This window comes from Diospyros lotus, chromosome 14, assembly GCF_014633365.1.
Source record: "Diospyros lotus cultivar Yz01 chromosome 14, ASM1463336v1, whole genome shotgun sequence".
In the NCBI taxonomy this organism is placed as follows: Eukaryota; Viridiplantae; Streptophyta; class Magnoliopsida; order Ericales; family Ebenaceae; genus Diospyros; species Diospyros lotus.
In genome coordinates this window covers 4,235,774-4,291,767 of record NC_068351.1, presented here as the reverse complement: position 1 = coordinate 4,291,767, position 55,994 = coordinate 4,235,774, and the positions used below count along the sequence as shown (strand labels likewise).

The window sequence follows — 55,994 nt, the reverse complement described above, 5'->3', positions numbered from 1 at the left end:
CCATTAAGGGATTTAAAAATACCAAAAATAGTTTTACTAAAATTATGTTTTGTTAAACATCAAAATACACAATAGGTTGATTGGAGTAATTTGGCTCAACACAGCCGGCAGCAAGCGAAGTAAAAAAGGGAAAAAGGCAGGGGGTGGGTGGTACCTAGCAGTGGGCGTTTGAGCGAGAGAGGGGTTGTACCTGATTTTTGTGTTGGGAAATAAAATTGATAAATACAAACGTATAGAAATAAAAAATGAAAAATCACGTACAAATTAATAAGTTTGAAAAATAAAAAAAATTAATTTTGTGGCTTCATTTCTTTGAAAAAATGATTTAGTTAATCTAAAATATGTTATTATTTTAATTTCTCTCTACAGGATTCAGTATTTTTCAATACATTTTTACTATTGAATTTCATGAAAAATATGCTATTTTTTAATAGAAAATAATGCCTATCAAACACAAAATGCCAAAAAATTGACCATATTCTATAGAAAATATTACCAATTAAACAGAAAAAAATGAAAACTAACATCATTTTTCAGGTAAAATATTATATAAATCAAATAGTTTAAATTTTCAATTTCCAGAAATTTATTTTTTTTCACTCAAATCCCACCTTTACAATCAAACGCACCCTTAAATTATTTGAGAACTTAAGATTTTTGTAAGGTCGTTATATATGTTTTTTTAATAAATAAGAGTATACTTTTGAAAGGACTCGAAGTCAATATTGATTCAACCCAACATTAATTAATTTTGTTTTTTTTTCCCAAGTTACAACTTAGAACCTAGAATCATGCTTTAGTAGGAATAAGCCCATTTGTGTTAATTCTCATAATTTCTAGTTTACAATTGATGTGGTTAAGATAGGATAAGAGAAAGAAATTCAAAGAAGAAGACTTAAAAGACATTCTCAATAAAATAGTCTTAGGGCTTTCTTGGATACTTCGAAGAGATACCTCTCTCCGTACCCTTGGGAGTACATAATTTGAGCGAGTTTTTATGGTACAATACCATGAGAATATATCAAATTATTTTAGAGATCTTTGTCTAGATATTTGTAACAGGCAATTCTAAAATATTTGAATGTCATTTTATTTGATAGTCACAATCTCTATAAATAAGGTATAAGTTTTTTTAGATTAGAGGTGGAACACGAACACTTTCACAACTATAAATTTATTGTTATATTTTGACGATGACAACAACAACAACAATCTTTTTAGTAGATAAATTATATTATACTATTCAAATTTACTAGAGAAATAACTAAAATTTAAACTAGAGATCTCCAATTACTACTACCCGTAAACAACCCCACAGTTAATTCAGCAGAACAATTCACACAACATTCTTCTTCTTCCCCTTTATCTTCTTCCTCGCCACCGCCACGAGTGGTTCAAGTTTTCTGGCGGTTACCCCCATCGCCTCCCTCCGATCCATACTCTCACCAGAAACTCCATCCTCGAGCTCCCAGTCAAACTCATGCAATAAAGACCCCAACACAAGCTGCAGCATCCTGTGAGCCAGCGGAACGCCGGCACACATTCTACGGCCAGCTCCGAATGGCAAAAGCTCATAATTCTGGCCCTTGTAATCCACCTTCGAATCCAGAAACCTGTCCGGCCGGAAAACCGTGGCCTCCTCCCAGCACTCCGAGTCTCTTCCGATGGCCCAGGCGTTGACGAAGACCTGCGTGTCCTTGGGGATGCGGTATCCGAGGAAGTCCGCGTCCTGCACGGCCTTCCGGGGGATGAGCAGCGGGATCGGAGGGTGCAGCCTCATGGTTTCTTTCACTATCGCCTGTAAGTATGGCAGTTTCTCGATGTGGCTCTCTTCCATCTTGCCGTTGGCTCCGACGACCGCATGAAGCTCCGATTGGGCTTTCATAAGGGCCTCCGGATGGCACAGAAGCTCTGTCATTGCCCATTCTATAGCGCTGCTAGTTGTTTCTGATCCTGCTAGAAATATTTCCTGCAATAATTATGCTTCCAGTTTGACTTAGCTGCGTCTGAGGTGTGGAGACGGTGCAAATTCTTTATTATTAGACAACATTTGCTTTTATAGAGATAAAAGTCAGTTTTTTTTTTTTTTTTTAAATTTACTAACCTAATCTCAAGATAAATGGTGATATTCATTCCTTTGAACTATAGATCGAGCAGTCAAGTAAGCGATATGTCAAATTCGTATTAATAGATTGTAAATTCGATCATTGCCTTACGCAGTGAGACAAAGACTTACACTTGCGATTTAACTCTTTTATTGAAATCGAGAACATGAGTGATGAAAACTGTACGTGTACAATTATCCCAAAAATGATATTTATTATGGAAGGTTACAGAGTTAAATTACAAATATGGGGGGGGGTTCCCCAACTAGGTCTTATTTTTATAAAATTATTGCATTTTTGTATGCTTTCTTGGTACTAATTAATATGGAAGGCTACTCTTACAAAAAAAATTATAAAAAAAAATTCTATATACATGATTCATACCATTGATAAAAGTAGGCCTGGCCAAGCCATGCCCTCTAACCCATTTTACAATCTACTCTTGTCTTAGTACAAGTCATTTAATTATTGAGATTATATAATATGACTCAATAATATTAATTAAAGTCTATGACCGATTATGAACTATATTTATAAAAAATTATTCATTAGAGAATTAAGTCATTATTATAATTAACATCGTCAAGATAAACATAACATGAATTTATTTATTTTTTAGATCCTAGTTAGTAGCTAGCACGAAGAAAGTGGTATAATTTAGTATTTTTTTTAAAGTAATAACACGTAGAATTTAATTAGGAATTACCAGTATGAAGATGCTGAGATTTTCCACTGGTATTTTAGCCGGCTCATCCTTGCCATTACCTTCATAATCCAGCAAAACATCCAAGAAATCCTTCCTTTTCTTCTCGTCGCTGGTGCCGGCGCCGGCCTCCCGTTCTTTCAAGCGTTCCTTCACATACCCAGAAGCTATCTTCAAGGTTTTCTCGAGCTCAGAATCCATCTTCTTCCTCAGACCCTGAGGGTCCAGCCATCTCAGCCATGGAAACAAGTCCGCGATATTCGGCCGGTTGTGGCCCTCCATCAATCCGATCATCGCTTGGAAAAACTCCGACGCCACCTCCGACTGCGGGTCCACCAAGTCACGCGACAGCATCAGATTTCCGAGCGTGTTGAACGCCGCCAGGAACACGAAACGCCCCACGTGAACCCCACGGGCCGCCGCGTCCCCATTCATCGCTTCCGCCTCTATCCACGTCAGCATGTCGGCGACGCACTTCTGCCTGACGGCCACCGTCTCGTTGATCCTTCTAGCCACCAGCATTTCCGTGGTGCAGATGCGTCGGAGCAGCCGCCAGTACGGCCCGTAGGGGGCCAGCGAGAGGGCCGCCTTGTGGAATCCGTGCGACTCCATGAGCTGGGTGATGGTCCGCTCGGCGAAGGCCAGGTCGTGGTTCTTGAACAGCTCGCCGGCGGCCTTGGCTGATAGGATCGCCATGGCGTTTCTGGAGCCCAGCCTGAGCCAAACGATGGGGCCGTACTGGTCTCGGAAGCCGGCTATGGTGTGGTGCGGCATCGAACCGAGATGGAACATGTGGCCGAACAACGGCCATCCCGGCGGCTCCGGTGGCAGCCTGCCGCCGGCGCGCTTTCCCCGGCGGAGGAGCAGGATTGGCAATAGAATGATGATGGACCAGACGATGATGCTCCAGCCCGTTCCCATGCTTCTCAAGTTGCCAATTAATTCGATCTCCATGATTATATGATTTATATATATATATATAAAAATAATAATAAATTAGGTTAATTTAGTACGGAGTAAACATTACAAAAAGATGATTGTCATTATTATTATTTTATGTCGCGTTCCAAGTAACATAAACTAATGTACTATAAATTAATAATAAGGTGCAGTTAATCTTGCCCACATCTGTTTGACTTCTACTTGATTTGCGGCCGTCCTCTCCATCACCCATTTCAATGCCTTTACCCTTCTTTATCACGTGTAATATATATATATATATATATATATATTATTTTAATTTTTTAACCAATATTATTTAATTTATATTAAGTAATATTAATATAATAATTATGTAGAGCCTATTTATTTAATTATTTCAACACAAAAATTAAAAATATAGAGATTTTTAGAACTAATTTTAAAATAAAAAATATACTCTAAATTGAGTTAAATCACAAAAATATATATATATTTAAAATTTAACCCAACATATATTTTTGATTTCCTAAATCCATAAATTGTACGTAGTCATTGTTATCCCACCACATATAGGTAAAGTAAGGTTTAAAATGCAAATTTCATACTCTTTATAAACATATTATTTTTAATTTTATGTGCGTTACTCAATTTTAAGAAATCGTATATATATTTATTTATAGAGTGAATGACTCTAAGTTGGATGTCACTTCAAAATGTCAAAATCTTGTACCTAAATAAAATTTTTATTTTTATTTTTACTTTTAATTAAGATTATATTGTCCATAAATAATTGAGGATGATAATCCTAACCTAACATAATTATAACATATATTTTGGTCTAAAATGCAAATTTCATACCCTTTATAAACATATATAGTATTCTTAAATTTTATAGTTCTTTAATAAGGTGATCTTTTGTTAATTTTTAATTTTTTGGGGGTCCAATGTTAATTTTTTAATCTTTTACTAATAAAAAAGAACGACCAAGGGATGCTATTAAAAAAGGGGGAAAAAAAGGAACAGTTTTAAGCCGGGGGCGGGGAAGGCGATGAGAATCATTAAGGGGGGAATCTTTTCCACACCATGGTGGCGCAATGTAGCAAAATAATTAACAATTTTAGTTGGATTATTATTCAAGTGGAATCTTTTAATCACTCATCCGGGGGATCCGATAGCCCCAAATAAGGTAATGGCTTCTTTTATATGAAATTTGGACTTTTCATTGGAAAATTACAAATATAATTATTCATCAGTTAAATAATTTTTTATAAATAAAAATACATTAACCAAAAAAACTGTAAAATATCGATAATTTACGTTAAGGCATACCCAAATAACCAAATAGAAAATTAAATGAGTCAAAATAAAATCACAAAACACACTAACACAAAACTGGCCTAACATCATATTTACAAAAATATGGTAGAGGTTAGCACGATCAAGCTGAATTCATAATCACCGAATCTAAATCGTTGGGACACTTCTTAGCTATTTCAAATGGATTCTTCTTTTTTATTTATTTTTTCAATTGGGATTTGAATTTAACAATAACATATCTAGAGTTATCTATTCTATTAGACGTAAAATTTTCCTCATATTTTATTTTTATCAAAAATATTTATCTCTGTCTGATCCAAAAATTTCCTTTTTTTCTAGAAGAATCAATTATCCCAAGAAAAGGAATAGCCATATCCTCCATCACCAGGGAACAAAATCTAGCAATCGAGTTGATTAAGTACATGTATTCTATTAGTTTAATTTATATATTATAATTATAATATTTATAATCCATATTAGACTTAAAAGTTTTCACCAAGTTACTTTTAATTATATTTGTTGTGCTTTTCTTCATTACTTAGTATTTTTTATATGGACGGATAAATGTATTTATCAATATTTATCTATTTACTTTAATAGATATTTAACAAGTATATTGTAAATGAGACGAGTTTGGATTAAGAAAATTTTTTTGGAGGCCAAGTATAAATAAGGGAACAATTCCCAATCCAGATTATGTATGGATTTTGAACTTGCAAGCAACCAACACATATTTTAGGTATTTTTATTTTATTATATATACACATAATTTGTTTTTTCTATTAAAATTTAGTATTTTGATCTAAAAATAAAATCTTTCTAATGTTTAGTTCTTCTCTGTTTTTTTATTGTTAAATTTGACCATATGATAGTATATTTGTTGTGTTTTATTTTTATTTTTGAATCTTGAAATTACTTCAATTTTTGTATTTTTTTAAAAAAATATTTATATTTATTTTTATATTATTTTGATGAATAATTGAGAGTTGGTATCACAAATATTAATGTTGACATAAAAAACCAAAATAATGTTTAAAGATGTTAATGAATTAATGATTGCACAAAGTGTTCGTTATCCTCTCTAAGTGTTTTAGATGAGTAACGGGATGTCTTTATCACAAATATAGATATTCGTGTCAAAAGCCTATAAATGCTTAGGAAATGGTGATATGCAAAGACAATCATAGTTCTCTCTAGGTTTTATTTGGCGAGTGATCAGGTGTTGACATCACAAATATTAATATTCGCGTCAAAAGTCATATAATGTTTAGAAATGTGAAATATATGAAGATCAAAAATTTCAATATCAAAATGAAGTCATGTGAAGTTTTTCCTAATATTTGTATATATTCTTCTTACGTTATGAGAAATATATATATATATATTGATTAATTAGAGTTCTTTTTATTGGTTAATTAGAGTTCTTTTTTTAAAAATTTTCATTGTGAAACTTGATGATACTGGACCGATCACCGAGATTTGCCTCGAACCAAGTACCTGCAGGGGCGGGGCTGTAATCCCCCGGGAGAACTCCGACGCTCAAGTCAGTAGAAGAAATATGCCTAAAATGGAAATTGAACTAGGAGTTAGATGATCTGTACCTGTAGAAGTCGACCTTTATTTAAAGATGAGGTAAAGCACACTCTGAAGAGATAAGATAACTTCTGAACCGGACGTTGGAGAGAATCTCGGTTGATTGAGTCAATCTCGTTCAAAATTAAATATGAGATGAATGATGAAGATATAGGTGACACATGGCACTTTCTTGAGACAGGTGCGTGGCGGTATCATATTGAGGATCTCCAAGGATAATATAGTATTTTTGCCCTTAGTAAAATATTCCCTCATCAAAACTCAAAATATATCTTAACATAAAACTCTAAACACTTTGAGTTTTTGTTGGAACACTTACTTACATAAAAGAAAAATATTTAAAAAAAACTAAAAATATAAAATAATATTTGGAGATAAAAAAATATTCTTTAATTAAGCAAAGTCAATTAATCATCAATCTTAATTTCAATTGTGCACTCATAATTTGTTCCTTTGCGTTGCTCAAACGAAGAGAATCTCTTCGGAGATTCCTCAGCTCAAGTGGTTGCATTGTTTATTATTATTATTATTATTTATAATTTTGATGAGAGTGAGTGATTGCATCGCTACAATTAATTGTTTTTATTTTCGTTTTGTTACCATCACTTGATTCGTAATGTATTCCTTAATATATTATTAGCACACTTTATAATTATTTTGTAAAATTAAAGAGATGGTCACTGCGAAAAAAAATATTCAAATAAGAGTTTATTAGATGGCGTTTGACCATTATGTTTTATATTTTATTTTTTAGATAATATTTTAAATAAAATAATTTAAAAAATCCGCTATTTATATAATAATTCTGCAAGATGTTGTAATAATATCAGAATATTGTAATAATATAGGAGTATAATATGGTCCTCTTCCACATTAATTTATATTATGTAACTTTGAGATTAATAAATATCATAAATTAATTAATTAACATATATTAAATGTAATTAGGATACGATATATATGTGTCCGATTATAAGTGCTTCTAGAATTTAGGAAATCTTCTTTCTTCTTCTTCTTCGTTTTTTTTTTTTTTTTGAATAATGAAGTTTTAAATTAAATTTATTTTCTAATAAATAAATTTTAATGAGAATTTATTTGATCAGTAGATAATTTTCGGTTTTTAGAAAATTCCTAAAATACGAAAATTATACTTACCAGTTATCAGTAAATTGGCCCAATTAGACGAGCAAAATAGGGCTGCTTTGGTGGGTCGGACTTCATCAGGGCTTGATGTCGTGATGGGCCTGATGGGCCGCCAATTTGATCCATTAGAGGTAAGCAAGTTTTAACTTTGATTTTCTTAGAAAAGAAAAGTTAAGTAACTTATTTTTAGGTAATATTATTCTGTCACTCAAATTAAGCAAATAAACATATTAATTTGTGAATTTACAAAGAGGTAATTTTTTTTATTAATTAAAGTAGTGAAAATATAAGTAGAGTTTAATATATATTGATTAAAATAATAAAAATTTAATCCTTAAGATATAGGTCGAGCGGTCGAATGAACAATATGTTAGTATTAATTTCATAGGTTGAGGTTCGATCCTCGCCCCGTGTTAGGGCTAAAGACTCAACTTACAATTTATTTCTTTGACGTAATATAGAATATGAACACTAAGGGTCATACAAGAACGATTATCCTAAAATAATAAAAATATATGTAAAAACCACTCACCCATTAATTTAAGTTACTTTGTCTCATCGAGCTCGCCTACATAAAGATGATTTTGTCACTTTCGTGGGAGGGTGGGCACCTTCTAACAAAAGGAGGAAGGGTGTGATTATGTTTGTTATTCATGTTTGTCGCCTTCACGTTTGTGGTTATATTAGGGGTCTAAACCTGTTTATTGGATTTCCTAATTTACCTTTCTTGCTAAAATCGTGGGATCGAGTAGTGAAAGTGCTTGTGATGGTGCGTTAATAAAAGAAAAAAATAAGAAAAGAGAGATTTTGAAACAAATTAACTAAGCCTATATAAATGATAATAAGTGGACTCCACCCTTGATTTCTTTTTAGATTAAATCTGTTTCTTGTCTTATTCTGGATTTATCTCGAGGGACTTTTGAGTTCATTCTCTTTCATGTTGAAATTTTTTTTTTTTAAAAGATGAACATTCAAAAGAGAATGTAATTTAAGCGACGGGGGCACTATCTTTTAGTGGCAATAAGTGGATAGCGAGACTATATTTAAGATTTTTTTTTTTATGTTTTTTTGATTTGTAAAAAAGAAATTCAAGGTTTATCAAATTACAAGGTTTTAAATTTTGTATTTTGTAATAAAATGTCTATTATATTTTAATTTTTGTTACAATATATGCTCTTTTTTATTTTTTTCATCAAATCCTATTAACAAAAAATGATAAGATACAATAATATTAAAATTTAAATCACTTAATATTAAAATTTAAATAAACACCATGGTCGAGTAATTTTAAATAATATATTAATGTATACCATTCTCATCTTCTTTCTTAAAAAACTTAATTGTAACAAAAATTAAAATTTAATAATTATAATGATAAAAATTGAAGTACATTGGATAATTTGCCATGAAGTGAAAAATTCAAGAACAAATAATATAATTTATCGACAAATTTTATATAAATTTAATTAAATCTGAGTTTGACGAGATTATTGGATAAGGAATTAAATGGGGTGATTTTATAGAGTTCATGAATTTTAGAATAATGCCAAGTTTAAGATTTTATAAAAATAAAAGTTCACGGGAATAATGACACCATTTATATGTTTAATACATACATACATACATACAAACATACATACATACATATTGCATATACGACACACCATATATACCATCATCGTAGCCCTGCAACTAAGCTTCTGCTTTGTTTCCTACTGGAATTGGTATCGCTTTTAGCGGAACCGCCTTCCTCAGCGTAATCCCCATCCTCTCCGTCATATCCATTTCTTCTGACCGGACGCCGTCGCCCAGAACCCAATCAAACGACTTCAAGAGCGAGCCCAGAGCCAGCGGCAGGACCCTCGAAACCAGCGGCACCGCCGGGCACATCCGCCGGCCTGACCCGAACGGCAAGAACTCGAAATGCTGCCCCTTGTAGTCCACCTCCGTCATCTCCGGCTCCAAGAACCTCTCCGGCCGGAAAAACAATGGTTCCTTCCAGCTCTTGGGATCGCGGCCGATGGCCCAGACATTGACGAGGATCTGGGTCTCTTTGGGGATGTGGAAGCCGAGGATTTTGCAGGATGCCATGGCCATGTGAGGGACCAAGAAGGGGAGAGGCGGGTGGAGCCGAAGCGTCTCTTTGATCACTGCTTTGAGGTAGGGGAGATTGTCCATGTGTTTCTCTTCGAGCTTGGCGTTTGGCGGGACGGCAGCTCGCAGCTCGGCCTGGAGTTTTTGGAGGGTTTGAGGGTTGTGGAGGAGCTCCGCCATTGCCCACTCCAGTGTGCTGGTGGTGGTGTCGGTCCCCGCCGTGAACATCTCCTGATGATGGACTCAGTATGCAAAGCAAGATGGGTTTCGGTTATTTTCATGACGTTACGAGTAAAAATATGAAAGGGTAGTTTTGTAATTATAAAGAATGCTTAAACAAGAGGATTTACTCAAAAAGAAAATATTAAATTACCTGATTGAATGATCGAGAGGATGACTGAATGCACTATTTTTATAATTAAATTATGAAAATACGTCTCCTCCTCTCTGTTCTCTTTTCTTCCCTTCCCATGATTGTCGCGCGCTACTTGTCTCATCCCCATCTCGCCTCATCACTATCTTGCCTCGTGCTGCTTCACTTGCATCGACTGTCACTGCATCCTCTCTCTTCGCCGTAGACAAGGAGGATATAGCTACACTGGCGCGAGACGAGGTGGTGACAAGGAAGAAGACAAGCGACAACCAGAGAAAGGGGAAAAAAGAGAACAAATATGAGATAGCCAAGGATAAGGGGTATTTTCGTCATTGCACTTGTGTATATGAAGCTGATTATGAACCTCTTGAACAATGTGGTAAGGTCCTTACTAAAATATGAGATTACAATCTCTTTCTCTCTATCTCTCTCTCTCTCTCTATATATATATATATGTTGGGCACAAAGAACATTTTGAGATCAAAGAAGATGGCTTACAAAGACAATGACGTTGATGGTTCTTGAAGAAAACCTAAGAGGCCCCTCGACTCCATCGCCTCTATACTCCAAAAGCACATCCAAGAAATCTCTGCTCCTCCCTTCACGACCATTTTCGTCTCCCATTCTTTCCTTGATAAACCCTCCTGCAATTTCAAATGCTTTTTCCACATGAAACTGAGTCTTCCTCCTTATCCCCTGAGGATCAAGCCATCGCAGAACAGGCAAGAAATCTGCCGCATTGGGTTTTCCGGCAAACTCCATCACCTTCCCAGCGTGGTAGAAGAACTCTTCCCCTCTCTCCGATTTGGGGTCCAAAAGATCTCTCGAGAACATGAGGTTTCCGATGAGATTGAAAGCCATCAAGAAAATGAACCTCCCCACATCTATGGCCTTCGTCCCGGACGCACTAGCTTCTGCTACGAACTCCACCATCCGGTCAATGCAACGGCGACGAACCTCCCTGGTGTTAAATAATTAAGAAAATTTATCTTAAATTTAAAATAAATTTTAATTATGTTTTAGGAGACATAATTCTTTATTTTCTCAACAGTAAACACCTGGTGGCATCGAGGCGACCAGTGAGGAAGAATTCGGAGGTGCAGAGCCGCCGAAGCATCCTCCAATGTGGGCCATATTGGGCTGTGATCAATGATCCTTCATTTCCATAGTCACCTTTCATAGCTTCATATATTTTTCGTCCAGCTAGAACTACGTCATGGTTCTTGAACATGACTCGAGCCACCTCGCTAGATGAGATCACTACCGTGCTCATCGAGCCGAGCTGCAGAGTCATGATGGGCCCATGCTTACGAGCTAGCATGGCGAATGACTCGTGGGGAGACCAACCAAGTTGGAAGATATTGCCGACCACTGGCAAGCTTCTCGGTCCTGGGGGTAGCTGGCTCACATCTTCGTGGCTACGGCGGAGGCGACGCTCTATGGCTATAGCCCAAGCAACCCAAAGCAACAAACCAAGAACCAAGCCCAGTATTTCGTATTCCATCTTCAGAATCTTAATCGAAACACTAATGGAGATTCCTGTAAAAAGATGAAAAGAAATGGAGAAAAAATTCAATAAAGGAACTAGATTTAGCTGAATACACGTTAATATATAATAATATTATATATAGAGCCTTACAAAAGATAAAATTCAACTAGTCAGACTACCTATAATAGGATATTGACCTAGTTAATTTGTTACTTAATTGTACTCTATATGTATATAGTTGATTAAATTTAAGCTGAGAAGGATGAGAAACCTGTGTTCTCAACGGTTTAATTAGATGTGGATTGGCTTCATCAATGAAATTGCATTAGTATCAAATGGCTTGATTGCATCTCATTAGTATCAAATTGCTTGAGAACACAGTTCATCAATCTGCTGTTTGGACTTTGATTTATATACACATTAACTAATATTAATTCTCAAGCATTTAATATCGGAAGTAATCCAAAGTCCCAACACCTCTAGCCTATACCACAGAACCAAACTTTTCGAAAAAATATATTTTAAATTCTCAAAATATCATTAAAATAGTGTCATGATGTTTTTGAGACTATAACAAGATGTAGGATTAGTTGCATATATGGCACAGGAATATGCTGCCCTTGTGATTTGCTATGTATATTTATATTTAATACTCTACATTATCAAATTTTGCAAATATATATAGAATCGTTACCCAACAAATTAAATAAAATTATTGATGATTTTTCCTTTACAAATTTGACCTATTTTGACAAGCATCCACGTAAAAAAAAAAAAAAACAAAGATATTTGGGATTGCAAGTTAGAGAATCTGTCAGAAAAAGGAAAGGAAAACCAAAGAGTTCACACCCTAATACAGGACAATTAATAGAACAATAAACAACCCAAATAGCTTGACATAGCCTGCAATATACATCAACATTCGAGCAAGAAACATGGTGGGAAACGAGCCTTCAATAACACAGAAAACTTCGGATTACGTGCCCGATTCAACAAGCAATCTCAAATAGTCAAGAGCTAATTAAGTAAATTGGGGCTAACAAGGAACTGATTGGAGAGAACCATAAACCCAATCGCCAAGGAGGACATGGTCTGATAACCTTGGATGGTAGTCTATGAAAGGGGCTATTTTGGATAGTTATAAATTTCCAAAAGAGAGATGAAGATCACCATTAACAATCTATGCACTTTCTCTAACTATAGAAATAATCACAGGGGTTCGTTTGAAAAATCCCAAGTCACATAAGAGAATCTAAAAAGGAAAAGAAGTAACACATAAGTTTCGTTTTACTAAAAATAAATTCTTTTACTCATGTAAAATTATATTTTATTTATTTTTAAAATTAAAAAAAATGATCTTGGTCACCTCAAAATTAAAAATCACACTATCTATGGTCGAAATAAATTAGAAATAAAAGAATATGTTCATTGAACCATAAATTTTTAGAGTGATACGTAAAATATTTATCCTGAAAACTCTATTATTATATATATATATATAGCAAAAAGCACAAACCCTATGTCTATAGGACAAGGAAAAAGATCTGTTGGTGGTTCCAAGATATTATTTTTATGTAAAATAAAATAAAATGAATTATGTTTTCATATTTTTCAAAGCAAAAAAAAAAAACTGAATATTACAGCCAAGCAAAATGCTATGTATAATTCATATTTTCCATAAAGCTGAATATTACAACCAACCAAGCAAAATGAATTATGTTTTCATATTTTTCACACGATGTTCATTACCCTAAGAAATTAACAATTTCTGTATAGTTCCTGTTGACAAATTAAACAAAGATAATCAACCAGTATTTAAATTAATGTCTAGCAGAAAGTTAACTTTTTTTATTTTTTGGGGGGTGAAGGAAGAGAGAGCAAGGCTTTGTTCTTGTTCTGATGAATATACAACACTGAAAATTAAAAAAAAATTATATACAGTTAGAAGAGATACATGAGTAATTATGGTTATTAAGCACAAATTATAGAAAAAAAAATCTTTATTTCTGCAGTTAGTTGTAGATATATATTTGTACTTATATATGGAGCTTCAAAAACCTATAAATCTTGTCATGTACATATACGTATATGGAAAAGAAAAAGAAGAAACTCTCTATATAGAAAGTATTCAATCCATATATAATGGAAGTTTAATTTAATTACATATGGAATTAAACTGGAAACTCCAAGAATTAAGAGAAACAGGTGAGAAATGGACTCAATAAAAAGTACAAAAGGTTTTTGTTGTTCTTCAACAAGATTTATTTTTTGCTAATCATAAGATTAAGATTTGCCAAGTAAGAGAACACTCACCCTTGTCTAGCTAGCTCGGCCAAGTGGTTGCATAAACCCTAATTTATGCAGACAATATAACCCTTTTCAGGCTTTCAGGTGTGTTAAGATATGCAATCTAAGATTCTGGGTTTCCTTTCTTTTGATTTCCTTCTCTTCATTCTCTAATCAGCCAATAAGCTTGCACTTGCATTTATAGTACCCTTTCACACTTAATCAACCGTCCAAAAGAAGGTTAATTAGCAAGTAGTTAAGCGGTCTTGCAAGGTTTGATGTGGCAACCATAGGATCAAGATATCATTAATAGAAATCCAATTCTTAACCACCGTGTTGTTTTGTCTTGCTTATTAAATAAGAATACAGCTCTTAGGAAGCAACTAATTTTGTCTGCATTTGTTAATTAAGCTTATGATCAAGATGAATCATTATGTCTTAATTTTATTTTATTTAAGGTCATGGTCTACTCTATTGGCTCAGAAAGTTTAGTTTAGATGTACCCACAAGCCCTAACAGCAAGGAAAGGTTAAGATGAGTGGTCCATTAAGAGGATTGATTGAATAAATTAGTAGTTATCCGTATGAAATATTAAATGGGAAAACATATATATGAAAGTTGGTTAAGCATTGACACTAACAACAAACAAAATTAAGAGGCTGAAGATAATAATTAATTAATTACAAGATTAATTATGGATGATTATGAACTCACGCGTGCTGCTTTTTGGATTATTGTATTTTTTCTCTTCCCAAATATGACTAAAGAGATCCACTCGAAAGACAAACTTCCTCTTGGAGCCTAAATAATACTTAAAAATCATTTTTTTTTAGTCCTTCTATAAACAAATTAATCAGAGGGCTGATGCACTCTTTTTTTTTTTTTAGTTAAATATGTCTTATTATCATGGGGAATTCAAATGTTTCAATCTTAATTAATCAAACTTAAAAATGTTTAAGCCCATTTAACATTGAGTTTTAAATGGCACTGAGTTAAATTGTATGATAATCTCAATTTTACTTCATCTCCACTCACTTAAGTGATCAATTTAGAAGCCCAAACTCAATTTTAAGTTTTCAGTGTGTTAAGTGGGTTTAAGGATTTTACTAAATAATTATAATTAAAACTTAATTCAACCTCACCTTATATTAATCCCTAACAGATCAGCCTATGATCTCAGCTCTTAATTTACAATGGAATTTTCATTTCAAATATGCTTAGTGTAAGTAAATCCTTGTGGGTTCCAAGATCTCACTTTAAGCATACATGATTGATTTTTAATTATTTTGTACAAAAAAATATTACGGCTAAAGTCCACAAACTCAGGAAAAATAAGGTTAAACAAAGAGCAAGCTCTACTAAAATTGACTTTTAATAACAGAAGATACTGTGAAAGTAAGTTTAATCTGACAAAATTTAACATAGATCGGCAAAGACTTGAGACCATATATAAAAATAATGGCACGAAGTTCAATTAAGTCGTTGTCAAACTCTCCAAACTGTAACAAAACTATTAATTAGTACAATCTTTGGACCTTAATTAACTGTTATGCCAATAGAACAGACTCCCTTGACAAGGTATAGATATTAGTGCTTTTTCTTCTTATTTTTGCAATTTTTAGCCAGGTGAAAGATTGGCTGCAGTCTCAATAATCAGCTGATGGTGAAAGGAAAATTTGGCCCTTTGGATGAGAACAAGAAGAGGATCTGCTTTGTAACCCAAATCTAAATATTCTTATCATTTTTGTGTTTGTTTAATCATTAATTCTGTTAATTCTGGTGTTATAGATGTGAAATATCTAATTAAAATCCATATTGTTGTTGTTCTTGGTCCCCTTAGATAAATATTATCATATTTTCATTTCTTTAATCTGTTTTGTATTGTTTATTCTTAGGCTGATTGTATTTAAGATTTAAGTTCTTATAATAATAAGAGTAAGATTGTTCTTTTGTGACTTGAAAGTTTTTTATTAAAGTAGATACTTTTTCTACAAGAAAAGTAATTTCGCTCCGACTATTTTCTCTTTTGAGTTTATTTTAATTTTTTGTACACAGATATATATTTTCTTTCCTATCTTTTTATATTTTAATTAAAATAATTATAATATATATAACATACAATCTATACACTTTGGCTATCTTAAATACTCCATATTATAGATCACCTTACTAAGTAATTTCTCTCTTATTTCAAATTTGTCAAAATATATATCACATGAAATTATTTAAACAATAATTAATCCTAAATCCTAAACCATAAACAATAATTAATCTAAGTTAATAAACTCAAAACAACAATAATTATATAATTTCTTATAATTATTTAAACTCAAACCCTAATCTCTTCTTTTTAATTTATAATTTCTTTGTCCTCCCTTTGAATTTCATTAACATGTTATGAATCATCAACATACTAATTATAAATGCCATAACTAAATTTAATTCTCCATATATAAATATTAATATTATATAAAAAATTTAAATCAATGATTATAATTTTTTTAAAAATTATTTAATCTATAACTATAAAATTTAGTCCAAAAATTATAAAACAGTATCTTGTTGTTTTTGTTTGTTACTTCTCTTTTATTTTTTTCTTATGTTTTAAAAAATATTGCATAAAAATAATATTTTAAATAAATTTATGGACCAAATTAATTGACCGAAAGTGTACAAAATACCTCTATTTTAGTTTTAACAATCATGATCATTTTTGTCATTTTGGCCTCTTAACGAATTAATTGGGCTGATAATTTGTTAAAATATTATTATTATTTTGCGTAATAATAACATTATTTCCCTATTTACTGACATCGGGTTCTATCCTTAAACCCGGATCCGGAACCACTTATCAGAGGCTCCGCAGGCCGCCCAAAAATTACCGAACCCTCCCCCTCTGTCTCACTGCCAATACAGTTGGAAGAGAGAAAATGGCGAGAGAGCGAGGGAATCTACTGTACATGGTGTACAGAGCTTTAACGTACGGTCTATCACCGTTGATTCGCCTCCACTTGCGGTGGCGCAAACTCCGAGGCCTAGAGCATCAGCTCAGGTGGCCGGAGCGAGTCGGCCGCCCCTCTCTGCCCCGCCCTCCGGGACCCCTCCTCTGGTTCCACGCCGTCTCCTTAGGTTTAATTTCTCTCTCTGCGTATATACAATTGCGTATATTTAAGCATGTAGATATTCGTAGCATATTTCAATATCTCGGTCTTCAATTCCAAATTGTCCTACATTGTTGCTCTCAAGATTGATGGGGCAATGTTTATTTTTGTCTTCTCTGTTTTTGTTCTGCTATATTTACTTTCTCCATTTTCAGTTGACCTGGTTCACCATTACAATGTGCGGTGTTGATTTAACTCAGTTATTTATTTAGGTATCAATTTCAGCTACACTTTGTTTACTTGAATTAGTTGTTATATGTATAAGTTAGTAGACAAATAGATAGATTAATAATGAATGTGTAAGAGGAAAACGTTTCAGAAAATAAGCTAAAAGAATAAAGAAAAAAGATACGATGTGGGTGGACTGTGTGAATTGTTGCATGTCTTTTATATGAAGGATATGATATTGATGCCAATTTGAATTTAAAATTTTAAGTAAAAAAGGTTGGCATTAGTGAGATATATGATTAAAATAATTGATAAATAAATGCTATTTAATTGCTATAGAACCCTTACAGATAAGGAATTTAATTGATAATCTATAAGTACATAGTATGGGTTAATATTCTACTACCCTAAGGAGGTGGCATATTGAAAATATAAGATTATAGATAGTGCCACACATACCCTACTTAGGGTAGAGAAATAATTCAGAGTAGGACAAATTTTATACATATATGTGTATACTCTCACACGCATATACATCTTTCTTTGTGTTTATTTCCTTAGTTTATGCTTCACTTTTTCCTCTGTAAGAATTGTATTGTCTATCTTTTCTTTTCTAATTTTAATTTTAATTTTTTTGGGGTCATTCCTTGTTGGAATTCTTGATCAGGTGAAGGAAGGGCTGCTATTCCAGTCATAAAGTGCTTTGTTGAGCACAGACCAGATATAAACATCTTGATGACGACAGCAACTTTGTCTGCATTGTGAGTTAAAATCAGATTTGTTTTCATGCATTTTCTGTATGTCTGTTGAGATTATGGTGAGTAATCTATTGTAAAGGAAATGATATTGTGACACAATGACTCTGATTAAACTTTATAATAGAATATCATTCTTAGTATTATATAAAATTTAAGGTTCTATTCTGTATAAGTTAAAAGCCTTCTCCTTTAGCAATTTGAGTTAATCTAATATAAAGCAGTGGTCCTGGACTTTTAGAGGCCCATTTTTTGGATTGATTTAAATTTCAATTGTAGTCAATATGGCCAAACTCCTACGAGGAATGAAATCCAGGTCTTGAACAATACAAGCGAATAAAATCAAGAGTAATGAATAAAAGAATTATTGGGAAGAGCACTAATTATGTGGGTCTTCTTCCATTTTGTTTTGTTCTGTTATTCTTAATTTTAATATTTGGGATTATGTTCATTTAGTTAGATGTTAAATGATATGTCGCCCTTTGATTAAACTTTTATGATTATAAATGTTATATAAAATCCAGTCACATATATCATGTATTGACATCTTGAAACAATTTCACTATCAACGAAGTGGTCCGAAATTTCATGGTCACATATTTTTATTGATATATTAAAAAAATATCACCATCGAAGAAGTGGTCCTGCTTTGGGAGACAAGTTAAGAGGGGGCAAATTTGAATTGTTACTGAAAGGCACATTTGTTGCAAATTAAACATTCTGGCAGGTGCAGTCAAGGCAAATCAAGTTTTAGAGGAAACAACAGAAAACAGCATTAATAACTTGGGATGCAGAAGTTTTTTCTTACCCTTTTGGTTTATTTTTGTATGAATAAAAAAATCTCATTGTTAGAGTGAGAGTTAGCAAAATGAGGTGGTCCTGCCTCTGTTGGCAGATTAGGTTGCTCATCTGAGTGTTGATATTGATAGGTTCATTTGTTACAAATTTGCAGTCAACATCTCCAAAATTAATATCAAGAAAAGAAACAAAATAAGAATAATAGAGTTGGCAATTGATAGATTGTGGGCATCAAACAATAATTTCTCTTTGCACTAATTTAAATCATTGGATACCATCTAGTCACATTTTAAAGTCATACTCCATTACCTTCCACCACCAAATTGGAGATACTCCATTGCATAATTTCTCATTGCACGTTACTTTTCTTTCTTTTGGATGATATCAGTTTGTTTTTGTTTCTCAAAGTTGGCAGGCACCGAAGACCCTGCAAAAGTCTTTTTAGATTAGCTCATTATGCTGCTAGTTTTTGCTGACTGAACTGACCTGAATTAGATCGTTACTTGTAGCACATAATGAGCTTGTAGGTCCATTTTACTTGATATGTACATGGACAGGAACAGGAATATGGTACACCAGATTGTTATAGTAGGATATACTTACATATACCATATTGGAACTTTAAGGTACTTCTTAGGCAATATTGCTGTAACAATTAGGCTTTGAATAAGATATAGTTTTTTTTTTTTTTTAATTAATAATGCAGACACATACTTCTAAGTCGTTATGGCCTCCTTTGGTTCATTAGATTCTAGCAGTTTTGTTTTCCAGCATTGTATTTGATTTTGTTCATGTTAAAACCTTTAAGAAAAAATAAATGAAAAAGAGAAGACTTGGGATTTCTTTGGCTTGCAAGAATTAATAGTTGTGATACAAAAGCATACCACGTTTGGGAAACTGAGTTCTGAAATGAAAATTTCTCTATAACTCTATCTAACATTGTTAATGGGCTTCCCCGGCAATGCATAGGCATTATGTCACGGGAAATCTTTGATAGGTTGAATCAAAGTTGGTAACTCAACCCATCTACTGGTGCTGTGTCTCTGGTTTAGCCAGGTGCAATTTGGTTAACTTCATTTTAGACCTTTCTGGAGTAGAGGTCTTATTTCTTTTAAAGATATTAGTTTCCTTGAATAGGAAGTCACACAATTCTGCAGATAAATTTATTTATTTATTATCCATTTTACCACTTTTTCTAAGCTTTTATTTTGAACCATTGCGCTGCATGTCTTTGCTGAAGTTTCTCATCTACTTCCCTACCTTGATCACATCTTATGAGGATTAGATTGATAATGATTAAAAACTAAACCATGGCTGTAGCCTGTTATTGTTTTCTTATGTGGATTATTGAGTTAATAACCTTCTGAATGTAGTATTATCATTATGGTAGCTATATAATGGTCATCAGCTGTAATTGCTTTGGTTACCTTGTCAGATTTCATGCAAGATATCACTGTGATATGTAGATGACTCAAACTTGTAGCTCTTTTTAAACATTTGTGGGATTCTTCTATAATTGTCAATTCCTAGTAAAAGAGTGCCTACTATTTTTAGCCGGACTTTATTAAGATGAGACAGATTTGGGTACAACTAGACATTCAGACAGATTTTAAATTTTTAAGCACTTTCTATCGACAATTAGTCTCATCTTTCACTGCTTCGGTAATTGGGTTCATATTGGCACTGATCCACTAGTGACTAGTAATTTGTGCTTGTCAGGGTGGACTAGTCATGGTTCTCATGTAGGATCTTTCACAAATGTAAGGTGATTATGGGAATTGTAAATGATTCAAAGCAACATTTGCTCCTCTAGCAATAAGTATTTGTATCAGGTTACTTCTGGAAATGTGATGGCCTGCTTGTTTTGATCTAATCTTTTATTGGACTTTTCTTCAGTGGTATCTATGCATTTTGCATAACCTGAATAGTTCTTTTTGATAAGTTTTCTCTGGTTCCTTATTGGTAGTGAACCACTGTTCTTCAGAATAGGCTGATCTATCACCACAAATTTTGTTACTCTCTGTAAAGATCACTGACATGGGAAATTGCCTGTGTTGGGTCACTAGTAAGCTTCAGGTGTTTGCATTAGTTTATGTAAACTGTTCGAAAGAATTGAGATTTTACATGACTTATGACTACTAGTTACTCCATGCTTTAATTTCTTTGGTTTTTTTATATGCGTAGGTTGTGAAATGAGGAAAACAGTTTTACATACATGATGTGCAAAAGGTTTTACTTGGGTCCCTCCATCTTTCCTTTTCATCTACTCTTGCCCTTACACCCTCCTTCCCAAATCCTGTAGCTAAGAAGCATCCATACAGATATGGATGCAAGACATGAGATTCGACAAAAAAAATGACATAAAAATTCACGAGTGCTAGAATCTAGTTGTAAACAAATTTGAAGTAAGGTGGTAGAGTTGCAAAAATTAAAATATCTGAAGGCATACATTTGATATTTTCTCTCTCTTCCCCCTCCCCCAAAAGTACAGAGGGATTAGTATATTTCATGAGTCATGTTATTTTTCTTTATTTGCACCTTTCAAGTTATTCTTTTCCAAAGTTTCAATGTGTTGAAGAGGGTAGACTTACGTTTGAGTTGTTTTTATCTACCACTCCTACCTGTGCTATATCCCATTTTACTATTCTTATTTCATAGTGAAGTTGAGGAACTTCAATGAGTATTTTTTTTGTGGAAAGTGTTTGGGGTGAGTTTTTTTATCTAGTTGGTTGGAAGGTTGGGGATTAAAAAAGATTGGACTTGTGGATCTGCTTTGGAGATTGGTTTAAGAGTTATAGTTTGTAGAAGGGGATTTATATTTTGCAAATATGATAGTTTATGAGATGGTCTTCAAGCAGTGTTGGTGCTCCTCATTGTGTTAGGGTTGTGGAAGGGGATTGTAAGGATTTGGGGTGAGGTCTCCATGTTTTCCACATTCCATGTTGATGATGGTTCTAGAGTGAGGTTTTGGTCGGAGAGTTGGTAGTTTTAGGCCCTAGTCTGACTTGTTTTGGACCTTTTTTTCTTTTCAATCAGCTAGGGTTAAATTTGTTTTTGTGTTTATTTTGCTAGGGGCTAGCACCATTGGTCCCTCGCATTTTAGGGTGTGATGATCCTCCAAATTGTGTATAATAAGTTGGGAGGATAAGTCGGTATGGCACCCATTCTGCCTTTGGGGTGGGGGGAAGTTCCTCCCTTGTTCAGGTCAAATGATCATTGAACAATGCTCTATGTGACCTTTTCTATTGAGATTCTCTCTCTTAGATCCATTCTCACTTGTTATAATTTGAGGAAATGCGAGCTTGTTTTGTGGATTGGTCCTTCATGTGTAAGAGAATGGAAGTTGGGATTCAACTCATACCATTTTCTTCTTCACCACTCTAATGTTTGAGAGATTTGAGAGTTTTCCTTTTTATTAGTTGGGTGTGTAATGATGATAACCTCAGTGTTTGACATATTGCACGTGTAGGATCAGTAGTGCCCAAGAAGGTGTTAAAGGCAAGCATCAGCCACCAACCCATTTGTGTTAATGGTGTAGTACTTGGCATGAAACAAGTACAAGAGCTTTAGTTGAAGTTTAAAGTTTGATATTTGTCTGGAAAGAACATTCTATTTTCCTTATTTTTGTGATAGATAGGATATATCCCTTTGCATGTGATCCTATGTGTACTTTCTCATTGGTTTAATTTTATTTGCAGAAACTTAGATCTTTTTGGCTAAGAACATAGATATTTGTTTGTATGCTCTTTTTACATCATTGTCGCCATTCTTGGTAGTTTCTTTTGAGAAAAATCTTTAGTTATAAAGACAACAATGGATAACTTTGAAATAGATCTGATTTTAGATTCCTTTTCAGTTTAGTATGGAAATAGAAGTGAATAAATTTTTAAAAATTTGAAGGTTTGTTTCCTAATTTCTTTCTCTTTTTGTCTTGTCCCCCTGTTCAGTGAAGTAATAAAGAATTGGCTTCCAAGTGGTGTGATATATCAGGTGCTCATTCCATATGTTCTGCCCCTAATACTTTATATTCATTAATGATTCTAGTACAATTAATTATACTCAATGTTGATATTTAAAATTTGTGATCATATCAAATCTTTTGCTAGTTGATAATTTCCTGAATTGCAATTAATTTTCCTTTCTGTGATTGACTATTTCGACTGCCATTATTGCCTACTAAAAACTAAGAAACTCCTTTTAGTGTTTTTAGGTAGGTTGATAGACATTTTTGTACCTATTTCTTAACAACTTAAAGTTTTGGGATAATTGGTTATGTAAAATGATATTGATATTTCCTGGGAGATTCTGGGTTCAGGTGTTCTGATATGCATTTTTTTCTCATTTTGTTGTCATTGTGAAATTTCTCCTACTAATTTTTTTTTGCTTCTCTCTGCCTCTTTAGTCCTTTTGCAAATTTGGGTTGCATGTGAGAGAGAGTGCAACTTGATATACAATATTGGACCCATTTCCTGGCAATTTAAGCTTTCGATAGTATGTTAGGGTAAATTACAGCACTAGTTCTTGAACTTTGCACTCCATAACAAACTGGTCACTGTACAATTTTTGTCATCACAACTACTAATCTTTGATTTCCGTTAGAATTCAGTCCCTCTTTTTATTTTCTGTTAAATTCTGTTAACTGAAACTGATGTGGTATACATTAAGCTAAATGTCTGTGGTGACAAAAAGTTAAGTACCACGACCAATTTATTATGAAGTACAAAGTTCAGGGACTTAACGGTGTAATTTACCCTTATTGGTGATCTAACAAATGTATATGGGATTATTATAGAATTTTACTGATGAAACAGCAGGGGGAATATTTGTGTTCCATTTTTTATACACGGTCCTCAAAGTCAGAACTTCTTTTAATGCAAGAATGGGTTTATCATGTAATTTTTCTGATGGAATTGCACTAGGAGCTTACATTTTGTCCTTGTTCTAAGTCATTTTCTTTGTCCATGTTTATGTTATTGTTTCTCTCTCTTGAAATTCCTAACTTGAAGAAAGAGAAGAATCTAGAGAAAGTGCCTGTGATGGCATAGCAATATGTGATGTCAAGAAAAATAGAAAGCAAATATGGTTTTGGAAGGATATGAAGCTTATCTTGCTTTTCATTAGTCTTCCTGTAAATGTTCTTTTGTATGACCATATACAGAAAGAGAACAGACATTAAGCTTATTCTGCTATTTGTTTGCCTTGCTGCTTCTCAAATTTGAACTTCTTCCTAATATGCCAAACTAAAATATATTTATGCACTTCAAAAGACTCAGGTAGAAGCATTTTATGATGACATGTATATTTGTACTTACTCTTGAACTTTCTTATCAAACTTGTACATTCTACTTCATAAGGAGATCACAAATTTTCTTATGTATGTATTTAAACCTCATGGATGAAACCAGTTTGCCCCACTCGATCTTCCTGCTGCCATGGATGATTTTCTTGGCCATTGGAAACCAAATGCAATAGTACTAATGGAGAGTGAACTTTGGCCAAATCTGATTATGGGTGCCTCCACAAAGGGTGTAAGTTATTCCTTTTTATGTAATTTAGTCCTTAGCTTGTGCATGCTTTTGAAAAATAAAAAATGAACTCCTTTATCCAAACAAGTTTTCTTTGACAAGATAATATTTAAATGAATTTGGGCAACTGACTTCTTATATCTACCCATGCCTTTTGGAAGCTGCTGATGTCTTCATCCTTCTTTTGTGTGGATGAATTTTCCAAGTTTTCCATTGGCTTGTCACAGATGTGTTTTCTGGTCTGTGTTGTGTTAATAATTCCTTATATTTTAGCTGTTACCAACTGTATGCAGATTATATTGGCATTGTTAAATGCTCGGATGTCTGAGAAATCCTTTAACAACTGGTCTGGACCTCTAGTTAGTCCATTAACTTCATTATTGCTGTCAAAATTTTCCTTGATTGCACCATTGGTAAGTTCCTACTTTTCTCTAGAGTAGTTGATTTTCTGCTATGGTATTGCTGATATTTTTCCCCATATTGTCCCAGAACACTTTGCAGGCTATTCGTTTTCAGCTGCTGCAAGCTCCCCTATTTACAATTAATTTTTCTGGTGACCTGAAGTACGGTATGCCTATCAATTCAACCATGAGACTCTTTATATATGTTGACTCTTTCAGGTGGTCCATTTTATAAACTTGTTTCTTGTATTTTTTCTTAAATCAGCACTGACTGTTACCATTATCTGGCAAGGATAATGTTACTTTATATCTCCAGTAAACCTTTCAGAACTTATTTGGTAGGGTAAAGGATCTTGTTTCTGTTTAATATCCCATGAATGATAATACTTTACTGCTGTACTGCTAAATTTGGTTAAACTTATTTTAGGTTATTGTTTTTTCTATTTCAGCTATGGACGAATTTGATATGTCTGGCAGAGACAGGAAATGCATTGAAGATCTGCGGGTACAGCTTGCGCCTAGACAGGTTTGGATGGCTTCTTCCATACATAAGGGTGAAGAAGAAGGTTAGTTTCCAATAGTATTCTGCAAATGTTTCAAGTCTGCTTATTATCCACCAAAAAGCAGGAAAAAAGTTTCAATCTTATTGAGCTTGAGAGTTGCTGCTATCTTGAACTTGATTTATGGGTTCCAAGTGAACTCAAGGTTAGTTGACTTGGTCACTTTTAGGCAAAACTTAGGAAAGGTAAAGAGAACAAAAAGGAAATATCAAGTGACAAATCTTTACTTATGAGTTCCATTTTGTGATTCTATTTTTTGGTCTGTGAGCCATTAAAGTCTCCTGAACTCAGGCTGGCTTAAATTGGAAAATCTCAACTGGACTTGAACATGTGTAGTTGCAAACTCATGTGCTATACAATGTATCCCTTGTGCTACTTATTTTTGAGTGTAGGGGTTTTATCCCAATATAAAGACGTTAATATCCTTTAGAATTCTCAACTCTAATTTAGTTACTCTAAAGTCTGAAGTAAACAACTCATTCTTCACAAAGTTTCCATTTTAGGCCACAGAACCTCCCCAGTTCATAGTTAACTAGGTCTCTCTCTCTCTCTTTCTCCCCTCTGTGTTGACTACACCCTGCTATTGTCAGGTCTGCTCCTCTGTTGCATCGCATTAGTTACCTCACACTATGTGAGACATAATGTTAGTGTGAAGCCTAAGTTTAGAGTTACGTTTTATGGTTTAGGGTTTACTGAATATTACAGTCCCTTATGGAACACCCCAGTGGCATAGTTTATGTTCCTGACAATATACTCGACTTTGGTCTTATTAAGATACATATCGAAGGAAACCACGAATTGTATCTGTGAAATATTATTGTCATTGTGGATTGTCCTTGATGAGGAAAGTTCATAGTTATTAATGATTTCTTCACTGAACTACTTTTTGTGTTATGGATGGGTTTGTGGTGTAAATGTGATAGGCCCCCGGTCCATTGGACCTACCAAAGGCGGCACAAGGGGCAGGGGCTAGGAGGTAAAATGGGTGGAGGATAGTAGGGGAAATAGCTGATTTGTTGTAACAAACCAGCATGTGCTGCCAGAGGCAGTTATGCTAAGTAGGATGAGGTATAAATAAGAGAAAGAGAGTGAGAGAGAGGGGTGGAATTTTGTAGAAGATTGTTGGAGAGTTGGGGCCTCTCGAATGTCCTATTGTTCTTATTTTCCTTGCTGCAAATTATTGGAAACCATTGATATTGATTGCTGTTGAATTTGCTATCTGGTATCCTATCAATTTGGTATCAGAGCAGTTGCCGATCACCATGGTAAACTTGAGCGAGAGAGTGGGGGACCTGGAGGAGAAGGTCGATACGATGAGGGGAGAGATTCAAGCCATAGACTGGAACGTCGCGGAAATGCTTGAACAATTCGCCATCATGCGAACAAGATGGGATGAACAGGAACGGGAGAGGAAAGCGAAGACCCATGGGAGCAAATGGCCAACGGAGTTTACCCAAGATTCTGAAGTGACCCCTGGAGTCGGCATGAATCGAAGAATGGAGGGGGGCACGAGTGCCGGATGGAGGCAAGACAGGAGAGGTCGTCGGCTGGAGATGTCGACCTTTGAGGGAGACAATCCGGATGACTGGATCTTCCTGGCGGAGAGGTACTTCACGATCAACCAGATGTCCGATGATGAGAAGATCGAGTCCGTTGTGTTGTGCTTCGAGGCAGGGGCCCTCGCGTGGTTCCAGTGGGAGTCTAGGCGCAGGGGAATCTGCAGCTGGGAGGGGCTCAAGCAAGGTATTCTCAACCGATTCCGCCCAACCCAAGAGGGGTCACTAGAGGAGAGGTTCTTGGCTCTCCGACAAGAAGGGACTATCAAGGATTACAGGCTGATGTTCGAGACTTTGGCCATGCCAGTGTCGAAGTCTCTGAGGCGTTCCTGGAAGGCCATTTCATTAATGGCCTTAAGCCGGAAATACGGGCTGAGATCAGGGTACTGCAATTGAGGGGGTTGGATCGGATCATGTCGACGGCTCGATGTATCGAGGATAAGAATATAGCCATGCTCAGCTGCAATAGGACGTTTGGGCCAGTAAGGAGTAGCTTCTCTACCCATTCTACAACCAACGTTTTTCGACCCCCTCTCATACAATCAAGAAGCCCGACTCCTCATTCGAGAGTTGTTAGCCAGGCGAGCAACAAGCTGCCAATGGCTCGGAGTGGCAGCAATGTTCCTTTTAAACGACTCAGCGAGGCTGAGTGGAAATCTAAAAGAGAGAAAGGTCTATGTTTCCGATGTGATGAGAAATACTCTATTAGCGACCGGTGTAAGAACTGGGAGCTACAAGTTATGATGATTTATGATGAAGAGATGGAAGAGGAAGTAGTCAGGGCTGAAACAGGGGAAGGGAGGGAAGAAGAAGCTGGGCAAGGCAGCGAGGTCATTGAACTCTCAATGAATTCAGTTGTTGGATTGACAACACCACAAACCATGAAGCTACAAGGGGATATTGAAGGGCAGCTAGTGGTAGTACTCATTGATGGAGGGGCGACACATAATTTTATAGCAGTTGAGTTAGTGCAGCGGTTGGGGTTGCCAAGAACAGAAACGGCTGGGTATGGGGTGATTATGGGGACGGGAATGGCAGTGCAAGGGGCTGGCATTTGCAAGGGGGTGAAATTGCACCTACAAAACCTACAAATCGTGGAGGATTTTTTGCCTTTAGAGCTAGGTAACTCGGATGTTATCTTAGGAATGAAGTGGTTAGCCGCAGTTGGGAAAATGAATGTGGATTGGAAAACTTTAACAATGAAGTTTCGAGTGGGGGGTATGGCAATAACACTGCAAGGCGACCCAAGCTTAAGTAAAACCATGGTGTCCTTGAAGGCCATGCTGAAAGCTCTTAAGGGAAGTGGGGAGGGGATGTTGCTGGAGTTGGGAGCCATTACAGCAAAATTTGAAGAAAACCAGAGGGTAATCCCAAGGTTGTTGCAAGGAGTGCTGGAAGAGTTTGAAGGGGTATTTTCTAATCCGGAGGGGCTGCCACCATGCAGAAAAAGAGACCATGCTATTAACTTGATTCCAGGAACAGCACCCGTACATGTGAGACCTTACCGTTATCCTTACATGCAAAAAAATGAGATTGAAAAACTGGTGGGCGAGATGTTGGGAGCTGGGATTGTGCAGCCAAGTTGCAATCCATTTTCTAGCCCGGTGTTGTTGGTTAAGAAGAAAGATGGAGGGTGGCGGTTTTGTGTCGACTACAGGGCTTTGAACAAGGTCACCATCCCCGACAAATTCCCTATACCGGTGATTGAGGAGTTGTTGGACGAGCTGCACGGGGTTGTGGTTTTCTCCAAGCTGGATCTAAAATCTGGCTACCATCAGATTAGGGTCAAGGCTGAAGATGTTCCCAAAACGGCTTTCCGGACACATGAGGGCCACTACGAGTTCTAGTTATGCCGTTCGGATTGACAAACGCACCCGCAACCTTTCAATCACTAATGAATGATATCTTCAGGGAGTATTTAAGGCGCTTTGTATTGGTTTTTTTTTATGATATATTGGTGTATAGTAAGAGTTTAGAGCAACACACAAAGCACTTACGTTGTGTTTTAAAAGTGTTGGCAGAAAATCAGCTACTTGCTAACAGGAAAAAGTGCTTGTTCGGGCAGCTGGAGGTTGAATACTTAGGCCACATCATTTCTCAATAAGGTGTATCAGCTGATCACACTAAGGTGCAAGCGATGGTAGATTGGCCTACTCCTACAACAATGAAGGAATTGAGAGGATTCTTGGGGCTCATGGGGTATTATCAACGCTTCGTGAAAGACTATGGCAAGATGGCAAGGCCCTTAACTGAACGGTTGAGGAAGAATAATTTCTATTGGGATGTGGCAGCCGAGCAAGCTTTCCAACAGCTTAAGGCGAAGATGGTTTCCCTGCCCGTGCTTGCTTTGCCGGATTTTGATAAACCTTTTGTGGTAGAGGCAGATGCTTCGGGGGAGGGCATGGGGGTTGTTTTAATGCAGAATCACCAACCCATTGCCTATTTCAGTCAAGCTTTCAATCAGTTAGGGAGAACGAAATCAGTTTATGAGCGGGAATTGATGGCCATAGTCTTTGCGATGCAAAAATGGAGACATTATCTTTTAGGGAGGAAATTTGAGGTTTGGACTGACCAAAAGAGCCTCAAATACTTGATGGAACAGCGGTTGGTAAGCCCCGAATATCAGAGATGGATGGTGAAACTAATGGGATTTCAATTTGAGATTCATTATAGGCCGGGATTGGAGAATAAGGCCGCTGACGGGTCATCATGCATCAACCATACAGCAGCCTTCATGGCTTTGACAGTACCAAAAGTAATCCAACTGGATCAATTGGCCCGTGAAGTAGGAACAGATGTCAAGGTGCAGCAAATTATCAAGGATCTACACACTGATCCTGCTTCCCAACCCAATTTTCAGTGGGTGGGCAGCCCATTGCTATACAAAGGGAGGTTGTACATACCGAAAGGGTCATCTCTCATTCCATTGATTTTACATGAGGGACATGATGGCAGTCTCAGGGCGCATTCAGGGTTCTTGAAGACTTACAAGCGAGTGGCGGCTAGTGTTTATTGGCAAGGGATGAAGAAGGACATTCACAACTATGTGAGTAATTGTGCTGTTTGCCAACAGAACAAATTTCAGCTTTAACATCTAGGGGATTACTGCAGCCTCTTCCCATCCCTAACCGAGTTTGGGAAGATATAGCTATGGATTTTATTGAGGGGTTACCTAGGTCGGGCAAAATGGATTCAATATTGGTTGTAGTAGACCGACTAAGTAAATATGGGCACTTTATCGGGCTGAAACATCCATTTACTGCAGGGGAAGTGGTTGGAAATTTTGTTAAGGAGATAGTAAGGTTACATGGCCTCCCAAGGTCCATTGTATCGGATAGGGACAAAATTTTCATAAGCCGATTTTGGGAGGAATTGTTCCGCCTCCACTAAACTAAACCGAAGCACTGCCTATCACCCACAAACTAATGGGCAAATAGAGGTATTGAATCGGACCTTGGAAACATATTTGCGTTGTTTTGCTTCCTCTCAACCGAAATCATGGTCCGTGTGGCTGCCTTGGGCTGAGCTATGGTACAACACATCCTACCATACAGCTGCAAGGAAGACCCCTTTTCAGGTGGTGTATGGCAGAGAATCTCCAGCCTTGGTGAGGTTTGAAAGAGGTACCACGTCGGTGTCAATGGTGGAGCGACAATTAGTTGAACAGGATAAGATTTTGGATGACTTGAAGACTCAATTGCTGAGGGCTCAATCAGTAATGAAGAGAAGTGCTGACAGGAAGAGAAGAGAGGTAAACTTCAAAGTGGGGGACTTGGTTTATTTGAAATTGCGGCCATATCATAGAAAATCGCTGGCTGGTCGCTCCAACGAGAAATTGGCGCCTAGATTTTATGGTCCATTTGAAGTGGAAAAGGAGGTAGGACCAGTCGCTTACAAATTAACACTACCCTCCCATTGCAACATCCACCCCGTCTTCCACGTGTCCCAATTACGCGAGGCAAGAGGGGCGTTGGGGGCTAGTGTGCAAGTTCCCAGCCAGCTGAGTGCAGATTTGGTTGGTGGAGCCCGAGGTAGTTCTGGGGGTTCGATCGGGATTGGGAAGTAATCTACAAGGCAGGGAGGTTTTAATTCAATGGAAGGGGCTGCCCCCTCTAGAAGCAACATGGGAACCAGTTAACCTCCTTCAGCAACAATTTCCAGATTTCCCCCTTGAGGACAAGGTGAAAGTGAGAGGGGGGGATAATGATAGGCCCCCGGTCCATTGGACCTACCAAAGGTGGCACAAGGGGCAGGGGCTAGGAGGTAAAATGGGTGGAGGATAGTAGGGGAAATAGCTGGTTTGTTGTAACAAACCAACATGTGCTGCCAGAGGCAATTATGCTAAGTAGGATGAGGTATAAATAAGAGAAAGAGAGTGAGAGAGAGGGGTGGAATTTTGTAGAAGATTGTTGGAGAGTTGGGGCCTCTCGAATGCCCTATTGTTCTTATTTTCCTTGCTGCAAATTATTGAAACCATTGATATTGATTGCTGTTGAATTTGCTATCTGGTATCCTATCAAAATGTTGACACCAGAGATCAATTAATTACTATCTTATTTCCTTTTCTATCATCGTATATTTCTAGAATGGTTTCTTTTTTCTCATAACGCTACTTACTGTAGGTAGAAAATAAAATTTTCTTTGCTCTTGCTTTCTGACTAATGAGTATAATTAGTTTAAAACATGTTGATTGATATGTTCCTTAAAATTAATCCACAGTAATGCTGGGGGTTCATGAAGCGCTAAAGGAAGTATATCCTGGTGTAGTTATGATTCTGGTGCCTCGCCATCCACAGCATGGAAAAGAGATTGCTCTAGTATGCGTTTTTTCTTATGTATTTTTCTTTTCCAGATAAGACACTGAAGTTTTGCTCAGTATAATATTTCTTCATGGGTAATATGCCTGTGCCTCTCTTTGCTGTTTGATACAAGGGTTCTTTTATTGCATTTTTTTTTTACATTTTTCTCCTCATGCTTGAGCTCTCAGTATGTATTTTGCAGTATGGAGGTGTAATATATATAGCTTGGTTCTCAAGTTTATAGGCAGCAGGTGCTTGTGCTTTGTATGCAAAACCTTATCAGACTTTAGGAATTTGGCAATTTGCGATTTTGGCCTTTTTTTGGAATTAAAAGAAGAAAAGGCCAATGCAATAGAAGTAATTCATCATCATCATGACTACACCTTGTTCTAACCAAGTTAGGGTTGGTAGCACAACATTCATAATGTTAATTGACTTCTAAAAGTTGCATTGACAATACAAATCCATGTAAAAGAACAATGTGGCAAAACTTTTTGTCAGATGCCCTTCCTAAAACAGCCCTCTAGTGAGGGAATGATGGAAGTAATTTCTTCTTTATGAAAAAAAAATTTCTTTAAGATTAATTGCTTTTGTTATATGTAACTTATTGGTGAGCACACATTATGTTTTATTAAATAAACATGCACGTGAATTAGTGTTCATGTGAAGTTGTTGGGTGCAGCCAACAATGCAGGAACTAAATTAATGGGATTGCTCTTGGTCCTGTTTCGTTTTGTTATCAAGGCATTCTGGTTTCATTTTCATTGTTGAAGAAACAGTCAGACTAATTGATCATTCTTTTGTTCTGGTTTGAAGTATTCGATAAATTAATTTAATCCAAAGCAGAACTTCATTTCTTCATGGTAAATCTAGTTGCAAACTCAGAAATTAAAAAAAAAATATATGGAATTTTAATTTACTAGAAACAGGTATACAGTTATATCTCCCTACCATAAAACTCTACAAACCATTTTTTCCAATCCTTTATAAATCATAAAGAACAATTTCATGAACATCTTCCCTTTTACCACTTTAATTTTCTGTAAACCTATTATTGCTCTGAAAGAGATTAAACAGGAGTAAGGGACAGAAAGCTCTTCAAAAAGGATACTAATCTGTCTCTCTTTCTTCCTTTTTCCTGATATCTTACATTTGACAATGGTATGTGCTAAAGGAAGGCTAGAGATTGCAACAACAACAACAGCAGCACAATCACAGGCCGCATCCCACTTGGTGGGGTTGGCTATATGTATTTAGATCTCTAGCCATCTCTCTCCATGGCCATGTCCACTTTAGCCATCATATTCTTTGTCATGTTTAATGTTTTTCCATCAAATGTTCTTTGGCTTCCTCTCCCCCTCTTCTTTCCAACTTCCTCCATTTCATCCACTAGCCTTATTGGTATGTCTATTAGTCTTCTTCTCACATGTTTAAACCATTTTAATTGTGGCTTCCACATCTTATCTTCAATAGGCACCACTCCAATCTTATTATGTACAATCTTGTTTCTTATTTCATTTTTTATATGGCCACACATCCATCATAGCATACTAATCTGGTCTACACTCATATTTTAGAAATACTGAAGCTTAACTGCTTAGCATTCTGAGTCATATAAGAAAGATAGCCTTGTACTTGTTTGCTCAAGTGACTGTGCTCCTTGTTATAGCCTGTACCAAACTCAGATATTGGAGGAGATTTATGTTACGTAGGGGAAACCAACTTAAACCTCGTTATACCAAAAATCAGTTAAAGAGTAAATAAAAATAATGAATACTTGGAACAATGAGAACACTGCATCAATGAATTAATGCAATGTGCCATCTAAATTATGCAACAGAACAGAGGCTTAATCTTGTCTTCACTAGAGTAATCTTTGGTAGTATGAAATAATCAACTTAATGAAATGTCTGTATATATTTTTTCCTATGACACAAGATATTTGTACTCCACTCTATTTATAGGAGTACATGTCTTATGCTTGTGTGAACGCCCAATGTGATTGTGCAGATGGTTATTTTATGCATGAACGTTTAAGAATGGCCTGAGGAGCATGCATGATAAATTTAGGAGTGTTTCATGCTCTTCCAAATCAACTGTCTAACTTTTATAATAAATTTCAGTGGCTGCATGGTAGAGTCTGCAATTGTCATGTTCTTTTCCTTGATAAAGCAGGGATTGCAGAAGAAGGGAGTGAGTGTTGCACTAAGGTCTCATGATGACAAGCTTATGCCGGAAACAAGCATATATGTTGTGGACACATTAGGTTTGTGTTCGTGTTTTTCTCATACTCTCTTTTTCAAAATTATATTGTGCAGTCTGGTTTTGATCTATGACCAACTTGAGAAGTGGAAATTTCTTTGCCTCACAGCTTGTCCTTTTAACTCTACTGAAACTCATGACCTCTAATTCCATCTGCTCATGTTTATAATATTATAACTTAGAATCAACTGACCAGTTCCTTCTTATTAAGCAAACCGATACCATCCTTTTTTCCCTCTTGCTTGACCCTGTCTTTATCAGATGACAACTTCTCAGTGATGGGTGACTTTGTACTTGTGCAAACCATTTACTTGAAGACTATGGAAAAAGGTGTGATCGCCAAAATTTATGCTTTATGTGGTGTCTGAAAGGAGGAATTAAATACTTTTAACACAAAATAAAATTATACAATATTCAATCACCTTATAGAATTCAAAATAAGCCAATTTAAGATGATTGACACCACCAAGCTGCTTAATCCCAGTAGGTGGAGTTGATTACATGGATTTTAGCTCGCCAATCTTATATTCATGATCATATATTCTATAAGGCCATTATATTCCACATCATACTTAAAAGTTTCCTGTCAAGTTTTTATTTTATTTTATTTTTTTATCTTCTTCTTCCTTTTTTTGGGCTCGTTTTGGCTTTTCCAGATGGTTGCACATCCACCACAACATTCTCTCAGTTACGCTCATATTTTGCACATATGGGTGCTTAATTGCTTGAAATTCCATGCCACATTTAAGATGTTTAACATGCTCTATCTTTTCAGGACTGCCTCTCTTTTCATGATATTCTGTGTCAAAAATTAGAGGCTTGATTAAAGACGAGGCTTTTGATTTGGACTATTATCATATAAAAAGTGAAATTAATTTGTCTTTGTCTGAATGTATAGAGAACTGCATTTAACGTGCTTGTGGTTGGGGAATAATCAAATATTTTGAGCTTAGGTCATTGTCAAATCTCAACTTGTTTTTGTAGGTGAACTAAGAGATTTTTATAAGTTGACTCCAGTAGCTGTGATTGGAGGTTCTTTCTTGCCTAATTTAGCTGGCCATAACATTTCAGAAGCATCTGCAGCTGGATGTGCTGTTTTAACTGGTCTGAAGTTCTGTAAAATCTCTCCTAATTTTCTTCATATATGGTTTTGAATCTTTCCATAATTTTACTGGATTTTTACTTCAAAAAGTTACAGGTTATCATATTGGACATTTTAGGCACATGGTACAGGAAATGCAACGGTTAAACCCTTTGTCAGTTCTGCAGGTGACTAATTTGCATAGCTGTCTGTTTGGCTGACTGTGTTTTGGAGAATCTTATTTTTGGAGGCTTTTCTTGGAATCTCTTCTCAAGAATAGTTGCATGTTCTTAGATAATATTCCAGTTGATAATACATCCGTGTCTCCTTTTCTTTTGGAGTAAATAATGAAATTGTTTTGTTCACTATGGTGATCTTCTCCAATATGAAGTCATGATTTGGTACAGTGGGGTTTCATAAATCTGAAACAAGGTGGTTGTGGCGGTAGATAATACTTCTCTCATCACTATGTTATTCATATTATCCTCTCCGTGCAAAATTCATTGTCAAACTTTTTCCATGAATAAAGTTAACAAAAATGTTTTACATGAGGTTTGGAATCTGGTACTTTTTTTATCTGGTTGTTAAACTTTCATTTATCTTTCCTTATGCTTCCTTCTGTTTCTCCAGTCATTCATTTGTCCTTGTTCTTCCACTTCTGTTTGAGAAGATCTTAGTGTCACTGATCCTGCAGGTTTCTGGGAAATTGGAGCTTGAAAAAGCTCTCTTCGAGCTCTTCAGTAACTCAACACTTCTGGAAAGACATCGTGCAGCAGCAAGACAAGCATTTCATGTTTTGTCAAGTGGTATTATCGAGAATATTTGGAGTATATTAAATTTCCATGTTCTCAAGAAAGCCTTGCGTTAGAGTTGAAAGCTGTGGTGGTTGCAGAATTAAGTCAAGGTGAAGTGTTGTCTCCATCCTTCAACGTCAAAGTAATTTATGATCCACTGTTTCTTTATCTGAGACCAGTTCCCAGAATTAGTACCTTTGTAGAGGAGTATTCTCTCTTATGTAAACCAAAAAATCCAACTTTTTGAGCCCCATATTTAATCACTTTCTTTAAAAAACGAACTCTTGCATTGCTATTTGAAGAAAAACACAGTGACCTAACAGGCAACAACATATCATCTTAATTCCATTAGGCAAGGTCAGCTACATAAATTCTAGGCTTTTTAGCTTGCCAATCATCTCTATTTATGGCCATATCTTCTACATGGCACTTGTAATTCATATTGTATTTATGAGTTCCCCACCAAGTTTTTTGGTCTTCCTCTACCTCATTTTCTAGCAAGCAACATGGTAACTAAATGTTCCTTTTTCTAATAAAAAATAAATGTTTCTTTTATTTTCCCGAGGCCTAGATGTCAAAAATATGGTATAGTCGTGTTAGAATAAAATAAAACTCCATTTTCTATAGGACTTTGCAACTGACCCTTGAAATCCAAGAAACTGAGTCAAACTGAACATTTTGGTTCGGTTTGGTACCCTTTGGATTTCTTTATTTTTATGTCCTATTACTTTGAAATCATGTTATAACTTGGTATTGTTTAATTTGAAAATTCTGAGTAACTCTACATTACAATTGCAATTAGCATACCCAATTTTCTTCCTTCAACTGACCTGTGAGAACTGAGGATCACTAGTCCATATAATCTTATAGTTTTGCTTTAACAATGCCCATTTGGATCTTTCATTGGACTGAAAGCCATGTAAGTATTATCTTTTCTTATTGTCTCCAATCATCACATGGCCTGTGTTACATCTGGAGAGCAACCACCAAAAATGGATTGATTCTCTCCTTGGTGAGCTCATCCAATGTGTGGATCTGCACATTAAATCAATGACAGATAAGAGTTCTAGGTTGTTTAAACATTATGCTATGATTTGACAAGTTCAAGTCGGGTTGGGGACTTGAAGTTAATCGAGTATGGGCTTGATTCATTTTGTTTGGTTGAGGTTGGCCAAGTTCATTAAATACAGTATTTAATCCTTAGGTTTATGTTAAATCTGGCACTCCAAAACTGATGCAAACAATCTACCAAGTCATTATGCTGTTATTTTTTCTATAAAATGTTTGCTCAGTTATTTTCAAACAATTCATTGGTTTATGCGACTCAAAAATTAGTCAGCAATTAACTTCTCTGTGTTAACTTTGTCGAGAAGATGTTTATTACTTCATATGATATTGCCAGCTATCCTTGCTTTTACATATAACATAATGAAGCTGGACCACCGTTCAAGCAAGCACACTATGTAATCAAGCATGAAACAAGCTTTCATGCTTGGTTTTTCTAATTGGTGATGAGCTTCTTATTGAGCTCAACTTGCTCGGGTAAGCAGGTGAACTGCAATTCTACCCTCAGTCAAATGTGTCCTGCTGAAACAAACCAGAAAACCTATTTGTTTCAATTTATGCCCGTCAGCTTCGTGTAACTAACTATTCACATAAACTTCCTAACCCAGATCGCTTAGGAGAAAAAAATACGAATCCTACATTGATATGATTATTTTCTATCTTTCAAGACGCACACATTACAAATCTTTACAGTTGTTGACTTCTTCTTGATCTTTTATGCTGTTTGTAGTGTTTTTTTTTTTTTACCCTGATAAATATGCTGTTTGTAAGTTAGCAAGAGGAGAAGAAAACCAATTCCTCTCTCTATGCTTCTCCATTTACACCGCAACTGAAAGAGAAGTACTAGAACCATAGATAATAATTGAAGGTGAATCTGGTGTGCAGGGTAATATTGAGTTCATCAGAACACCGGAAGCCAGCTTCTTTCTTTCTAGGTGGCGAGAGAAATGACCCGCCCTTGTACCACATCCGAGGAAATGGTTTATGACTTGAAGCTTTGAAGGGGAATTCATCGGAAGATATAACCGGGGGACTGTCAATTCCGTAACCATACTCTTCCCCACGATTGGTCTATCAGCTGGGTGGAAAACTGGATGGTTCAGGCAATCAGCCATTGGAACAAACCCTCCTGTTCAACAATGCTACTAGGCCTGGAGAAACATCGCCTGGCGGTTTATTTTCCCCAACCTTGCTAGTTTCTGCCATGCCCGAGTCATCCTTTTGAGATGCACAATGTTACTGACCGGACGTCTAGGGCGCCCTGTAAAAGCCCTGATAGATTTATTATTATTACCATTATTGTTGTTATTGTTATTATTCAAGTTCTCTTTCATTGGTTGAAAGCTGAACCTTTACTTGTCGGATTGGAGTAACCCCCTCTCAAGCCATGAACTCTACTCTTGTGGTGACAAAGGCATATTACTACTCTATTCTACCATTGGAAGATTGTTGAAAGTTGCAGACTCATTAACTGCACCTGATCTTCCTATCACAAGGTATTTAAAACTAGCTTTGTCATACTACGGACAGTTGCATGGAGAAAGGCTTGCCTGCCACATGTTTGTTAAAATTTCTGGCCTGCCTTTTCCTCAAATTGGCTGGCATTTTTGGTGCCTCCCCAAGTGCCCTTTACAGAAGCCCCCTCAGTTCCCTAAAGCTACAATTCACGTTGATGGGTTTTTGGCATCGCGGCCTTACCCGCATTCGTTAAAGGTTGTTTAGTTAGAGCTCTTGCCAGGCCACACCACTTGCTGATTTTATATATAATTTAACGCGAATTTACCATATATCCCCTGGGTTCGATTTTTACCTTTCGTAGCAAGAGACTATATAATGGCCAGTAATGGTAAAAATCCGACTCTATTAAACTATTTCATATAATTTATTAATTTTTGTAAACTAAATATATAATTATATAAATAACAGTTTAAAATACATTTATTAAAAAATATTATCAATTTAAACATTAGTGAATTTTAAAATTTTATACAATTTTCAAATAAGAGGACTTGAAACTATCTTAAAAAAACAGTAAGCCGAAAACAGCCTCGGAATCACGTGGCCACGGCTGTCTATTTGAGACCTACCCTTCCCCATGGTCGCGACAATGGCCCACAATTACATCACGTGCAATTTTTTAATGAGAGCCTGCCCGCCTGCAGCAGCCGACGAAGATGAAGAATATCTGAGAAGACAAGGTTTCCACACCCCGTTCTTCTCATCGCGTGGTGATCACGCGTTAGAGGAAACTAGAATTTAAATTTTATTCATTTAGCCTGAATTTTTTTAAATTAGGATGAATTGTGTGGTTAATTTAGTTGGTTTAAAAAAGTGTGGGTATTAACTGAATAAATTTTAAAATTTAAAAGATATTCAGGCAAATAATTAAAGTCCCGAAAATATTTGGTCAATTTATCTCAAGTAAGATGCATCTAGGTGGAAATTTATTTTAAATTAACAGTAAAATATATAATTGATCATTTTTCAGCTTTTTCAACAAAAAGGACCCATTTCTTTTTGGAAAAATAAGAATTAAAATAAAATGATTTTAAGTTGCATCATCTTTAATATTAATATTGGGAGATTATAATTTCTGAAAAATAAAAAGAATCATTTGAATTTAGCCTTCGGGTTTGTCTTATTTATTTTTGCAGGTATGACGCGTGCGGTTCACTCGCCTCTCGGTGCCGTGAGGGCTCTGTCGTGGGTGCAAGGCTACGTGGGAAAATGTAAGTGGGGCCCCCGCACAAACACAAGCATAGATTCACGTGGCCATTTTTTATCCCACCAATACCATTCTCTTCTTCTAGTTCTAGTTGGTGTCAGAAGATGGATTAATTATCTGCAGTGGCGCTTAATTAACTTATGACCGCACCATGAAATTAAACATCATGATATAATTACTAACATTATTTGATATTATCGTTATTAACTCATTAATACCTTAAATTAAATTATAGTTTAGTTTATTTTAGTTTATTCTAGAGAAGTAAAATAGCACAATGAATTAGAATTAAAAAAAACATAAAAAATATAAAAATACCTCTCAACTTTGACAATTTGGTCATTTAATCCCTCAAATTTAAGTTGATCCTATTATGCCCCTCAACTTTCAATTTTATAATAATCATATCCCTCAACTTTTTGATTTTGTAACAATCACACATCTTTTTTCAAATCAACATAGCATGTGAATTCACACACATTTGAGGAACGTGCAAGTTGAAAATTTCATCAACATATTTCTCTTCTTTCCTCGTGTTTGGCCTTCCTTGTCACCGCCAACCGATATCTGACCTTTCTACTACCAACTAACCTTTCACATTATTTCATCGTGTTGATGACCTCTCATTTTTCTCACTGTCGCTAATGACTTATTGCCTTTCTCATTGTTGTCGACTACCCCTCGTTTTCCCTATTTACCTATCGACATCTCCCCTACCTTGTTGCTGCACGCCAACATCTTGCCTTCATAGTTGCCGCCCGACTAACCTTTCTCTTACCTTGTCGCCAACCAACTTCTCGTCTTCTTACCGTTTACCCACCTCTCGCTTTTCTCGTCGTTCACTAACTGTGGTTCCTTATTCCTTGTTGCAAACCAACTCTGGTATTGTCTTTCTTGTTACCAATTGACTCTATTTGAGGCTGAGTCGACCATTACGGCGGCTCAGCGTAGTTTGGGTTTGTGAATTGACAATAACACCGAGTATATTTGAGGTTGAATTGATTTTGTGTTGCAAGAAAACGAAAGTACTGAGGACAAAAATGTCGATTTATGTTTGTGAATTGATGACGGTTTAGCTCAGTTTGTGTTTGTGAATCAACGGTGCTGAGTACTGCGGGGGTTCTCTACATTATTCACATTTCTCCTTTGTGAGGCCAGGTTCATTGGCTTCAATCTCTATATCTTTCATTGTTGGTATCACATTCTCTTTTGTTGAGACCTGGCTTCATTGTGCACCACGTTATATGTTGTATCCTTTTATTGGCCTAATTAATGAGAGGGTCTATGTCAGACATATGTGTAACTTGGGCATATTTAATCTGGACATATGTGTAACTTGGGCATATTTAATCTGGTAAGATGTGTGATTATTTCAAAATTAAGAATTATAAATATGATAGATTTACGCTAAAGTTGAGGGGGCAATAATTATAAGGATAAAGTTGGAAAGTATCTTTATGCCTTTTGCCATTAAAAAAATGATGGATGTAAACGAGGGTTTTGAATTTAGAAACAAGTGACAATGATGGCACAAAGGTAAGAGCCGAGTCCAACTCAAGCACGTGCGCTTCGGCGGTTGGAGGGAAGGAAGGAGAGGAAGAGAGAAAGAAAGAAGAGGTCTGGGTTTGACTCGGAGCCGAACCGCCGGTTCGTTGTTCAAAATCAGGAACCAGACAACACCAGCATATTCTCTTTCTTTTTGCTCCAAGGGTTGCTCTCCGGTCGATTCACGCCATCTCTCTCTCTCTCGCTCGCTCTCGCTCTGCAACTCTTTGGTGCAGCTTTGCGCGCAGTTTCGGAATCGTTCATCGATCGGTCGGAAAAAATGCATTCCAATCACTTGCTGCTCGAGGAGCCGATAAGAATGGCCTCCATTCTGGAGCCTTCGAAAGCCGTAATTTCCAATCTCTCCTTCATTTTCGTTTAATCTGAGGCCCGATCTGTAGTGGTTACTCATTTTCCTCTTTGTGTTTGTGAATTTTTCGATTTCGATTGCGCAGAGTTTCTTCCCTGCAATGACGAAGATTGTCGGGACTCTTGGGCCCAGGTCTCGATCCGTTGAGGTCATCTCCGGCTGCCTCCGAGCTGGAATGTCCGGTATTCTTTCTTTCTTTCTCTTCTTTGCTTGATTTCCAGTTCTTATGTGTGTTGTGGAGGTGCTGTATGTCTCTGGTTTTTCAGAGATTGCTGCGTTGTTTTATTGAGTGGAAGTTTGATTTTTCTGTGGAGTTTCGGCGATTTGATTATACTGCGTGAATTGTTGATATTTGTTATTTTCTGGAGGTTGATGCTTTGTAGTTGGGTTAACGTTTGAGTTTGTTATGAAGTTCCGGGATTTTAGTGATGCACTTTGTGAATTCTTGGTTTGACAGTGGCTAGATTCGACATCTCGTGGGGGGCTCCGGAGTATCACCAGGAGACTCTTGAGAACTTGAAGGTCGCCGTGAAGACAACTAAGAAGCTTTGTGCTGTATGTGTCTCTCTATCTCTCTCTCTCTCTCGGGGAAGGGGGGGCTGCTCTGTGCTTTGTGTGTGTTTGTGTCATCCTGAGGTGTTTCTTTGTTTACCATCTATTGAGTATTTTCACTTTCGCTGCATTAAGCTCAATTTATTTAGATCCTATAGGTTGCAGAGACAACTTGGGGGAGGGGGAAGTAAATTGAATTTCCTTTTTATGCCTAGAAACAAAACTTGAATGAATTACGCATTGCTGTTTTCTGGTTCCTATGAAAGCAGAAACCCTCACCTTATCTTGACCAAAAGTTGTTGGCTTCAGTTTTAGTTGGAGTACTCTTAAAGATTAATGTTTTAAAGTGTGAAAATTGTGTGATTTTCATTTTCTTTTTTTATTCATGCATTTTTCAACTAACCTTATGGAAACAACAGTTTGAAGTACAAAACTGAATTGATGGTGGAATATTGTTCTTTCCAGGTTATGCTAGACACAGTAGGTCCTGAATTGCAGGTTGTCAACAGATCTGAGAAATCAATTTCACTTCAGCTAGATAGTGTAGTCATTCTAACACCCGACAAAGGGCAGGAAGCCTCTTCTGAAGTGTTACCTATCAACTTTTCTGGGTTATCAAAGGTATTGACATTGGAATCGCCCAAGCTTATTCCCTATATTACATGAACTGGGGTGTGAGTGTCAGGAGGAGATGGGGATTGTTTGTAAGGTGGATCTCCCTTAAACTTTTGATCTTATGGCATTGGGATATCTGTCCAGGCTTGGATACTGTTTGCATGAATGCAACAAATGTATTTAAATATGGTGTAAATTATTATAATGTAGCATAGATCAATGTTACTACTTGGGGATGCTCTTACAAAAAAATGGAATTTGGATAAAATGAAACATTTCTATCTCCCAGTATGCGAGGCTAAATTTCTTTTGTTATTATCAAACGCGAGTTCTTCTTTCTTGAAAACTTGTCAAATTAGAGGATCAAAATCTCTAATTTGTGTATGTAGATCAGATGTATATTTTGTATCCCTGTCTTTTTAAGTTTATGGGACATGAAGCATAGCCAAGGAAAAGAAGATTTCTTGGTTTCTCTTATAGAAGTTTCTGGCCTATGTTTATTCCTTGAAGTATCTTCCACTTAAAAATGGCATGATTCAGCTGTTTCAAAAATAGATTCATGTCTGCATGTGCATGAATATGCTTAGACTTGGAGTTCACAGTGCAATACTACGCCTTACCTCTGATTCACGTTGGCAAAAAAAGAAAAAAAAAGAAAAGAGAAGAAGCTTCTAATTCAAATGGAAACATTTTATTTGGGCCTCATATCTTTTAAATTTTGAACGAGAGTTTTGTTAACATTGGGTTTTGTGATTTAAGTTCTAGATTGTAAAATGGAGATGGCTATATGGTCTTTTGATACTCGCATTGGTGCTTTTATCTGGAATTATAAAACAATGACTGCTTAATATTTGGTGTAGTGTGGGAAACTACCACAGTTGAAAAGTTGCCAAATGGCTGTCAAAGTTCCTTCATTTAAGCTTGCTTGATGCCATGCTTATAGGTTCTTCTTTATGCCATATTAATAGTCGTGTAGATTCAGGTGGAAGCATATTTTATACCATAATCATGCAGTGACATTGCTATAATCTTGAAGATGACCTCTGTCCAATCTCCGCATTTACCAGGCTTTCAATGTGGTTTTTGCAGGCAGTGAAAAAGGGTGATACCATCTTTGTTGGTCAATACCTGTTTACTGGAAGTGAGACTACTTCTGTTTGGCTGGAGGTAGGAGGCAGATTACTTCCTCATTTTAATAAGGTTTTTAATTTGATTTCACGGACCCCTGTGTCTGTATGCTATGGAATAGGGGGTGGAAGTTGTAGGGGTCACACGCAGTAACAAATGGAGTTTGGTTGTTGGACTCCTTGCATGATACCTAACTTGAGTTTTGAATCTGGTATTTGGCTTAATTTGCTGGGAATTAGAGAGGCATAGATGTAAAAGTAGATACTTGCCTTAATTTGGAAAAAAAGCAAGTGGGACTATGATGATTTGTACATTACCCATGATTGACTGGGTTGAGCAGGTTGATGTCGTGAAAGGAGAAGATGTGGTTTGTGTGATAAAGAATACTGCAACATTGGCCGGCTCATTGTTCACTCTCCATGCCTCCCAAATCCGGATTGAGTTACCTACCCTCTCTGAAAAAGACAAGGAGGTGAGCCTATTTATAAAATTGTTGGGTCTTAGCATGTTCTTGTGCTGTTTGTTTATGAAGAGGCCAAAAATATTCCTGGGGATACGCTTCTGTGGTGAACCGCTGGTCATGAAACAGAAAGCTTCCCAAATTATTATTTTTTATAGTGATGAATGTGCTATTCCTAAATTATATATTATTTCAATTGATTTAGTCATACAAAAACTTAAAGGAATGGATTAAGTTCACTATTTGTTGCCATTTATGCTGATGATGAATTTGAGTTTTTCTAAAGTTTATATGATTTCTAGTATAAAAAAATCCAAATTTTTGGTTGTTAAAAGTGCCTTAATTTTTAATAAGATCTGCATAAATTATATGAAGCAATCTGTTTCTGTGTTTTGCATATTGCAAAGCTTGTATTCTCCCGTATGCCGCTTACTTCCATGACTGTTATCAAGTGCTTTTGGTGATAATTTAATGTTCATTTCAGGTCATTAGTACATGGGGTGTTAAAAACAAGATAGATTTCCTCTCACTGTCATATACTCGCCATGCAGAAGATGTTCGTGAAGTAAGGATTGTTCCTTATCTGCAGTCAAGAATTTTTCCTTATCTTTATTTTTGCTTGTGGAATTTGTAATTTTCCAGTTCTTCATTTTCTTCAAACTCTGATGTCATCTTTGTTTTGTTATGACTTAGGCACGTGAATTCCTATCTAAGCTCGGTGATCTCAGTCAGACCCAAATTTTTGCAAAAATTGAGAATGTAGAGGTGAGTTTTGGAATTGTGGTAGCTTTATGGAGCTTGCTTCTGCCATCAGATGCAACTTTGTAAAGAATTACTTGCAATTGTCTGAAGCATATATTTAATTTCAGGGTTTGACCCACTTTGATGAGATCTTACAAGAAGCAGATGGCATTATCCTTTCTCGTGGAAATCTTGGCATAGATCTCCCATCGGAGAAGGTTAGCTCTATAATTCTAGAACTTTCTCATTGATTTTTGTGCAACCAATTGAGTGATAATGTAAATGTCTCATGTTCTTAATTCTTATCTGAGCAGCTAATCATACTTACTTAAGAATTATTTTTTAATTAAAGTAGCATGAAGATCATGGAGAGATAGGTAGAGAATCAAGAAAGATACAAACACAAAAAATAACGGGTTCTGCTTTAGTGATGTAGTTGCAATTCTCTCTGTTCTTCCTTTTGATTATGTCCAAGCTGTGAGTCCCTCTTATCTGGCTTGCATGTGGCACTAGAAGGCTTTATATTGTTAGAGGGTCTTTGAATTTTGTATTTTGAATTTTAGGTTATCTTGTTTTCCTGATTAGAGTTTTGAAATGTTGTATTTTGAGTTTTAATAGATTTTTTGATAGGATTATTTTGAAGGAGTTAAATTGTTTTGGTCTTTGCCTGGGCGATGGTTAGTAATTGAATGGAAATGAAAGTGAGTCCAATGGAATGTAAAATATTTTCTCCTCATTTTGGAGAGTAGGAGATGGAAATTAATGTAAATGCTTTCTTCAAGTTTGGAAGAGCAGTGAAACTGGATGGACTGGAAGGATATTAAATGACAAATGAACGTTAATATCCTCTCAATGGAAAGAAAGAGTTTTGTTAACTAAAGGGAAATTTTGAATTTTTTGTTGTTTTAAGGTGTTTAGCCAATAAATATGTCTTCTTGATGTATTCGGAAAACATGATTGAGTTTGAATAAAATTGAGTACTTGATTCTTCTTCTCTTGTTTCTTCCCTGGTCTCTTTGCTCATCTTTTTCCTTCTTCCTCCTCATCTTTGTCTGCTTTTGTTCTTGCTCTTGCATGAATTAGGTTTTCTGCTTGCAGAACTAGCCCTTCTTCCTAATGGTGTAAATATCATAGAGGCATGATTACAGTTTGTTTTGCTTTTTATTATCTTATTAAGAGCAGTGTCACTGTGTTGTCTATTCTGTAATATCAATATCTCATGATCAAGAAAAGTCTCACGTTGGATGTCCAAAACTTTCTCAATTGTGGATGGTGTCTGCAGTTTGTGATATAAAAAAATTTGCTGACCATACAATGCATTTCCTTTGTGCAATTTGCAGGTGTTCTTGTTTCAAAAGGCTGCTGTTTACAAGTGCAACATGGCTGGAAAACCTGCAGTTGTAACCCGTGTTGTGGATAGCATGACTGGAAATCTTAGACCAACACGTGCAGAAGCAACTGACGTTGCCAATGCTGTATTGGATGGTTAGTTAACAAATGAGTTAGTGCTTTTTTAGCTGTTCATCGAGATCCCTTTCATCACCATTTATTTTTCAGGCCATATTCTCTGCTGTCTGTAACATATTCTTGCTGACCTACAGAATTCTAGTTATTTGGGGCCCCGTTTGAGCCATTCCTTTTTCAGTTTTCTATTTTTTTTCTCATTATTTTAAAAATGAAAGCAAAAACCTGTGTTTGATTGCATGTTTTCGTTTTCAAAAATTTTGAATTTTTTTTATAAAAATGGATACAACAAAAAGGTTTTTTTACATTTTGCATTTTGTTTTCATTTTCTTTCCCTCCCCTACCCTCCTCACTGTAGGTTGCTGGACTCTGCGCAAATCCAAGAAGGATTTGGATCTGGGAGTGAGTGACTGGCAACCACCGCTGGTGGAGTCTTTTGAACCAAAAAAAAATGAAAACAACAAAAATGTGTCTTTTAACATTTTTCCATTGCATTTTTATTTTCTTTGCCTCCTCTACCTCCCACAGTTAGTTACCTATGTCACCAGACTGCCAGTGACCCCCAGAAGGATTTGGATCTGCAAATGGCCGTTGACGAGAAGGCAAATCCACCTGTGGTGGCAGGAGAGATGGGAAAGAAAAAACATACAGAAAATAGAAAACAAATTGGAAAGCAAACCAAAGTTATCAAACAACATGATTGTTGGTTTGAGATTTTCTCAAAATGTTATTTATTGTCAAGGTGTTTGAGAGGTCTTTGTCATTTTTGATAGTAAGGTGTGCAAAATCTGAAACCTTCTGCGTCTTCCATATGTTATTTATCTGATTTTTGATTATGTAGGAAGTGACGCAATTCTTCTTGGTGCTGAGACTTTGCGGGGATTGTACCCTGTTGAGACAATCTCGATTGTTGGTAAAATTTGTGCTGAGGTAAATATCAATATTCCCAAATAAATTCCTGTTTAGCAAGATCTGTTCATGGCTAAATCGATGGAGTATCTTTATTTATTTATTTATTTGGTTGGTGGGAGGGGCGGGGGGGTGGGGGGTGGGAAGCTTGCCTTTCTATCTTTAGCTTTTTGTGTTTGTGGTGCTTAATTTCCAATTAGCCGCCCCACCTAGCAATTAAGGATTGTGATTGTTGTTGTGTTGTTGGTGCTTAATTGCCATTATTACCCTGTTCTTGGAATTGATAGCTTCATGATTTTTCCTTTTGTTGCCCAGTCAGATGCTAAATGATGATTGGCTATGGTGCAATTCATACTTGTTTCTCCAGGGACGTAGTTCTGCAGAGAGGATGTTGTTTGTTTTGTTTTTGTTGTAACTTAATGTGTCAGTGTACTTTATGGAGCCTTTGCTCCATAGATATTTAAACGGTAATAGGAAACAGTGGGAAAGCATGACAAATGTCTTTGCTTTTTCCTTGCATATTTTAGGTGATTTTCTTTTTTATACTATCAATTTAGATGGGAAAGCATGATTTTCTTTTGTTGCTTTTATTTTTAAATTTCTAAATGGGGTTACAATCTGAAATAATCTTTCAAGTAAGTGAAATCCTTGTTTTTGCTTTCAATTATATTTCCTGTCATCACCTTTTTTGATTGGCAAAACTAGAAGTAAAATTCTGACTTTTGTTCCTGATATTCTGTTCTGGTTTATCATGTTCATTCTTGTTACTGTCAAGACTCATAATGGTGTGGTCATAGTGAAAAGCAACAAAAGAATTTTAGTAATGTGCATTTTTAGTAGAGGATATGCTTATTTCCTTCTTTTCTTTTCTTTTGTAATTGGTACATGTCACAACCCTGTTGTGACTGCTGCACCCCTCCTAATCCAATGGGATTGGTAGGGAAATTTAGACCTCCACTCGAGAAGGGAGTCGACAGTAAGAAGAAGAACAAGGAATTAGAGGAGGGAGAGACGAACATAGAGAGAGAGAGAGAGAGAGAGAGAGAGAATGGTTGGATAGAGAATAGAATCTTCTTGATTTTCATGCATGCCTTTCCCAAGCATACGCGAGGCATATTTGTAAGGCTGTTAGAGGAGTATATTCTCCTGATAGGTGGGCCTGCACCCATAACTGCATAACAAACTTTGATCCTAGCATTTCCTACTAGTCCTCTAGCGCCTAATGGTTACAATAGAAATGATAACATATAAATGAAGATTACAACGAACAAAAATTAAAAGAAACTCTCAATAAACTGCCTCCGTCACAATGCTCCCCCCTTGAGCGTTTCCTTGTCCTCAAGGAAGATTAAGTAGGCTAACAAAGCGAAGGAACTTTTGGAGCAGATCTGGGAGGTATTCCCAGGTGTTGCTCCTCGCAGTATTGCCTTGTCATTTCACCAAAACCTGGATTAATGGAGCTCTTCCATGCTGGATCACACTTCTCTCGAGTATGGCCTCGGGCTCCACAGCTTGGTCTATTCCCTTAGGCAGAGAGGGTGGTGTCGGACTTACTAGTGGCCCCAATAGAATTCTTTAGTAATGAAACGTGGAACACGGGGTGTATGTGAGTTTCGACTGGCAATTGTACATAGTAAGCCACTCTTCCCACCTTGTTGGTTATGGGAAAATGTTCGAAGTACCTGGGACTAAGCTTGGTAGCCCTCCCTTGTGTCAATGCCCTCAAATGTGGGTGTCTCAGCCTTAATTACACCTCTTCTCCCACCTCAAACTCCCTTTCTGTCCTCTTCTTGTTTGCATACTGCTTCATGCGGTGCTGAGCAGAGGCCCGTTCTTGTCTTATTTGCTAGGTTACTTCCCTCTTCTTTTGTAAATATTCTTCCACCGTGGCCATATCTAACCCCCCTCCAACTGTTGGTAGTATCGGTGGCTTGTACCCGAATAGAGCTTCAAAAGGGGTTACCGTAATAGATGAGTGTAGAGTGGTGTTGTCACCATTGTGCGAAAGTTAACCATCTATGTCATTCCTTGGGACACATTAGGCATATACACCTTAGATAGGTTTTAAGACATTGATTCACCCTCTCGGTCTGACCATCTGTTTGAGAGTGGTATGCTGTGGATAATTTTAGGTCAGTGCCCAATGATCTCATCTGCTCTTGCCACAGTAAACTAGTAAAGATGCTGTCTCTATCTGAGATTATGTTATGAGGAACCCCATGCAGCTTAACTACCTGATCTAAGAATACCTTGGCTACTTCTTGGGCAGCGTAAGGATGGGACAATCCTATAAAGTGGGCAAATTTGGTGAACCGGTCCACCACTACCAAAACACTCTGTCCTTGCCCTCTGATTTGGGTAACCCATCTACAAAATCCATTGATACACTCAACTATGCTCGTTCTGGATAGGGTAGGGGCTGCAGTTGCCCCAGGTAGGGTACTAGCTCTGTTTTGCACCTTTTGCATACATCACATTTCTGCACAAACTCCTTGACCTCGATCTTCATCCTCGGCCAATAGAATACTCCCTTGACCCTCACATATGTATTATGCTCACCCGAATGGCCCCCTAGGGGCGACTCATGCAAGGCCTGCATGATCTTTTTTTTGAGATCAGCCTGGTCCCGACCACTATCTGTCCTTGGAACCTCAACATTCCCTCTTTCAAAGTATACCCTTCCATCTCTCCATTCCCCATCGTCAATTTTTCTAGTAAGGCAGTAATTCTCTGGTCCCCAACATAACTGCCAATCACTTCTTCATACCACCATGGAGTTACCACAGTGACTGCTGCAAGGCTTCCCTTTTCATGGCACCTTGAAAGAGCGTCTGCAACAATGTTTTCCTTTCCTTTCCTGAATTGTATAGTGTAGTCTAATCCCATGAGTTTGGCCATACCCTTCCATTGAAGCTATGTTTGCAGCTTTTGCTGCAATAAAAACTTCAAACTTTCGTGGTCCGTCTTGATAATGAATCGTCCCCCTTCCAAATAATGCCTCCATCTATCCACAACCATTAGGATTGCCAAAAATTCTTTCTCATAAACACTTAGCCTGGAGTGCCTAGGGCCTAGCACTTGACTTTGGAAGGCAATATGCCTTCCTTCCTGCACCAACACAACCCCGATACCAGTGCCACTCGCGCCTGTCTCTAAGATAAAGGGCTTGTCGAAATCCGGCAGTTTCAATTCAAGCACCTTACTCATGGCCTCCTTAACATCCTCAAATGCCTTCTAAGCTTTGGGCCCCCAACTAAATCCCCCCTTCTTCAACAACTCAATTAAGGGGCAGCTAATCATTCCATAATTCTTAACAAACCGCCAATAATAACTTGTTAGCCCAAGGAATCCCCTTAAGGCCTGCATTGCTGTTGGTCTCGGCTATGATACCATTGCCTCAATCTTTCGAGGGTCAGTGCTCACATTTCCTTTAGAGATTATGTGTCCCAAGTACTCCACCTGCCCTCGGTCAAACTCACATTTGGATTTCTTAATGAATAATTGGTGAGATCGGAGGATGTCAAGGGTGGTTTGTAGGTGCAGTAGATGCTGGTCAAAGGTGGAGCTATAGATAAGGATATCGTCGAAGAATACTAAGATGAATTTCTGTAGATGGGGTTCAAAGATACGATTCATGAGTGATTGAAATGTAGCTGGAGCATTAGTAAGTCCATTACCAGAAATTCGAAGTGCCCATGGTGAGTTTTGAATGCAGTTTTAGGAGTATCCTTGGGTTTCATCCTAATTTGGTGATACCCCGAGCGTAAGTCGAGTTTAGAAAAGAATTGGGCATTGTGGAGTTCATCCAAAAGATCCTCCACTAAAGGTAAGGGGAATTTATCCTTAATTGTTATGGAATTAAGGTGGCGGTAGTCTGCACAAAATTGCCATGTTCCATCCTTCTTTTTGACCAACAAGACAGGGGAGACAGAGACAAAGGGGCTTTGGCTAGGCTTGATAATAGATTGTTGGAGCATGTCCTTAACCATCCTCTCAATTTCATTCTTTTGGATAGGTGGGTATTGGTAGGCTCTAATGTTAACTGGTTCGGTATTCGGCTTGAGGTTAATTGAATGATCAAACAACCGGTTAGGGGGTAGGGACTTTGGTTTAGCAAAAAGGTCCTCATGTTTCACCAATAATTCATTAAGTATTGCCAAATGGGTTACTTGATCAGGAGGCTCTTCCAAGCTGCTGATTGTCAAATAAGTTTGCCCCTACTCCCTTTGTTGCCCGAATGTGTCATCCTTGGCCACAACTGAGAAGAATTGTGCCCACTGAATCCACTTCCCCTTCATGACCCTCTTCAACCCTTTTCCTGTCATCAGCTTACCCATCCCAGCTTCTCTTCTTCTAGTGATTCTCATTCTTTTCCCTTCCTTCTCGAAGGACACCTCCATGCGGTTAAAATCAAAACTAATAGGGCTTACACCCTTCATCCAATCCACCCCCAAAACCATGCCACAATCCCCCAATTGTAATAATCTCAAGTCGATTTCAAACTTCTCCCCTTGCATCTCCCATGAGAACCCATTACAAGCTGAGGTGCTTAACACCTTTTGGCCATTGGCCACCGTTACACTCAAAGGAGGTGTCCCCATTAGCTGACATTTCAACCTCCTAGCAGTGTTTTTATCGAGAAAACTGTGGGTACTCCTACTATCAATCAAAATCATCAAGTTGCTGCCCATGGCCTGACCTCCTACTTTAATAATTTTATTATTGGCCACTCCTTTCAAGGCATGAATGGATATTTCTCCATTATCTTCCATGCTCACATCGCCCCCATCCTCTTCTTCTCCAACTTCTTGGTCACTACCTTCATCTCCTTCGAGCAACAAGATCTGCCTCTTGCAGGGTTGGCCGGGGTGGTATTTCTCTCCACACTTGAAGCATAAACCTGCTAACCTTCTTTGCTCCCTCAATAAGTCTCCAGAAGGTGCTGGGTTTCGGCTTGCAATCCCCTTCACCCTGGTATTTCCCCTGCCTATTTCTTGGCTAAAATACCTTCCACCCCCACTTGAGGTTCCTGCTACCATTCCCTTCGTCTACTGCCTTTGCTTCCTCATTAAGGTTTCTACTACCAACTCCTGCAAATGGGCATCCTTTGATGCTTGGGCCACAATTTGGGGTCTCAGCACCTTCATCATTGGCCTTAATTCATCATTGAGGCCATTCAGATAGCTTGACACAAAATAGGCTTCGGTTAGATAGGGGTTGTGTTGACTCATGTAAGACCTCAGCTCCTCAAAACGTTTCTAATACATCTCCACGCTACCCGATTGTTTGAGCTTATTGAACTCTTCCATAATGTTAGCCATGCTTCTTTCTCCAAACCTCCCACACAGAGCTTCTATGAACTCCCCCCATGTCTGGTTCCTCCTTAGTCGTATCACCCCCTGATACCAGGCGTCGACCTCCTCATTGAAGTAGGCAGCTGCCAGGGGTACCTTATGCTATTCAAGGACATTATACCATTTGAATAACCTTTCACATTTCCTCACCCACCACCGGGGGTTAGTACCTTCGAATACTAGAATCTCCATCCTAGGCATGGGAAATCCTTGGGGTTGATGGTTCATCGGACCCCCGGGTCCCTACCCAATATTCCTCTTTCTCTGCCCCCATGATTAATCTCCTCCTCCTGTATCTCTAGCTCGCGATTAGCCTTGTTCCTTGGAAGGATAGGATCTATTCCTTCCCTCGGGGGAAACTCAGGTGTTAGTCTTATTGGGTGTTGACAGCCTAACATGGCCATGAACTGTTGCATTTGTGCACCCAATTCATCCCATACTCGAGTGATGGATCCTTCTAGCCTCCTTTCCATTCCTTCCATGGCATTCTCTACTCGGCGATCCAGTGCAAGGATCGCTTCTTGATTTCAAGTTGTACCCAACTCCAACTGCTCCATCTTGTTTTGGCATTCCGCCACCATCACCCCAATTTGCTGCAACTGGGCTTCAAAATTCTTCATACGTGTCCCCTCCGCCATGAGTTATCCTCTCCATTCATTGACCAGAACCGAGTTCTGATACCAATATGTCACAACCCTATTGTGATTGCTGCACCCCTTCTACTAATCCGATGGGATTGGTAGGGAAATTTAGACCTCCACTCGAGAAGGGAGTCGACAGTAAGAAGAACAACAAGGAATTAGAGGAGGGAGAGACGAACAGAGAGAGAGAGAGAGAGAGAATGGTTGGATAGAGAATAGAATCTTCTTGATTTCATTCATGCCTCTCCCAAGCGTATGCGAGGCATATTTGTAAGGCCGTTAGAGGAGTATATTCTCTTGACATGTGGGCCCGCACTTGTAACCGCATAACAAACTCTGATCCTAGCATTTCCTACTAGTCCTCTAGTGCCTAATGGTTACAGCAGAAATGATAACATATAAATGAAGATTACAACAAACAAAAATTAAAAGAAACTCTCAATAAACTGCCTCCGTGACAGTACATACTTTTTCTTCTTTGACTTCATTTCCCACAATTTTATTGCGTATCAGTTTGTTAGAGATGCAATTATGGCCTTGGCAATTGGTTCAAGTGGCTATAATTGATACTCTCTCGAGAAGTTAACATAATTCTTATCTTGCTTTACTGTGTTCCATAAAATCCTTTGGCAACTTACTTGTGCTTACATTGCCATACAGGCAGAGAAGGTTTTCAACCAAGATTTGTATTTTAAGAAGACTGTCAAATACGTTGGAGAACCAATGACCCACTTGGAATCAATTGCTTCCTCCGCGGTATTTCTTTTTGGACATTGCTGCTGTACATTTCTTTTTGCTGCTCCTCCAATGAACTTGACTCAGTATTAGTTTCTTTGGAATTAATTTTCTTGTTATTACTAAATTTGGATTCCTTGTAGGCTAATATTCAAATTCTTGTTTAGGTGCGAGCTGCCATTAAGGTGAAGGCATCTGTTATTATTTGCTTCACTTCATCCGGAAGGGCTGCAAGGTATTCTAGAGATTTTTGGATGCTAATGTCTAGTAGTATATCTGGCCATTGATGGATTATTTAATGGGGCCTTCTAACCATGTTCACATGACTCAAAACTATATCTCATGCAGGTTAATCGCAAAGTATAGGCCAACAATGCCTGTTATATCAGTTGTCATTCCCCGTCTCAAAACAAATCAACTAAAGTGGAGTTTCAGTGGTGCGTTTGAGGTATGTATGGCTCCGATTTTCCATACAAATTCAGATCTCTTTATTCTCCTGAAATTTCTGGAGTTCCATTTTCTTCTTTCTGATTCATATTCCTTTCTGCCAATGAATTAACATTGATGGATCCATGCTATTCCCTGTTTGTGAATGGTTAGGCAAGGCAGTCATTGATAGTCAGAGGTCTTTTCCCCATGCTTGCTGATCCTCGTCACCCTGTAAGCTCTTTTTTTACTTGCAAAGAATCTGGTTTATGCTGCTGCCAGTTGATGAATCCACACCCCCCCCCCCCCCCCCCCCCCAAAAAAAAAATAATAATAATAATAATAAAAAAGGAAAAAAAATTATCTGGTAATATTCATTACTTTTTGCGAGTTCTAGCAGTTTGGGAATGTCAAATAACCTATCAAAACTTTTTGGTGGACTGATAAAATGTTCAATGTATTTCTTCACCGGATGGTCTGTGGTAACCTATTTGATTGTGTAGGCTGAGTCGACAAATGCAACAAATGAGTCAGTTTTGAAGGTTGCACTTGATCATGGAAAGGCCTCGGGAGTCGTAAAATCACATGACCGTGTTGTTATATGCCAGAAAGTTGGGGATGCATCTGTTATCAAGATCATTGAGCTTGAAGATTAGAATACTTTGTTCGGGGCCACTTTTTCCACTGTTTGTGGAGGTGATGATTGTTTTTGTCATCTCTTATGGGATGGAGATCTGTATGTTTGGGGTGCATCTTATTATTTAACACAGTATGCATGCAGGCGGGGAGCTCCTGTCTATTGGCAATAAAGTGATGGAAATTATGTTTTGCTTTTGAATGCACCTACATCGTTTTCTGCTCGGTGATATTCTGAAGTTTCTTTTCTGGTGTTTCATCAATGAATATATGCTCCCATGGCTAATGTAATTTTTAGCATAGAATATTTTTGTTAAATATCTTTTGCCGTCCAAAAAAAAAGGAATTTAATTTAGGTTTTTCTGAGATTCTCCTGTGTGTCCAAATTTCATAGGAAAGGCCTTCGTTTCCATTAAAGAGGTTGACTGCCCGCATTCCAAAGATGGCATTTCTATTATCATCCCCCATTGACATGAAAGAGGGAAGCTTTTCAATTTAACAATTTAACAGTTTGGATCGTCATATTCATTATTGAAAGTGATTCTAGATGGTTTAGGTAGATTTATCATGCAGCTTATTCTTTCCAAAGCATTTTATATCATGGATCATGGTAGTATTCTTTTTTAACCGAGTTTTCTTTTCACTATTCCGTGCATAAAATTAACGGAACATGATTTGTTATCAGTTTCTTTGCCTGAGTTTTTAATAACATTTGTGATCTAATTGAGATGGGAATTAGGTATC

The 55,994-nt window shown here is 36.9% G+C and overlaps 4 protein-coding genes across 7 annotated transcripts; 2 read left to right on the top strand and 2 right to left on the bottom strand.

Moving 5' to 3' along the window:
* Nucleotides 1-1,087: 1,087 nt before the first annotated feature.
* LOC127790398 (cytochrome P450 76A1-like) lies at nucleotides 1,088-3,738 on the bottom strand. The gene is made up of 2 exons (XM_052319901.1): nucleotides 2,812-3,738; nucleotides 1,088-1,969 (listed from the first exon to the last, which is right to left on the bottom strand). Exons 1-2 carry the CDS (start codon nucleotides 3,727-3,729, stop codon nucleotides 1,337-1,339), a joined length of 1,551 nt encoding a protein of 516 aa, XP_052175861.1. The 5' UTR covers nucleotides 3,730-3,738; the 3' UTR covers nucleotides 1,088-1,336.
* Nucleotides 3,739-9,315: 5,577 nt separating this feature from the next.
* Nucleotides 9,316-14,302, bottom strand: LOC127789703 (iridoid oxidase-like). Its single transcript, XM_052318656.1, has 4 exons — nucleotides 14,052-14,302; nucleotides 11,308-11,788; nucleotides 10,748-11,210; nucleotides 9,316-10,107 (listed from the first exon to the last, which is right to left on the bottom strand). Exons 2-4 carry the CDS (start codon nucleotides 11,751-11,753, stop codon nucleotides 9,475-9,477), a joined length of 1,542 nt encoding a protein of 513 aa, XP_052174616.1. The 5' UTR covers nucleotides 11,754-11,788; nucleotides 14,052-14,302; the 3' UTR covers nucleotides 9,316-9,474.
* Nucleotides 14,303-16,902: 2,600 nt separating this feature from the next.
* On the top strand, nucleotides 16,903-38,481 carry LOC127790781 (probable 3-deoxy-D-manno-octulosonic acid transferase, mitochondrial). Of its 4 annotated transcripts, none has more exons than XM_052320452.1 (13): nucleotides 16,903-17,153; nucleotides 18,021-18,114; nucleotides 22,854-22,896; nucleotides 24,312-24,434; nucleotides 24,725-24,844; nucleotides 24,921-24,999; nucleotides 25,282-25,398; nucleotides 31,668-31,765; nucleotides 33,920-34,013; nucleotides 34,994-35,113; nucleotides 35,202-35,278; nucleotides 35,785-35,994; nucleotides 37,835-38,481. In XM_052320452.1, exons 1-12 carry the CDS (start codon nucleotides 16,955-16,957, stop codon nucleotides 35,956-35,958), a joined length of 1,338 nt encoding a protein of 445 aa, XP_052176412.1. In that variant the 5' UTR covers nucleotides 16,903-16,954; the 3' UTR covers nucleotides 35,959-35,994; nucleotides 37,835-38,481. The 4 variants fall into 4 exon arrangements, with proteins under 4 accessions (XP_052176412.1, XP_052176413.1, XP_052176414.1 ...); XM_052320453.1 differs by having other exon boundaries at nucleotides 33,923-34,013; nucleotides 37,835-38,480; XM_052320454.1 differs by having other exon boundaries at nucleotides 35,208-35,278; nucleotides 37,835-38,480.
* Nucleotides 38,482-41,277: 2,796 nt separating this feature from the next.
* LOC127790182 (pyruvate kinase 2, cytosolic) lies at nucleotides 41,278-55,460 on the top strand. Its single transcript, XM_052319481.1, has 16 exons — nucleotides 41,278-41,568; nucleotides 41,675-41,771; nucleotides 42,047-42,144; nucleotides 42,607-42,762; nucleotides 43,846-43,923; nucleotides 44,225-44,356; nucleotides 44,829-44,909; nucleotides 45,038-45,109; nucleotides 45,214-45,303; nucleotides 46,426-46,570; nucleotides 47,391-47,479; nucleotides 54,114-54,209; nucleotides 54,356-54,423; nucleotides 54,537-54,636; nucleotides 54,789-54,848; nucleotides 55,118-55,460. Exons 1-16 carry the CDS (start codon nucleotides 41,500-41,502, stop codon nucleotides 55,268-55,270), a joined length of 1,584 nt encoding a protein of 527 aa, XP_052175441.1. The 5' UTR covers nucleotides 41,278-41,499; the 3' UTR covers nucleotides 55,271-55,460.
* The last annotated feature ends 534 nt before the right edge of the window (nucleotides 55,461-55,994 follow it).

Bases quoted from the DNA above. Each gene is read 5' to 3' on its own strand.
- LOC127790398 (XM_052319901.1), bottom strand. From the start codon at position 3,729: ATGGGAACGGGCTGGAGCATCATCGTCTGGTCCATCATCATTCTATTG. The intron at 1,970-2,811 runs GTAATTCCTAAT...TAATTATTGCAG, and splicing joins ATCTCAGCATCTTCATACTG to GAAATATTTCTAGCAGGATC.
- LOC127790182 (XM_052319481.1), top strand. From the start codon at position 41,500: ATGCATTCCAATCACTTGCTGCTCGAGGAGCCGATAAGAATGGCCTCC. The intron at 42,763-43,845 runs GTATTGACATTG...TGGTTTTTGCAG, and splicing joins ACTTTTCTGGGTTATCAAAG to GCAGTGAAAAAGGGTGATAC. The intron at 47,480-54,113 runs GTAAATATCAAT...ATTGCCATACAG, and splicing joins TTGGTAAAATTTGTGCTGAG to GCAGAGAAGGTTTTCAACCA.
- LOC127790781 (XM_052320452.1), top strand. From the start codon at position 16,955: ATGGCGAGAGAGCGAGGGAATCTACTGTACATGGTGTACAGAGCTTTA. The intron at 24,845-24,920 runs GTAAGTTCCTAC...ATATTGTCCCAG, and splicing joins TTTCCTTGATTGCACCATTG to AACACTTTGCAGGCTATTCG. The intron at 35,114-35,201 runs GTCTGAAGTTCT...TACTTCAAAAAG, and splicing joins TGGATGTGCTGTTTTAACTG to TTACAGGTTATCATATTGGA.
- LOC127789703 (XM_052318656.1), bottom strand. From the start codon at position 11,753: ATGGAATACGAAATACTGGGCTTGGTTCTTGGTTTGTTGCTTTGGGTT. The intron at 11,211-11,307 runs GTGTTTACTGTT...ATTTAACACCAG, and splicing joins GGTCGCCTCGATGCCACCAG to GGAGGTTCGTCGCCGTTGCA. The intron at 10,108-10,747 runs GTAAGCCATCTT...GTCCATCATCAG, and splicing joins CCATCAACGTCATTGTCTTT to GAGATGTTCACGGCGGGGAC.